The sequence below is a fragment of the Patiria miniata genome, unplaced genomic scaffold (genome assembly GCF_015706575.1).
Source record: "Patiria miniata isolate m_02_andy unplaced genomic scaffold, ASM1570657v1 HiC_scaffold_20, whole genome shotgun sequence".
Classification (NCBI taxonomy): Eukaryota; Metazoa; Echinodermata; class Asteroidea; order Valvatida; family Asterinidae; genus Patiria; species Patiria miniata.
In genome coordinates this window covers 2,839,505-2,910,355 of record NW_024037059.1, presented here as the reverse complement: position 1 = coordinate 2,910,355, position 70,851 = coordinate 2,839,505, and the positions used below count along the sequence as shown (strand labels likewise).

Genomic DNA, 70,851 nt, shown 5'->3' with positions numbered 1-70,851 from the left:
TGTGGCTAACTCTTATGCGGACCAACTGGTACACGGAACAACTGGTGAAAATGAATTGAATGATACCATTTCCAGATTGGACGGCGTCAACAATTGTTGACCACATTTAATTTATCAGCACTGAATAGTTTTCTTTTAAAACATTTCTGGGATCCCAAAGTGATCCGCTCATGAGATTCGGGCATGCAAGTCAAAAGTATCACAAAAAGAGGAAACTCCAATCTTTCCAAGACTTTGTACGGTGTTTTTGAATTTTTAATTTTTATTGTACACTACTAATATTTTAAATATTTTCATTGAATGCGTGGAATCAAAAGTGAAATGAGCGAATTAAGGTTTGACTGATGTTTTTTTTTAAATCAGTCCTCAGAAGAGACTGACCTTTGCAAACCATGCTGAGGCTGGATTGGACCAGACCAGTGCCTAGACTAGGCAAGGCAGGCTGGATGACCATCACCATGGTGACTGGGATGACCTTAAGGGTGAGTCAAACCAAGAATGCAACCTGCTCCATCAAAACTTTTCACATGGTGTGCCAAACAACTTCAAATTTCAAACTTGAAATTCAAATTTCATAGAACAAATACTGGCATAAGACCCAGGTGTGAAGAAGATGACTTGAATATAACTTTGAGCATCAGACTTCGGTGTTTTGACAGCATGCCTAACAGTGAGCGATTGAAAGAAGACAAATGAGAAAAGAACTCCTCAAAAATGGTCACTGTCTAATTATAAAGAATTGATCAATGAATAGTGGACTGTTGAACAGAAATGAGAATAAACTGAATTTGCAATTAATTATTGCTTTTATTATGGTTAATGATAGAAAGCAGGAGAAAATGTGGCATTGAGATGCAACATTTGTTCTCACTTTCACTTAGTATTGGTGCACCTGTTTTTGATGGAGCAGGTTTTAAGGTTTATTTCAAAGTGAAAAATAATTTGATACTTAGAACCACATATACATGTAGTTGCTCTGCCCCTGCTCGTAAATAACATACTCAATTTTTCTTCTCCCAACAAATTTTTTAATTTGTGTTTTATTTTAATTGGAAAGCAAAGTGTCTTTGCTTGTCCTTTTGTACGCTGTGTTATGACATATTTTTGCTGAATAGCCTTCTGATCTGTAACGCAGCAGTATTGCTTATGGCACAAATGGCACTAGGTTGCCAAACGTGACATTGTATCACATCAACAACAACAACTTCATAAAATTTTCTCACAAGATTTGCCTGAGTTATTGTCAGGCTGCAAATAAGTCCAAATTTGCACAGTAAATATTCTATAACTAAATTGATTTTTCTTTCGACGCCTCATTCAAAAGTGATCAACTTGTGTATTGCTAGAAAAATAGCATATTAAAACAAAAATTTATTTTTGGGGTTTCAACTCGAAAACAGCACGGGGGAGAGCAACTATTTCCAATTATTGTACTGTTTAGCTGCTTACACTGTACTTTGTCTTTTACATGGTAATAGTACACACATTCCTCATTCTTTTGGATGCAATGTTCTGAAGATTTTTTTCAAATGTGTTTTACTTTGCCCTATATTAAAGCTGGCCACAAAAAATGTAAGTCCTTTGATGAGATAGTTAACAGATTACAGAATCTAAAATTTATCTTGTGTTGCGCCAGTGGAAATTACAAGTGTTTTGAACTTGGGCATTGCTAGGATGGGGCCGAAAAGGGAGAAAAAAGAAGGGAAAAAAGAACACAAGGTGCGAAGTCATATTGCTTTTATAGTCTAATGCACATTTAACAACATGGGCATCCGCAGGGGTGTCAATGGGGGTATGGTGGGTGGGCAAATGCCCCCCCCCCCTCGCCGGCCAACTCTTGAAAAAAATGATAAAGTACAAGGATTTTTGGAAATAATGTGCATTGCCCCCTCTAGAAACATTGTTGCTGTCATTGAAACAGTCAACAAATGATAAAAAAAGATGCTTGGGTGGAAATATTTCACATTTTCCATGAACATTTGTCAATCTCTGAGAGGGACATTTTATACTGTTTGGGAAATGCATGTTTTCTCGTGTCTGCCACCTTGATAAGGTGTTTATTTGCAAGCAAACTGAATGATCAAAATGCTGATCAATTTAAGAGTAAGCTCTGCTGTTATACAAGCAATGTGTAGGTGCCAGTCTGGTTCAGGACCTGTTTATGATTCCATTTCAATATATTGCTGACCATTCCTCGGTGCTCCCTTGCATTCGATAACAATAGGCCTGCTTCTCATTATTTTGCAGCCGTAAATTACCTTTTAATTTCCTGAAAAAAAATCATTTCCTTTCTCCAAGTTTGGCCCACACTTTATAGAGCTAGCTACTCTAGCTTGTATCTTTAGTCTGTGTGAGTCTTACTTATTCTTCATCTGTCATGGTTTTCAACATTGCCATTCTGTAGTGATTTCTTATCTTACTATACATTTGTTCTCAAATCTTACATCAAAAATCTCCTTTGTATCATCAAACATTTCACTAAAGGTGTTCAAAAGTTCTTTGTAAAGAAGGGTAAATTTTGTTTTGGTGAACTCTCGGGGAAGACAACATGTACATTTTAAACGAAATACTGTAGTTTAAATTAAAGATAAAGGCAGGTCTCATTCTTTCAGGTCTTATCTCTGTCTAGATATTGAGGGAGTTCTCTCTTTTCGCGTGGATCACAAATATACTGGAAAGATTAAAGACTGTGGCATCACCTTGGAAAGTTAAACCTTGGTTGTTATGTCCTTATTTTGAACATCACAAAATTATAAAATTACTTGCCATTTTTTTCAGCAAAAAAATGTGTACATATAGGTTTCTTTGAACACACAAAATCAAAATTGCCATTAGTACTTCCCAATTTTGTGGCGTGGAAATGATTGTTTCATTTTTTACAGCAACCATTCTTCAAATTTAAATTCACCAGCTGAAATAAATGGGGCATTACCGTTGATCTGAGATCTCCCGCAAGCATATCTATAGGGGCGATCGCGTAGTTCATCGGTCATGTGCAAACTTAATCTTATTGATGAATATTGATGGTCGGTCACAATAAGGCAGTCGTATTCATGTCAGCTACTTGGGTAGCCACTCAAGCAGCCACCCCTGAGAGTCACCTCTACCCTTCTCTTTGGAAACCCAGTTCCATGGAACTCCTCTCCTATCAAACTTTCTGACAGTTACTTTCACTTTCTGTTACTTTCAAGTGGGAATAGAAAACCCACAAACCAAGGAATTTTCCCTTTGATCTGGCAACATTTTCCACCATTACTGGCCTGGTAATCACTCTTTGAATAAGGCCTTTGCCTTTTCCTTACTTCTGCTTCACACTTTCCCAACGTGGCATTTCAAACTTTAAAATATATCAAAGTAGCTACAGTGAAGATTTAGCCCCTGTTTATTCAGCTACTCTGAAGTCCACTTAATTAAGCAACTTGCATTTCCTCATATACATATACCTTGATGGGCAATTGCCAGTCTTATCCTCTTGTCTTAGTGACCAATGAAACCTTACAACTTTTTATAGATTTCCTTTCCCTTCCTATATTTCATCCCTGATATTACACTTGGCTGCATTTCAATTTTTCAAATATTTTTTTTTCTTCAAATTTTCTTCCAAAGCAAAACTCTTGCAATATCCTAGGCTGAGACAACCAGTTAATATCACGTCTTTCAGTTTTCCCCAGCTTCAATAATTATATGCCACATTAATCTTCCTTTTCCTTGGCTGTCCTGCATCAGTCGTATTTTCTTTTGCCGTCTCTGGCCAAAGCTGGAGCCAAACCGAACTGCAGACTTTGCAATAGCTGTACTTTCAAACGTCCTTTCTCAACTTGTATTGCCCCTCCCCCACCTCATCCCACCCCACCCCAGGGAAAAACCACCCCCGCACCCCCCTTAAAGGTGCAAGTTTCCATTGGATTATAAAGTGGATTGGGGGCTTCATTTTAGTCTCTTTCTGTGAAGAATACTTGACTGGCAATCCAGAAAAGATTTTGATTTTATGAATCATGTTAGTACTTCTCATTAAAAAGTGTGTTTACAAAGTTAAAGGCAAAAGGACTTATACACAAACTAATTTTATATTGTGTAGTATTGGTCAATCATATGCATGACTTTTATACCATCCATCGGATCACAAATAAGTGGATTAAATTGTGGATATGTGGATTAAAGCTTTGAAAACTGTCTGATGTAACAAATAAAATTTTAATTGAAAATTTGTGATTTAGTTTGTCGGCTTGCATCAAAATGTATAATAAGTTAAGTGCCAGGTTGAAATTATAGATACAGGGAATGAGAAAGGTTGGTTTCCTTTCATAGCTTCGTACACATGCATGAATACTGTAAGTTGTCATTTTTGTCATTCCTCTATAATTGAGTGGAATTTTGTATTTTCTTAAAACTGATTTTTTTTTTCACTGAACATTCCACGATTCATTACCTTACTTTGTTTAGTCACCGAGAACATTCACAGATCAAAACATCTGGAACAATTATGAATGTTTGTTCTTTCTTTGCTAGGAAATGAGAATGAAAAGGGGACTAGATCTATTTCTATTCATAATTTTTTTTTTTTACAAATTCTGTTCATGCATGAGTTTGATCTATGGGAGACATAAAGGAAAACAAATCAAATTCCAGACATCGTTGGTCTTTAGAAATTAGCAAAATTTGTTGGTGTATGGGCAATCACTTTTTATAAAAAAAAAAAATTGAAGACCAAAACCCTAGCTCAATTTTGGGTGTTTTGTTTTTGTACAGTATTAAACCTTTTGTGAGCCCACCTTCCAACACGTTAAAATAACTCTTGAACAGATTGCCCTGTTATTAGGGATGATTTTTAATTTGTTTAAATGGATTAAGTTTTCACTGAGAACCCTCAGTGATATCATGCTCCCATGTAGTCAGTTTAAATTAATGTGAACTAGTTCTTGCCACAGTTTTTCTGATGTACACGTACCAGTCGTGAATTTTAAAGCAAATAAATGGTTCACAATTAGTTGGTGAACCCTCTTAGCTATTTGAGAAAATTTTGCAGTATTTTAAGCAATTCAAATAATTGATGATTTGAGCTGCAGAGACACTGTGGCAATTTCAAATCAAAGAGCAGAAATTTTGGCTTTTGAAGGTTATATTGTAGTTGCATTGTATCATTGAAAAGGTATTTTTTTCCACTCCTACAAAATATAAAAATGGAGGAAATATTTTTTGCAAAAAGCCAACCCTATTTACATCCAAAATTTTGGGGGCATTATTTTAGGTTACCAGAGATACATAATATTTGGGGAGCGACTCTAAAATATAAGTTTGAAAATACATAAGATTACTGGATAAGACAAAAACTTGTTGAGAGGTCAATAATAAAAAAAACCCATAATTTTATCAATAATGTAAACAATCCACTTTGTTAAAACACTTCCTTGGGGAATTGTGATCACTTATCAATATAATTTGTCATAAAATAAGATCACAGGCAAATACGTGAAAAAGCAATCTCAGTGCCTCAAAAAGGTAGAAATATTTTGACTGACAAAGAATGTTTATGCTGAAAGATTGTTTTATTATTTGGTGAGGAAAATTGTGAATATGTTTTCCTTTGACAAAGCCTAATTTAAACAGTATTGATTTCTTTTGTTTATGGTAAAATGGCTATGACTGTGTAATGTATCGATCACTACATAGAAGATGACAGAGCATATGCTGAGCAAAACACTGGAAGGGAATGGGTTTCCTCAGAACCAAACTTCCCTTGTAAATTAGTTACTTTACACTGGTGTATCTTAACATTTCTCATAAGTTACGGAGCATGTGCCATTTGTTTACAAACGGATGTGTGGACATGTGATTCCAACTTTCAGCAAACTGTTCTCTTCTCTTGAAATGTGATTGGTCTTATAGTGATGACATAAACTGTTTAACCCTCTTGCTGTTTGAACAGTCACAGACTGTTCCCCTGCCATGCCTTTTACTCAGGCTTATAGTCACCCAACAGTCGATCAGATCAAGCACTGTGACTAGTCAAATTCAGTCAACAGACAAAAGCAAGCAAGAAGTAGGCACAGCTGGCTTGTCAATCACCTACAGTCAAAGCATAGCTGTGTCAAGTTACATAAACAGTCACAGCCAGTCAATTCTGTTGTATGTAGGCTGGAAGCTGTTAACTGTTGAAAATAGTCACTTGATTGATTTTCGCTGAAAGAACAACTTTACACAGAATGAGCAAAATAACATGCCATTGACCTATCGCCGTTTGCGAATAAGCCACACCCCTTAGACAACCCTATGGAGTTTTTTGTACACTAAGTTTTGTTTGTCACAGATTTTGCGTGTTCTGCGTCCATTTGTAATTGGACAATATTACACAAGCTGTGTTGACGCGATTCTACTGCGATAGGTCAATTGATATGACATCACAGGGCACATGGTCTATACTACGAAAAATGGTTGATAATCTGTGGTGATTGAAAACTAAAACCACTTCCTATAATGAAAAGTAACGTTGAGAGTGTAGGGCGTTTGTAGTGAAAGTTCATTGCTGGAGAAAGAATTGTAGATTGAGGTTATCCATCCCGCATACATGTATGGAGAAATATAATTAACTCGCTCTGTCTTGAAAGAGACACTGATCCTGTGATAAGAAGTTTATGTGGAGAAAGTGCTCCACTTGTGATAATTGATTGTCAAGGATGATCACTGGAAATATATCGATCAATGAAGGAAATTGGAAAAGCATCTCACAGTTAATCAGTGAAATTGCAACAGCCGGATGTCACCAATTGGAACGTTCACCACAAGCATTCACTTGGAGAGAAACTGATTGTTTTTTGAGTCATTATTTTTCATGGTGGAAGATGAATATAAGACAATTGGCGGCTTACAGTTAAAATTTATCTCTGATGCTACAGTGATTGGTTGTGATTGTTTAAATCAGCATGATAGTCCAAACTGATCTGTAATGGAGTAAGTCTATCTCTGGAAAATGCCATCACTTGTAACAAAAGTAGAAAGTAAAACTAAAACTGGACGTCAATAACTGATGAGTTACTTTACTCCATTGATCATCACAACAACTGTCATTTGATCAGGAAATTTGATCCATTTTGATCTGGAAACAAAAATTGTTATTTCCATAGCAGGTCCATGTTACCTGTTGTATACCTCGTGATTCATTGGAGAGAAAGATGCTTTTTTGGTCTCTCTGGGTTGTTTTCATGGTAGGTGGCGCTTGATCCTCGGAATAGCCCCACTTCAGGGTGTTGCCTAGGTAGCTATTGCCATGGTAACGGAGATGGCGTAACCCCATCCTGCAGTGTGGGAGCCCAGTTGGCACAGGTGTGTGGGTCAGAATTGTCACTGAAATGCTCAAAAGAAGTTTGGAAGATGCAAATGGTTTGAGATAAAGTAGGCTATAGAACTGAAAACAACCATTTCCTGCATTTTCACAATCACATGTTGCCTTAACTTCTCTTTGCCCACATGTAAGTTTAATTAAACAAGAAGGTTAATACTTGTACATAAGTATCAACATATTTTCAGGAGGTTTAGGTTGCCACTGAAGTCCAACCTAAATGATAGAATTCACACTTCTGCTGAATTATTCAAATTCAGAGAAGATATTACCAAGTGTCATTATTTTGATGTTTTTGTGTTGCATCAAATCTGTTGTTCCTCGTGATTCATGGTGGAGGAAGATACTTCTTGGCCCTTCTAGTTGTTGTCATAGTAGGAGGCATGCCTGATCCTTGGAATAGCCCCACTTCAGGGTGTTGCCTCGGTAATTACCATTGCCTTGGTAACGGAGATGGCGTAGCCCCATACCGCATGAGTCAATATTGTATATGAAGCGCTATGAAACGGTAGCCATTTCCAGTATTATGCCATTCAACTGATCAGACAACTAAGTTTTGTAAAATACTATCAGGATATGATGTCAATGAGAGAACCGTGTTATCTTTGAAAACTGGGTTCGCAATAAGTATTTCTGAAAGTATTTCTTCAAAAAAAATATCGAGAGTTATTAACATAAATAACAAGATTGTGACTATCTTGGTCTGCAAGATCGATCAGCATATTGCATACCTGAAAAATTGTTGGCAATTGAGTAGGGTGTAGGCAAGAAAATTTAAACCCTTCAACAAGTGTTGTATAAAACAGAAGGTTGAATACCATCTGATTTTATGAAATCAAAAATGGTTCTTTCTTTTATATCATTTGAAGTTCATAGCAGACCTCACAATTTACATTGGATGGTGTGATGTACAGAAGGTTGGGAGAAACTTTCATTGGTTTAACTGAATTCTTATGGAATTTCTGAATATTGAAAATAAGACCAGGGCCAAATTTTATAGCGCTGCTTAACTGTTAGCAGAAAAGTTGTGCTCGCTATAGCAAAAAATTCATGCTGCTGTTTTAGCACTATTTCATGCCATGAATGTACCATTGTTATGTCTGTTATGTCACTTATTTAAGCAACTTTTTCTTCTATGGTAAAGTATGCTTTTGCTGTGCTTACTGCTTACGTTCTCTATGAAATAGATGGAGGCTCTGTTAACACAAAGTCAGCTGTTAAGCAGCGCTATGAAATTAGGCTCAGAATTTTTCTCTAGGTTTTCAAGGTGTTTGCATTACAAGTAAATGAAGAGTTCATTTCCAAAAGGCGATACATATCCATTTGAACAAATGAAAGTGAAAACAATGTGCAAGTTTATCACAGTTTTAAGAATGTAAATAATATAACAGCTGTTTCCTAAATTCCTTTTTTGCTTTACTGTCTTCTTGAATTGTGCTGAGCCTATGTAAAATCTGTTAAAACTGATTTTGGGCAGCCAGGAGAGAGCTGAATTCTAAACGGTAACAAAATGGCTTTTATCGCGTTTTGAAAATGAACTCTTCAAATGATGTCTGGACTTTGAGTAAAAAAAACACTAATTGATCACTGGGCATATATCACAGGGTAAACTATTGGTTCTAAAATTTGTTGTGTCAGTGCAACAAGGTTGTAACTCGATTCTGCAACAAAGTCGTATCTCGCGCGAATACACTCTGTGCAACAAGGTCATATCTCGCGTATCGCGACATCCATTGACTTGGTGTGTACATACGGGTTATTTTAAGCGAGATACGACCTTTTGATATTAAAAACTTGCGTTTCGTATACATGGCATCACATTCCATTTTAGGAGATACAACCTTATTGCACGGTCATGATGAATTGTAAAACAAAATTGTTTTGTTTTGGGGCAGATAAAGTCTTGATGCAGCCTTCAACTAGGTCTACTGATGTCATAATGTCAAGTAAATTACAAAGTTACAGCAGTCAGTCTTCACAAGCCACTGATCAATCCACTTGATTTCATTACTGTAGCAAAAACATGGAGTCTTTAATAATATCACACTTAATTTGTAAAAATTCCAAGTTCTGAATCTGGTCGGTTTAGTAAGGTATGATTCATGGTCAGGATACTGACATCATTTGGATTAGCCAGGGGTCCCCATCTTCTTCTCTCCCCATCCTTCTCATTGATAAAACTCTTCCTGAGATCATGACTGGCACACTGCACAACAATCTTGATGAATAGCCAGGGTTCATAGCGGAATCCGGTGACCAGAATTAGAAGCTGCACGCGTTCTTAAAGACGAGGTGGTATGCATTGGGTGAGCCTTGCGCCACCACAGAAAATGGCTGCCGCCAGATTTGTCCATATGAAGATTTTATTTATATACCCTACATTATGACTGAATTAAGATATTGAGCTGGTAAGGGTTCCAAAGGGTTTAGGCAGTTAATTGTTTTTTTTTATTTCATGGAAAAAGCAACATATGCATGCTACAAAGTAAGAGAACCTGAATGAAATATGTGTGTACTGTTACTTGCATTAGTTACCATGATATTTTGATCACATTGATAAGGGCGTCTTCAAACGGCTGGTTTTAACCTCTCGCTTAATGGCTGAAAATGACCGGTCAATTTGAACAGTTTCCAAGCTTTATATCAAAGCACATAACCAAAATTCTAGTAGCATTTTAATGAAATATTTTTGTGTGATCATCAGTTACAGACAGGCATGCAACTGGGAATTTATACAAAAAGGAAGAAACTCCAAACCACACAAGACTTTGTACAGTATACATGTATTTCAATTTGTAATGGCATTCACGAGAAGTAAAAACCGAGGAAATCAGCAGATCCGAGGAAAAATTGCATGCCTGTACAAAGCACTTGAAATAATTTAAAAGGAACTTTGTGCATTCCTTGGACCACAGATACAACTCATAGGTCAGCTGCTATGGTTTATAATGAAAACAAACCTGTGCAAATGACAGCAGAATTTATGTATCATAAATGGGAAAATAAACTTTTAAAAATTGACGAGAAATGTGTTAAAACCAGCCGTTCCGGCATGCGAATATTGTTTCTTGGACTGTAGGGAATCGTCAGTTAGGATATTTTGATGGCTCTTGGTTTTTTCTCCCCTGCATAAGGTGACCGATCATATGACTGAATCACTGGTGCTGGTGGACATTCCTGCAGACTCCTTTTCAAGACTGCTTGGAGGACTCGGGCTGGCCTGGAGCGGCTGACGTTGGACAAAAGCAAATCCTTGGCAATGAGAGGTCCTTGTGTGCATCAGTGCAAGAAAACTTTGTAGATCTGAAGTCCAAAACTTTTGTTCCACGTTTGCCATTTTGCATTCTGTGAGGAACCATCTTCATTGCCGAGGATTTGCACAAAGTCGTCCGTGATGCGACCATTTAAATTTGAAATAGGTCTCTCTCAAAGACAGCCATCTCTGTAGGAGAACTGCAACTGCATATTTTACGTAATCAAGCACGTGTTGCGCAGTGTTGAAAAAGTTCAAAACGTGCACTTGTTGCTAGAAATGTGTTCAAAATATGACACAGCCGATGCGCGTTATGCAAGTTGGCACTCAAAATGCCGATGTACGTGGCTGGTCTGTAGGAAATGACGTCATTTGAGAGAGACCTATAGTTATCCAGGCACATGTCACAAATTACAAGCAGTGTCCCAAACGATAAGAACCTAGTTGTGTAATGATCTTAAAGAGGCCTGATGTTTCAACTTGATCACAATTACGAATCGTTTGTTTTGAATTTCTTAGTCTCGATATGGACATAGGAATATTCATGCACTGAAAAGCAAACTCTGACAACTCGCCTCACTTTTTTCAAAGTGTTTGCAATTCAACTCTTTCTTTTTTCTCCAAATTTTGGAGCAAAGCCTTCTTTTTGCCACCCATTCAAGCTAAATTTCCCTGAGGATTCAGGACGGTTAGGGGTACTACGTAGTGCACGTCACAAGTACTTCTTAAAACGTCAGAAAATTGTCCAATTTTCCCCCAAAATTTGTAAAACTTGTTGGGACAAATTTGTTGACATGTGCCTGGTTAAAATTTTTGAAAAACTTAGAAATTGATATCCAGCCTTATTTATGTATTAACCAAAATTTAATGAGCTTATAATTATGTACACTTAGATCTACAATGGCACATCATACAGTTATAGGTAATAAGTCTCTCTTCCTGTGCTCTTTTCAAGTTTCAACCCAAGAAATTAAAAGTTGATTTTTATGTTGCTATTTATTTGCAATTCAAATGTTATTCTCTTTTGCAAAAGACATTGAACGAATCCATATATTTAGTGATGGAGTATTTGCTTTCATATATTAACTTTTTACCAGGCCCAATAATAACTCGGCCGTATTTTTGTGTGTATCATTGGCGCAAAAGCAAACCAGAAAATGCATATTTTCAGAGGTTTTAAAACATGCCCCCCAAAATCTAGACTTTTCTATTGAAGTAAAAGAGACACATTGAAAATTCACTTAGAGAAAACATTGGATTACAATGCAAGTTGAAGAGCACGGGTTGAGGAACTTTACTGTTTCTTATTTTTATTAAATGTACCTAATATTTTATGAATTCTTGGCAGTCTATCGCACACTTTGAGAATGTGGTCTGATAACTTTATTTATAAATTTATTTCTAGTATATTTGGAAACTGTCAGAAAAGAACGGAATTTATACAACTTCTGTCCATCAATTCGAATATTCCAGTAAAAAAACTTTCAGAATTAATGCTGTTACTGATCTGGTTTGACGTGATGATAAAACATTTTAAAACATTCCATTTTTTCTTTTCTCAGAAATATTGCATTAAGAAGACAACTTAATGCTTATGAATAAATAACTTATGATGTGCCATTGTAGATTGTTTTTTTGTGACTTGAATAAAAGTATGTTGGTTTGGTGTGATGGTTTCTTTTATTCTTGACATACCTGCTGTCTATTTTCACAAGTTTGCAGCACAAAAGAATGCGTTCATATTTTGTTGGTTTTAGTTTTTTTATGAAGATGTAAACAAGCTTAAAATATACGCATGGGTGTTTGCTCTATTGAAAAAATGGTTCATGACCACTATACACTCAAATGTGATCATTTGATTAGCGCTTGCCAGAAATTGTAATAACAAAACGGATAATTTTAGCTCTTTATCAAAACCAACTGCAAACTTGCGCCAAAAAAGCTTTAGATAATGTGCTGCAAATTATTCTGAATTCTATTGAAAATAGACAGCAGGTATGTATTTGAAGTCGAGTACGACACTAGAGGGCTCCCTTCCCAGTTTGAACATTAGATTAAAGAGCTTAAAAATACATGAGGGCACCCTTTGACTTTTGAAAAAAAATCAACATGCATTTGTATGTTGAAAGTTTTCCTAAGTTCAATTTAAACGAAGGGTGCCCTCTTGTGTTGGCTTTTTGTGCATAGTTTCAGCAAGGAAGGGAGCCCTCATTAGTTTTTAAACCAAATCAAATTGAGAATGAAAAAGGGCGCCCTCTTGTGTCATGTTTGAATTTAAAATAACGTCTAAAATAATGCGCCTTGGGTGAAAAATATTTAAACAAACACGATACAAGTATTTTAACAAACGCAAGAGGGCGCCCTTGGTTTGAAATTTTGACTTGGGCAAAAAGATACAAGATAAACATAAGAGGGCGCCCTTCTTAATTTGACTTTAGTTGTAAAAATAATGAGGGCGCTGTTAATGAAATAAACCATGAAAAAAAGTACCAAAGTAATTGTTTCAACTTGAATTTATTTTTACATCTGTGTATGGTCACAATTTTTTTTTTATTTGACCTTGGCCTTGAACTTGGCCTTGAACTTGGCTTTGAACTTGAAGTGGCCAAAAAAAAAAGCCCAACGCATACAAGTCCCCCCGAGGCGTGCACGCATGGTGTTCCCCACCCACAGACACCGACAAGCCCAGCGAGTCGCCCTCTATCTACATCAACTCATGATCAGTTGATCTTAGTGCGCACTAACTCCCCAAACTTGCAAGTCCAAATAATCGCAAATGACTTGGTTAACTCCAACATGATAAGGATCCTTATGAACTTCAACAATCCGTTTACTTTTCTGACAAAGTCGATGCCTTATTAACCGTTTCAATTACTAAGTATTGCCATGGAAATTATATACCAACTATCACTCCAAAAATTGCCCAAGTAGAGATCTCTCTTGCATCTACTTATGATTGTCTCACTCGACATTTCCGTCGTTCACTGTTGCATCATGTTTCTGATCCATTTAAATGAAATGCAATACAAACGGGCTACAATTTGTCAGCTTTCTCCGATATTTCCAACGCAATAAGATTTTAGGACATTTATCTCAGCTACCATTTACGTAAATAACTTCCACGATATAACTCTGAAATTTCCCTGCCATTTAATCACATCAACATGTACAGTGATCAGTTCATCTCATGAGTGTGTCATTTCAAATTACGTATTATTCGTAAGATTTTCACAAGTAATTGTAAGTATATATTTGTTTTGACGGACATGCACGTTTAACTTGAATTGGCAAAGACCAAAAAACCAATTCAGCAACTGTTTAACAGGAGGCAGACGTAACCTTTTAAGAGAAGGTAACAGTATTATCGTCAAATTTGATCTTCAGGCTCTAAAGCCTTGCCAATTTTGGAAAGCTTCTTTGTACTTGGGTAGTAAGTACATGTACATGCTGTACATGCTGTACATGTACATGCTGTACATGCTGTACATGTACATGCTATGTACATGTACATGCTATGTACATAGCATGTACATACATGTACATGCTGTACATGTACATCGCATTTTCCATCAGATACACATGTATTTGACTGAATAAAAGTGTAAATTTTGATGTTTTCTGGCAGCACTGATACTAGTTTTAAGAACGTCAGATTTTGCAGACAAGATATAGTTGTGCCAAGTGAATTTAGGTTATTATTTAGACTTTAATTTAATTAAATGTTTCAATTTGCAAGTTGAATTTACCAAAGTTATCTTGGTAGGATTTACAGATTTTAAGAAGTGAGATTTTCTGCCAAAACTTCAACCAACATTTTGGTCGGACAAGTCCAATTTCAAAGCAACTTTTTTCTTTATCTACCTTGTACTCTGAAAGATAGAGTTTTTGGTATCCTCTTAGTAAATTTTGCGCTTAATTTTGTTCTCCCTTTTTCTGACAAAGTTGACGTACATTTTGTACAGTAAAAAGTCAATTTGTTACATGTCTCAAACAGTCCTGATGTATATGGGCAAATACACAACGGTTTCTTTCAGTGGAGAAGAGTGATCACAATTTTTTCTTTGTGCCATCATAAATATCTTCAACAAAGCTGTTGAATTGTGCACTCAATGTACATGTACATCATTTAATTTGTGCACTCAATGTACATGATGTACATGTTAATGTACATGATGTACATGTTACAATCTAAAACAACCCAAACATTTTAATTGGGAGTTTTACGAGAGAGAAATTGGTTGGACTGAAAGCACATTTGCAGTTTTTCTTTTGGCTTTCTCTAGATTTCACACAGTGTTTCAATACTGAGTGATCGTTTTTTTTCCCTTTTCTACAGACATCTGGCCAAACTCTTTTTTCAATACGCAATTTGCACACTAAGTGATTGCTTGAGCCTATGAAGTTACTGACTCCTCGTACTTCTGTCGAAGGAGTTTTTTGGGGGGATTTTGAGGGGGAGTATTTTGTTTTTACTCCCATTTTCAACCTGATGTGCCTTTCTGAAGAACCATGCTATTTCCTGGCTAATGTGCAGTGGCGTAGCTCATGGGGATGGGAGGGGCCTTCTAACATTTGGAGGGGGCTGTCTGTCCAATTGGACAAAATGGGATCTATCAAAATCCCATGCTCGGCCCATATTTTGGCCAACTCAGACGGGAAGCCACAAACATGACAACTAGCCATGTACATTCAAATGATAATTTTAAATTTCATGTTGGCCCCACATGGACAATTGCATGGGCTTCAATTTGTCCCCTCCTGTTTTCTTGTGGCCCCTCCTTCATTCTAGCTACGCCACTGTTGATGTGGTGGCAATCTGCCCCTCAGCATCCTCAGAAGCTGTGGCATCATCATGACACAGGGACAGCCTTGTCCCGCCATGGCCATCCATGGTCAAGTTTAATTGAAGTTTTCATTAATTCATGCACTGTACAATGACAACATACATCCTCATCTGTTTTGCTTGCTAAACCCACATGTGTATCATGGCATTCGGAGTAAACATACAGGGCGAGTCAAAAAGAAAGTGACCTGGATTAACGAGGTTTTTATTAAAAAAGTAATCAAAGTTGATACATCAATGAAATACGTCTTAATTACTGAACTTGATCCAGGCTACCAGAAGAACCTATTTTGATAGCTGTCCATGAACGCCATTGGAAGCTACTGAGCTGAGTGATTATAATAGATTACACACCTGCATTCAAATACAAATGAGATTTTGATCATTTGAGTCAAGACTGAAACATTACTTTTTTCTGTCAGATTTTGTGTTTTGAATCTGAGGAACAAGTCAACTCTTTTATATTCTTGATATAGTGATGCAAGGTTTTGTCTTACTTTTTGCAAGTTTTCGTTTCATTCGTGGAGGTGGGAAAACTTCCATGTTTCATTGTATTTAATGCATATATTCATCAATTCATAGAATAGTAAATGATCAGTGGTGGACAGCTGATGTTTGTGATCTTTTATTAAAATAGACACAATTGGGAAAAGACTACGCAAATTGTGTGAAATGTTCACAGTTGCTAGTCAATGACATGTACTTTATCACTGTTATTTTTCTAAAATGGAGCAAGCGACATATTCTAAACGAAATTTTTCTAATTTGGTCACTTTCTTTTTAACTCGCCCTGTACTGCTACATGTCTACATTACAACAGATATTGCACATTTATGCTCACATGCATACCTATGCAGGCCCCAGGAAAATTTATGGCAGTTTCTAAGATTGATCGTGAAATAAGACACTTTATGAGGGGAAAACCTTGTAATTTCAGTGACGTTTACATACGCACAACGCAAAATTGGACAAACGTTTTCTTGGTTTCAAGAATGACCAAAAAGGAGTGGATTGAAAACTATGTCTTTAAGTCTGCACTTTTCTAAAGAATTTAAGCTGGATTAACTAATTTCTTCTGGATTTTTTTAAAGTGTTTTTGCAAGATTTGTGGAGACTGTGCATGGTGCACTGCCAAAATACGTAATCAAAATGAATATCAGGTGGTGATTTGTCTATGCACGGTTATCTGCACATCTCTTGGATGTTTTAAACATTCAAAGTCCTCAATGCATAAGTGCTTTTTGTACAACATGTACAACATCATCAAAATTTGATGCGTGCCATGAAATGAAAATATTCCACGTGTACAGTGTCGTGAATGGACACTTACCGTATTTTGGCAAAAGTTTTGAACAGCTATTTGTTCCTTTATTTTCTTCTGTGTTTACACATCAAACATTTAGTTCGTGTCAGTATGTTCTGAAATAAGGGGTTCTCACGTGACACAAAATACATCCCCCCCCCCAATTTTTCTTCGGCAAATCATATCTGTTTTGTGAATTGCAAGCGTGCTATAAAATTCGCCAAATAGAGGAGCACAATTTTTGTACGCTCTTTCAAGTAATATAATATTATTCAATCATTGAAACTGCCACTTGTTGATGATTTATCCTGGGGCCTGCCCATTACGACACTTAAGACAAGACTGATCTTAAACATTTTGAACCTTTGACATCTTTAGAAAGAAATTGAAAAACCTACATGTATGTAACAACTAACTGTACAGGCTACTGTGTTCTGTCTTAACTTTATATATGATGTTTCTCTGCTGCAGTTGCGTACAGCCTAGTGTAAACTGTACATGACCTGAGATTCAAACCAAGTGACGTCAACAAAATCGCTAAGTCCCAGTTATTTCAGATCTCTCTGAGTCTACCCTTGCTAAGTTAGGCATGAACAAGGAACACTGTAATATCGCCTACATGCAAACATGTTTATGTGCCTATCGAATTTAGCTCTTAGCTTAATTTATTTCAAATCATTTGGAATCACATTAACGTGTGTTTTCAGGGTCTTTTTAAGAACATGAAACCAATCCCATTAAGGCCAAAAATCACCAATCAGCTCTTTTTTTCTAACTATCATCATCATCTACAGGTCGCAACCGAGATCTCGTTCACAACGCCACGCCAGGTGTCTTTATCGAACTAAGCTAACTAAATTCTTATTGAATATTCCACTGGTTTATACCTTGATGCAAATTTTCGGCTGAGAAAAGTTTACAAGTTATCAAAATCGTATTTCATTATGTCAGGACTGACTTTGATCATGTAGTTTACTCACTTTTTAATTCACTACAGGATTTGAATACTGCGAGAGATAAAACCAAACTGCCTCAAAGTGGTATTTCTATTGACGGTTCTGGCAAAGGATTCGATGTAGTGCTAAACAATTTCAACTTGGATGACTTGGTTACTTGTATAACTTGGTTATCTATTTATTTTTGGCACAGATTTTGTTCAATTTCGTAAAATTCATCTCATCAAGTTGTTATTCACTGTTGACCACATTAAATTAATCAATAATTTCTCAGAGGCAGGGTTCAGGAATATTTACCATGACGTGATGAATCATTAAATGGTACATATGCTACAATCTAGCCTATTTAAAAAAAATGTAAATGTAGACCTACATGAAGGGTTTGATCACTAGAATACAAAATTCAGAGGTTTGCTAAATGTCACCTTTTAGAAGAGTTGTCTATGTGCTACTAATCAGCGTTTAACTTTTGAAAAAATATTTATACTACAAGTATTTTAATTAATTCTGATGTAGATTGGACATTTTCGATTTAAAGATCTGCCCTAGATGTATATGTTCTTACAACCCTTTTCGTAACTAAACTTAATCGAAAATTGACCCGAACAATGACTTGGTAAACCTTTGACATATTTTCTTTTTAACCCTTTGGTGACCAAAGCCGCTAGAGGAGACCACAACTGAATTGCCTGTAGAGGCAATGGAGGACCAGCATTTTAATTTCATTTTAATCTATTATTCCGCTACTTAATTTAGAATTGGATACACATCACAATTCACAATGTGTGCCTCGATAAAGAACTGCTCTTTGCAAGTTTACAGCATTGTACAGAGAGAAGTGTGGTCACTAAAGGGTTAAAGCATGGAGCATAGCTAGTCTTCAGTCTGTGGCAATACCAACATGTGTCCTGAAAGATCTTCACCTTATTTAACAACTAACAAACAACAGTCCTATTATCGTCTCAACTTTTTTTTTACAATTGCAGATTTGATTGAGCTTAGTAACAAAAATATCTTAGTGATAGGATGCTGGCATTTCACGGCATCCTCTTGCAATTTGTTAACTTGTGAAAACTCACAACCTTTTTGCCTCTGAAGAAGAACTTGTTAAGTTTGCTACGTCAGGCCACATTAACTTTTTAGATCCTTTTGGAATGCTTGTTTTTGAAGTCGCTCAAATTCACAATTTATCACAAGAATTGTTCTGAGTGCCAAATAACTTTGCACATTTTGTATTTTTGGTGATTTTTTTTAAATAGCTTTGCTGGTGTTACAAAATATATTAAGGCAGATTGGCTTCAGCAACCATTTACAAATGTTTGAAGAATTGGTTACTTTAGAAATGAAACCAAAGTGGTCCAACTCAGAACGGATGGATATTTGAAATGTTCAATAAATCTGATCGTTTTGACGATTTGTTTTCTTTGCAACAGCTCTCCGACGCCATACATGTATTATACGTACATGAACACTGATGCTCAGTTTCTCAAATATGTAAGAACTGGTCATAAGACCAAAGGAATTTGTACTTTCAACTACATTGTGAGTTTCCGTCTTTACAAGTATCGGATTGAAAATTTCGACGATTTTAACTACTAAATGTTATGGTGAAGATCTTTCAGGACTCTTTAAGACATTCATATTTACTTTTTAAGCTTTAAAAGGTATGATTCACTCACAGATGGGTAGCAGGATTATCTATTGGTCGATGCATGGCAATGACAGTTGTAGATTTTTCGTGAGGGAAAAATGCGCTATAGGCCTACATTTCGATAGTACTCAAACTTGCATGTTGGCCATTATGTTCAAATTTCAAATGAAAATGAATCACTCTCAGTAATACACATTGCTGAGGCAGATATTCTGGGTTCAAGAAACTGAAATGAAGAGCCACACGCATGAAAGAAACCTGATCAATGACTAAGTTTGTGTTTCAATTAGGAGATGGTATTGATTTTGCTTCATGCCTAGATTTTCAAGGCTTTAGTTTCAAATTGCTAAGCGGCACAGTTTGATGGGGCTTCACTGTGCACAGACTAATGAACACACCACATCATCATCTTGCTTAAGGTCATTTTAGACAGCCCTGGTAGGGGGATTCCCCCATGCAACCACCTATCAGGTGGGTGATGAATCTATGGGAGGCTGCAGTGATTGCTGAAGCCCAAGGTTTCATCCAATCATAGGATTGGAGTGCAGAGGTCACAACATTTGACCATGACTTTGGCAGCAGCACTTTAAGTGCTTGCAGTGAGTGTCAAGTCCCGAAAGATTGCCGAGACTGAGTGAGATATTTGCACACCAATACACTGGTTGCATCTCTGTATGATTGTAGGACTCAATGGACACTCATAAGAAGAGTATTGACATCTCTTCAGCAATATCAGAATTGAATGGGGATTGTTTGACCATTTCCTAGTACAACTGTCATGTCAATGCCTTTAATTTCGATTTTGATAAAAATTGCCAAATCGCTGATATTTGTTTTTCTTTTTGGTCCTTTGAGCTAATTGGTATTGCCACAGACTGAAGACTATAATGTACAATACTGTTTTCCTGTAATGCAGACAGATAGCGTTTACTCCTAGCCATGAGATACACATTTTACCGTTGGGTTTAGCAAGCAATGAGGATGTACACAGTGCATGAATTCATTCTACAAACTTCAATCAAACTTACCATGGATCCATCTGGCAGGACTGGCTCCCTGTGTCTGACACCACAGCTTCTATTTGTTAGGATGCAGGGGGCCTTTTTGTCCACCACATCTTCCATCTGGCCAAGAAGCAGCATGGTTCTCCCCCTCTGCACACCAGGACTTCTCCCCTACAATTTGAAGAGTTTGGCCTTCTCTCCTTTTTCTTCTTTCCTAAAACTTTCTATTTCCATGTTAGTTTTTTTTCAACAGCTTTTCCGATTATAAAAATGATCGCACTGGCCCATTCATTGAGTTCTTTTTCCTTATTGTTTACATTTGGATTTTTAACAATGTTTAATAGAGTTGCTTTGAAATCGGGACTTACTTTTTTTATGATGAAAACCAGAATTTAGAATTTTGACTGACTTTATACAGAGATTATCTGAGGCAGGGAAGCTGCATTTTTGAAATTTAATAAAATAGTTTGGTCAGTAAATTTTGGTTGATCAAGTTAAAAATGTAACTTTTGAAATTTAGCCAAAAATTTGGTCAATACTTTCAGGTTTATGTTAAGAATCATGTGCTGCCAAAAACACAAATATTATTTGCAAACTGAAGTTTTTAAGTGATACATCAGATGCTGAATTTAGAAGCAGATTTGACGTTTGATTCAGTTCGGTTTAACTGTTTTCCTTTTGAAATTATTTCCTTATAATGTTTATCCGTGCATGTCTAAGATTTGAACACACTCTATGAGAGAACTGATTGTACATGATGACACAATAAAAGGCAATGAGATTTCAGAGTTATACCATGGAAGTTATTCACATAAATAGCGGCTGAAACACCTGTCCGAAAATCCTACCACATTGAAGAACATCAGATATACCAGCAACAGTACCCATTTGTTAGCAGATCATTTGGATCAACATGATGCCATGGAACTATTGAAATGCAAGCAGGACATCAAGAGTAGATGCTCGATTGATCTCTAGATTTGCAATCTCCAGATTGATAGATGGTACATAATTTCCACAGCAACACTCGGTAAAGAAACAGCCAAAAAGACATCTCCTTTGCAGAAAGGCAAACTAATTGTCAAAGTTCAAAAGGATCCTTACCATGTTGAAGTCGACCAAGTCATCCACGATTATCCAGACCACAAGATCAGGAAGCTAGCACACACCTTGAACAAAAGACCAATCGTCAATGCAGATAGGGGCGACTCACCAGACAAGCCGGCATCTGCGGGCGGGGAACACCACACGTGCACGCCCCGGGGGGACTTGCATGCGTTGGGCTCGGGTATATCAGAACATTGCCTGTTGGTTAAATGTCAAGTATATGTATATGGGTTACTCAACAAATTAATCATCATATTTTCCAATGAACATGTACAGCCAGCACCGGAACATCAATTCTTTTGTTCCTTTTTGCGCTAAAAATATTGGTAATTGGTGTTTGTAAGTAATCAACAGTTTGATACTGTCTACTTTTCTTTTTCAAATGGGATTTTAGAAAAACATTGCTTGACCAATGGACAAGAAAGACTGCATTTCTGGAGGTATTTAAACGAAGGTGTGTCCACAAAAACACCTGGTAAACTGTCGAATAAGAACAAATTTTGAAGGCATTTTTAGCAGTGTTTTCACTTGAAATGGAATATTTTGGGTTCGGCTATTTTTTTTCGAAAAAGTGGAACTAAAACCAACATGCAATCACTTTTTTCATTCACAGACAAATTTTGTCAGTTAAACAGTGGACCAGTGCTGACTATACTTGATAAAACAAAAGCTGGGTACAAGATTGGTATGGCTGTTGATAGTACGCAGCTAAGTTATGATGAACTGGAAAGTGCATCTAAAATTTTTGAAAAGCCATTTATGAAGAGTTGAAAGAAATTTTGAAAGTATAAACAAAAAGTTGAATGGCTAATTATGAAAGCTGTTTGCAAAATTGCGCATTTACACGAATATCTGGGTTTTCCTGCATGAGTGCTTGAGTAAGAAATTTGGATTTTTGGACATCTCCAATTATTTTGAATTTAAACTGAACCAAGCAATGATTAAAATTGGCAATGAAGTTCAAATAAGTGCATTAGCGTTGTGTGTCGACACAAAGTTTAAAGAATTTTGTTCTAGGAAAACCAATCTTGCACCCAACTATTACCAATCAGGCAATGCCATAAAAAAATCAATTAATTTGACGTAACCAGCTCTCTCTCTATATATGCCAAAGGAAGTTGCATCATCAAGATTTTTCTGAGAGAATTTTTTTCTTCAATACTTGCGCAGCCCTCAGCTTTAGTGAATATTTAGTGAATTTGGCTAAATTTCAGTTTATTTTGCAACTGGCAGAGCGGGAAATAAGAACTATAAAATGCAGCGCTATATCTTTCCTCATTTTCACTGCTTGTTGAAATTTTTTTGTGATACTTTGATACAAGAAAATTGGTGGATGTACTGAATAAAAATCAAAGACGAATCAATTCTATGAAATATGCTTTGAGTTTGCAGAGAGAAGCTGGTTACGTGTGGTCACTGTGGTGTGGTGTGTAGAGGCCTCTCTTCCATATTCACGATGTATGGTTTGGTTTGATCTCAACTACTACTGCCATCAATTGTGGGTCAACATAGTAAGATAGCATGTTTTGAAGGTTTCTGGACAATTTTCTTGATATAGAAAACTTTGCACTTCTCGTCCCAAACTTTGTCGCTAGGTGATGACTACATCACTTTTCCATCATCAAACACTGTGAGTGAAGATTATTGCAACTGCCTTTCAAGATTCTAGACGTCTGTCAAATTGTGGTTGGCCAAGGCAACCTTTTCTACACATATGGGGGTCAAAGAGGTGACCTCTGATGACCTTTAGTGACAAGGAAAGAGAGACCTCTACTTCTTCAACTTAATATACATTATCCTTTCAAAGAGTTCCATTTCAAGAAGGTTCCATTTCAAAGAGCTCAATTTCAAAAGAGGTCCATCTCAAAAGAGGTCCATCTCAAAAGAGTTCCGGTTCATAAGAGTTCCGGTTCAAAAGAGTTCCGGTTCAAAAGGGTTCTGTTTCAACAGAGTTCCATCTTAAAATAGTTCAGGTTCCAAAGAGTTCTGTTTCCAACAAGATCTGTTTCAAAAGAGTTCCGTTTCAACAGAGTTCCGTTTCAAAGAGTTCAATTTAAAAAGAGTTCCATCTCAAAAGAGTTCTGGTTCAAAAGAGTTCTGTTTCCAACGAGATCCGTTTCAACAAAGTTCCGTTTCAAAGAGTTCAGTTTCAAGAGGGTTCCATTTTAACAGAGGTAAATTTCGAAAGAGTTCCATTTCAAAAGAGTTCCATTTCAACAGAGTTTCATTTCAAAAGAGTTCCTCAGTCATAACTCTCTAGCAGACAGCAACAGTCAATGTGAATCATCCAGTGTTTTTGCGGCTGGCAGAGGCCAGCTCATCATGAACTCTTCTGGCAGTCAGTTCAGAGCCGAGATATGATCTCGAGACGGGTCTGACGGTAACCTCATGCTGTCTAGTGCATGTTTTATTGCAGTTCTCCAAATGTTTGGTGAGACTCGTGCAGACACATGGCTCAAGTACGGATTATCCTTCGAGTCACGAAATTGTTCAAATCGACTCTCTAGACAACTCTCTAGGCAGTTTTTGACGACTAGCAATAAGTTAAAACATCTTGTGGCACACTGAGCTTGAAAGTGAAGATCTCCGGGTAATTGTTTTGAAGGAAGTCCACTTGTTCTGTTGCAAGTCCTTCTCAGTGGTGGTTGTGTAGCTCATGAATCTCACACAGTCAATGCAGATCCAACATATTCAGGAGAGCATCTTAGAAGTGATGTCAGTGTCGCTGAGTGGCATCCCACAACATCCAGGCAAGAGAGAAATCCAGTTCGTCTCAGACTGGTTGAATTACAGGAAACAGTCGCGGTGAATGCTGAGGGTTCTCTGATATCCTGTGACAGGAACTATTGGTAGCTCATCAGATCCAGTCTAGATTTCTGTCATGTCTGTAGCTTGGAGTTCACCGGGTACGTGTCGCGTGCTGTGCTGACATCCATGGATTTCTTGAGGACGACATTATGCTGGTTTCAGCTGCCAGGGGGGAGCTGGGTCACAAAATCTGTGTGCAAAAAATAAAACCAAGAAATCCTCAGGAGGACGTAGATACAACGTTGACTGAACGGCTGAAACACTGCAATTTTATTCAACTTATTCTATTGCTGGTATGACCGTACATAAAGATATGAAACTGATTTCTAACAATGTCAACAGATGAGAATTGGCATTGTAGGCCTAATGATAATACAATGTAGTAGAATTTAAAAAGGGTAGGCTTACACATATGTTCCATTTACATGTATATGCAAATACCCTCTAGGATCCTGAGAGGAAATTACCATATTTTTGAAAGGCCACATTGAAGTTTTTTTCCCCTCCAAATATGGTCTTTGTCTATGCTAATGGTTTAGGGCAGGTGAAGTGATTTGCATCATACAAAAGCCAAACTGGAGTAGCAATTTAGAACAAGTACAAATCGGCAACATGATGCAAAGAAGAAAGCTAAAGATGTTTTCAAAAATTTTTTTTTTAATGCATAGTATTAACTCATCACTTCATCCACATTCAACAGAATCAATAAAATTACCAACCTTTTCATGCAATCCATATTTAATGTAATTTGCAGGCATTTCATCTCAATGAAGCAGCTTGATGAAAACAGAGTCTATCACAGACCTGTAGAGGATTCAGGGGAAAAAAGACAGAAAATGTAGTGAATACACAGCATGATGATAATAATAATATGGGATCTGAAAACTAAGAACACTTGAGACATGCAGACAACCCAATTCCTGGACAACACCATTACCCATAAATACCACTACGACCGTTCATTTTGTACATGACCTCAGATTAAAGCTCACCCTAACCCTGCTGAATCGAACAGGATCCAACTATCATACATGTACATACATGTATTCAGAGTCGGATTCTGTTGGGTACTGATAATGTTGTTGTTGTTGATGTGATGTAATGGCACGTTCGGCAAAATAGTGCCCTTTGTGCCATAAGCAATACTTCTGCGTTACAGAACAGTAGGCTAATCAGCAAATAAAAAGACGTACGACATGAAAAACAAAGACACTTCGTGAGAGCTGCGAGATAAATAATGCAAAGTTGGACTCTGTTGGATCCAGCAGACAACTAAAAATTAGGCACAGTTAGGATTCTGTTGGATTAAGCAGGAAGTAACCGTTGGATTTAGCAGGGTAGTCCTGAGGAACCCTTAGGGGGTTAGAATTACATTCCAAAATAATGCACACATTGTGCGTACTTGTATGATTATTTTTTTATGGTTCTTTTGTCAATTTGTAAGATTCCAAAGAATAGTCATTTTGAGCAATATACCTTCTTCTTTTAGGAAAAAAAAACAATTCTAGAAAGTTCTTTAATTAATAGAGCTTGGAAAAAGTGAATCTACATGTGCCTACTTAATTCACAGCACAAAACATAACTAAGGGCCTACCATGCCTATGCCAATTCGCATAAAAAAATTTTTTTGCACATTTTGTTTTCAAAATTGTGCACGAACAGTTACATGTAATTCAAAACTTAAATTGGGCATACCATTTTTTTAAGACATGTGCAAAAAAATACAACACTCAACAGGTAATTAAATAAGCGAAATCAACATCTCGTGTAAGCAATGAATTGTGGGCATGGTGGGACAGAATTTTGGATAAACAAACCCACATGATGCTGTAAGCTTGCTATCTATTGGACTAGGGCCATGTGAGGTGTTTTGTGTATAATTTTTAAAAATGCACTGTTCATGAGAGTTTGCGCATGTGCAAGTGAAATGTCAAATTGGCTTATTGGGCCAAGTAAGGGAAAATACGTTACATCCTGACGCCACTTTTTTCACAGAATCATTGCAAAAATATTGAAATGACATGAATGTGGGACTGACATCGAACATTTCCAATTTTGTTGGAAAATACTTTGAAAACGCACTTGATTCTCCATAGACTTTGTGCACAACCAAAAAAGTAAGCACCGTTGACAATATACCGATATATTACTTGATTAGTTGATATTATTTTGATATTGATAATGCCGATAGCAATTTTTTAATTAATCATATCGAAATATCGAAATTGTCGATATTGAGGAATTATATAAAAAAAATATCGAAAATGCATCAGATTATATTCAAAATAAATATATCGTTTGTGCTTTTACTTTGTGTTTATCCTTTATAAAATAAAACTCGATAGCAACTTTTGCTTGTGACTCAAAATAAAACTAGAGATTCGCGTTTGTTGTTACAAACGCATAGTGGTCGGGTAGACAAGTATTTTATGAAACACTGTCCAGTTGAGTTATGAATATTTTTATGTAAGAACAAAGGATCACAAAATTAAATCCTTTCCAGGACAATCAATTATTCTGTTTAAAAAATGCGTCTTTAACGGTGTGATAAATTTCAGTAAACATTCATGTACACATACAAGTTATTTCTGGCTTGATTACGTCATCAGTCAAACACGGGAAGTGAATACTGATTTCGTTCGGAATGGATGTTCATTGTGAAGTTAAATAACGTATGAAAATTTATAAAATATAAGTGTGTGTATTCATAACACCGAACTTCCGGTTTGATGACGTCACAGTATTTGGAAGCAAAAGGTGAACATTATAATGGATTGTTATTTGGGCTAAGATATACAACATGGATCAAATGATAGAATTAAATTTAAAATATGATCGTTGGCAAATTCTTATTGAAGTAACTTCCGGTCTGATGACGTCATCATGAATATGAAACCTTGCCAAGTTATCTGTGGTTAATCAAAGAATATCAAGGGGGGATTTGCTAACATTTGAAACTATGGTTTTAAAATTAAAGAAAAGAAACATTTTTTATGTGCCACTAGGGGGCGCCCTTTCAGATGATGACGTCACACTGTTATTTGTGTCTGGCATTCCTCACTAAACACTTTCATAAAATATTTGTCTGTAAAATGCTTCCGCTTTTGAGTTAGGCTATATTAAGTTTTTATTGCACTTCCGGTAACACCGGAAGTAAAAGTCAAGCGGTTTTGTGTCCGGGAACACGAAATGTTCCTCACGGCATAGTCTACAACCTCACGAAAAAATGGAACACAATATTCTATTTAGTTCAAAAGATATCGCTTGTAATTTGATATCTGAAAACGTCATGATAACATTACAAAATTTAAAACATCTTCGTAATATGGTACAAGTTCACACAAGGTTTAATGATCATACCGTAAACCATAAGGAAGAAATTTTGCTTTGTTTTGATTCCAGGCTAACGTCTTCATTTTGAATTCCCCTAACTTTGACCTTCCGGTAGACCCGGAAGTAAAGGTCAAGCGAGTTTACGTACACGACAAAAAAATGTTAAGCAATTAATGGTTTATCTGATTACAGAATACAAACATCATTGATTATTTAGTTCAAGAGCTATAGGTGAAAGTAATTGGTAATTTTTTTCAGATAAAATCACTTGTAATTTGACACATGATGACGTCATCATGACGTCAGAGTAATATGCACCACTTCGGATGGGGGTCAATATATATTGAAAGTTACAAGTTCATACCATATACCATTTAGGGAAAAAACGCGGAGAAGTATTGTCCGGAAAAAAAAAGAAAAAAAAGAAAGAAATAAAGAACGAAAGATTAATCGTAACAGATCCAAAGAGTGGTCGGGTTGTGCCCGACCACACAAATATCGTGAAATGCCAAGCGGTGTCGCTTTGTACATGTACTCTGTGTTCGCTGGAATTCGCGGTCTCCCCCATTAATGCAAAATGCCGTTCTGGGCAAACTCTCCGTGCTGAGATTTTTTTACGTACTTTGAGCAATATGCTCCAGAGAAAGCCTTGAAAAATGTGTACTTAATTTTTTTTTTTTTAACAAAGTTTCATCTTTATGGTCTTTAACTTTTATTGGATTATCGACAGCCCTTTATAGCGTATATTCATGATATTGGATTTCCAATATATCGATTACTGACAATTCAAATACTGGCGGTGCTAAAAAACAAAAAAGTGGTGGAAAGAATGTTGCAACCTGACGCCACTTTTTATTAACTTCATATATCATCTCAATGAAGGTCATTCACTGCAAAAATGATGATAAGACATGAATCTTGGACGGAGAAATATTTGCAATTTTCTTAGGAAATAGGCCTACTTTGAAAATTTTCTTGACTCTCCGTAGACTTTGTACACAATTGCGGAAGTGGAGTCAGGTTGCAACATTTTTTTCCTCCATTTTTTTAAGGAAATACTTTCAAAATGTTCTTGACTTTCCACAGACTTAGCTTGCCTTTGTACACAACCGCTAAAGTGGAGTGCGGATTCTGTCCAAAGTGACATGTGGATATTCTTTCCCAAGTGGACTGTTGTGTAAACAACAGACGAAGTAACGTATTGGGGCGAAGTGGTAAAATGGGGCAAAATGAAAATAGGGAAAAGTATGCGAAGGCCTATAAAACCATTGATAAAAACGACATAAATAGGGCGGACCGTAGATAGAAATGATACTTTTTTGTTTCACGATGCACATACCTTTCTTGCCATGAAGTCGAACTTACTGAAGAATGCGTCCATTTAAGTTAAAACACGTTGAAAAATCTTGAGTCAAATCTGCCGCTCTGGCGTGGTGCCGATGAAATTCCGGTGTTCGTTAGTTCGAGCTTGACATAAGCAGAAAGCCAATATAGATACACGTGACGGTTGATTTCACTCCTCCAGTAATTGCACATGGTGTGACGAGTGCATGCACGTGGTTCGTCCACATGGGCGTCGCCAGGATTTTTTCTAGAGGGGGGCAAAACATATTTTTACCCAAAAAATCCTGTATTTCTCAACATTTTCTCGAATTATCAGTTTTAGAGGGGGGCAGGGACATTTCGCCTCCCTCCCCAACCCATTAAATTTACACCACTATGACTTCACGCCTCTTTTTTTTCTTCCTTTTTTGGGGTTGCTTTTCCGGGGGGGGGGGGGGGAAGCGCCCCCCCCCCCCCCCTCGCGACGCCCATGTTCGTCCACTCAAAACAGTACTTTGGACAAGTACAAGTTGCTGCCCCCCCCCCTCATCTCTCTGAAATAAAAATAAAAATACGGGGAAACTCGCCATCAGTGACCTCTATATTTTTGAGTTTGTTGTATTGCAACTTTGTGGTGGGGAACAGAATAAAATTAGCATAACTTTATTCTTGGCTATGCCTTTATCGGTTTTAAGGTGAAGTTTAATTTTTTAATATTTGCCTATAGTTCAAGGGACATCCAGGTCATCTAATTAAATTACTTCTTTAAATTCTTCTATGGTTAATGAAGAGGACTAGTGCGATATATGCAAAATTTTGAGGTGGGGGAGGGGAGGGGAACGGGAACCCACGAACAAGTAGATACCAAGTAAAACAAATTTGTGAAACACCTATTTTTACTATTTTTCTTTACTCTTCCGAAGGGTTTGGGTCATGGCATCATGCCCTTCCTTACTACACCACAGGACATAAACTATGTTACTACTATACACATGACAATGAAACAAGTATAAATATCTTTGAGAAAAAAAAACACTGGATGAACAAAGAAATTAGGGTTATGTAGTTTTTATTAATCTTCACAGAACCATATAAAAGAAAACAAGTTAAAGATCAAATTACACAAATTATGAAACAAATGAATACACTTTGAATTTTTAGCATTTCTTTTTAACATGGTAGTGACTAATTTAAAGAATCCAAATACATGTACACATTAAGACTTTCTCAGAAGCTGTAAGGAAATTGTCACAAGAAATCTCTCTTTTTTATAAAAATATGAAATTTCTGAATCTCAAATCAAATCACCGAATCGCTGCAATACTTTAGCTCAAAATATGCACCTGATTCAAGTTGCAAACATTATAGGACTCCAAAAATATTTTTTTGGGAAGCTATCTTTGCTGATATCTGACAAACACAGTAATCAGTGCAATACATGTACTGTTTTTTTTTTCAAGGGTATTTTGAGTACCAGTAGTCCTGGGTGTTGGTACTCCAAATTCGTGCTCAAAGGGAACTTGCCCTTAGATTGAACATTTCAACAAATCAATTTTGATGTGATCAAGCTACTTGAGTACTTTGTCGACCCTGGTCAAACAATTTTTAATACAGATTTGCAAAGAGCACAATCTCAGCATTACTGATGTGAAAACCGCATGCTGATACCATCTTTAGTTCAAAAATTATGGAAGTTGGAACACCAAGAGATGCAATTAGGTGATGTGATGAAGTGGCCCTATTTTGGCTAGTATCTCCAAATAAAAATTACGACAAACGACTCATTTAGCTTGACCGCATCACAAGTGTTCTTCATCTTTCTCTTCTTTCCTCATAATATCGAAATAAACAAAATATAGCTGGGTTCATGTAACTATCAGATGGCCACTTTTAAATGATGGTAACAATACTTGCTTATTATTAAAAAAAATATCAGAGACTGCAAACCTCCCAGGCATGGTTTACACTTTCAAAAGGGTTCTACAAAAGTATTTGAAATTTACTTTCAATGTGTACATCATCTGTGTCTGAACATAAAAATCATGTTACTTGCACATTACACATACAGGTTAATGTACATCAGAGCATGACATCACATTCAAAATGCGCTCACAGAATAACAAAGCAAAACTCACTTAGATTCGTAACCCCCAGAATGTCAAATACTTTCAAAGATGTATGATGAACTAAAAAGTGTCACAATTTGACTGCGCAAATTGTTTAGTTTGGACAAATGTAGCAAACAGTCCACAAATGTCCAAATGTCTGACAATAATTTCACCCGCTGATAAAGTTAGAGTTGGAACTTAGAAGGCAAGAAGTTGCTTGTCATATCATCTCCAGCATGGCTGCCATTTCTCGTATTTGCTTTGAGAAATTCTGGAAAAGAGAAAAACAAAAATAAATATTTTTAATTAAAAAGCATGTTTTCATAACCTCAAAATGTTTCAATACAACTTCAAATACAATCTCCAGACAGGAATATGTTGGGTAAGATTACTTATGTAAGTGCCCATCTCAATTCTGCCCGGGACAAGTTCGGGACAAGTTGCAGGTAGAATCATTTGCTTTGTCCAAACGAATTAGCTCAGGATTTGTCCTGGTGAAATTTTCATTAGCAACTGCTTGACTCACTAATACTAACTTCACTGTGGGAAGATTGCAGGGAGGTTGTTCAGAATCCTACAAGTTATACCCCCGATACGATGTCTGGAACTTGTCCAGAACTTATTAGGATATGAATTGAGATGGGCCCAACACATTCCTCTTATGTATTTATTAGTACTGTGTACAAGATTTATTTTCTTGTCTCGACTTGATGCAATCCAATCTGTGATTGCCACATCTTGTCTTAAGAAACAAATAAACCATTTATAATAATTGTATTTATAATACATGGATCCTAGGGTTTTCTCCATGCACCTACAGGATACACCCTTCATAAGCTCTCAATGTAATGTGTTGCAGAGAGCTTCCCTTTTCTTTTGGAATCAATATAAATCAGGCGGATTTTACACAACAGTAATATTCTTTTTCAGCCTCACCTTAAACTCAGCCACCGTCATCTCCAGTGACTTGGTGGTGACCTGGCCCGAGGGGTCGGCGACCTTAAGTGACATCATCACGAAGGTGGAATTGAGGCTGCGGCAGACGTCCGACGTCATGGCCACGCCCAGCTTCCACTGCATGTCCACCAGCTGGCCCACACTGAGGAGTTGGTTGACCCCCTGCGCGGAGCAGACAGACTTGCCCTGGAGAAAAGACGACATGGATAAGACACTATGATGAGTTTCCATATCTGGCAATCAGAAAGTATTGGGATGCATTCACATTGTTATGGAAATGTAAAATAGCTGACAGCCTTATATGATTTACCTTTTCTGTCCAAACCTCCTTGATGACATCTATACAGCTGTCTGACCATACAAGGCTCTGTCTGAGTTCCTTCACGAGGTCATCTGGTAAAACTTTGGCCCTTGCGGCTGATCTGAGTTAAGCAAGAAGCCAAAACAGACCAAATAAAGTGATTAGAACTCTTCTACATAGTGAACACCGACAGTAAGTCGCTGATTCTTGTATTAGGCCAAAAAAATAATAGTTCTGCTTCCAGTTTCCCTACCTACCCTATTCTGAGAGCCCCTATGCTAATTTTTTTATGTAAAAATGAGAAGGAAAAAACCCAAACCATCAATTTTTACCTTTTACCCTTGACTGCATGCAGACGCCTCCATATGATCGTACACAAAAAAATTGGCAAAAAAAAAAAATTACCTACCTACCTACCCTATTTTCGAATGCCATGTAATCGGAAGCAGAATTATTTTTTTTTTTGCCTTAATACTTTCTTGCTTCATTCTCTCATTTCTTTTTGATATGCCTCATGTAAAAGACAATTTCAAATGTTAGTTTTGCTGTGAGGAACTGTGGAACAGGTTATTTGAGCGGTCCTGAGAAGACCCAAAATATCATTGTGGAATTGCTAGATACCTGAATAGGAATGTTAGAGCATTGATGGCTCCTTGGACAGCTTGCTCACTGCTCTGTACATCGACGTCATGCAGTTTCTGCAAAGGAAAATAAAACAAAAGTTAGCAGACGGCAATTAAATCCTGAACAGTAATAAACAATTTTAAGCCAGCTGTGAAGTATAGTGACTGCAAAGATTTGTGTGTTTAAAGCTGGAGTCCATCATTTGCAGCTATCCAAAAAGTAACTGGCGTAATTCTTGTTGGAAAACATACTTGGTTGAAAGATTGTAAGGGGACTAAACTCCCTGTGAAATTATTCTTTCTGGAAAGCTGTCATTTTGAAGAAATCAACAAAAGAAGGCCTTTCCAACGGTGCTTCTTAAGACGCACCGTAGGAAATTTAAATTAGTAGTTCGTTTTGTTTTGCAGCGAAGCGCGCACAGGCATTGGCACGATGCACACGCCCGGGCAGTTGCTATAATTCGTCGGAGCAGTGCACGACATCGCATAGCTGCAATCAGCTCATTGAGAACGTGTCTAGGACGCTGAATTCAGGCCCAATTCAAAACATGATTCAGCAACTTTTGATTTGAAATCAAGATCCTAGAATGCTATTTTTCTCGGAATATACAGCTGAAGCTGAGCTGAAACTTCATCAGGTTAGTTGTTCAATATACCCTTCTTTAGATTTTGACCACATTTGTTGCTTCAAACGAACAAAATGCACTAATTTCAAATGATGGACTATACCTTTAAATGAATGAACAAAAACATATGGCGTTTTTTGGCCACATTTGAGAGCCCAGTGGATGGGACACACTGCCTGGATGGTTTGCACGCATATGGCGTGAAGTACGCACGACCAAAGCCTTGTAGGTTTAACTTAACTTTCGTGATTAATTTACTGTTCAGTGCTGTGAAACCATCTTTGAGTAAGAGTGCTATATAAATGACTATATTGTATTGAATTGTAGAACAATTTCCCCTTGTCCTGCATAATCTTTCACAATCTCCTGGTGACGTTTGAAGGATCTTGGAATTGTCAGGGGTAATGATGCATTCAGTTGACAAAAATAGCAACACGATTCTAGATCGATTTCCGCCGTCTTACATCAAGGTACTGCGTGGCACTGACAAGACCCTTGGAGAACTGCAGGAAGGCGATGACTTCATGGCAGAGCTCTGCAAGAAGATCCTTGGGAAAAAGGTTTAAGATCTCCACGGCACTGGTGAATCCTATTAAAAAACGGAAATCCAATCAATAGTGTGGTGCGCTTTATTTTCCTCGGAAAGAATGTTGCATCCTAATGCCACTTTTTTAATCATATATTATCTCAAACTAGAGTGAAGGTAAGTCATTGCAAAAGTGTTGAAAAGACAACAATCTGGGTCTGAGAAACATTTCCAATTTTGTTAGAAAATACTTTGAAAATTAATTTGGCGTGGGTTTTTCCCCCTGTTCAGCAACCAAGAAAGACAATATAGTGTAAACACTGAGTGTAATATTTAATGAAAATCGTTTGAAAACTGAAGAAACAACTCGAACCATATTCAGGCCATGACAGATGATATATGATGCACCATGTATTCATATGCAATGCAATGCATAAAGGCCGTTCATGTCAAAGACGAGTGCCTCGGTCGATAGGCCGTTCGAGTAGTGCCCAAGTTTAAATGGAAAGATTCCCATATCTGGCCATCAAAGAGTGATAAAAATATTATCATAATATTATGCCCTTAAAAGTAAAATTTTGCTGGGAAAATATTGAAGTTTTTACAAAGAAAACACTTAGACATTTTCAGACTAGTCCCGTAGGGTTTGTGCACAGGGTGACAAGTGATGGCCAGATATGGGAATCTCTGTATCAGCCATCATCAGAAAGTGAAAATATGACCTAAAAGTCAAATTTAGCAGGGAAAATATTAAATATTTACTGAGAAAACACTTCGAAATTTTCCGACCAGTCTCATACGGTTTACGCACAGGGTGAAAAGTGAGGGTCAGATATGTATGGGGGATTGGGAATATTTCCGTTTAAATTTGTGTGCGCAATTTGCAGCACAGAAATTGAGCTCACAAGTTTAATTTTTTAAACAAGTGTAAAATTATAAAGCCGAAGGTATCCAGATTGCGTTTAACAACTATCTGGGTTCCTTCCTCCATTGTATTTACTAATTTGTGTGGCTAAACTGAAACAGTAATGATGCATGGCCATGGGGAGGGGGCAATGGGGGGGGGGGGCTGGTTTGAGAAATGGGGGACGACTCGACTATACGCGAAGTCCAAAAAGTTGAAAACTCTGCAGTGAAACCTTTCTTACCCTCTGGGATTGTTTGTAGAACAGCATGCCCCATTCTTCTACTTATGCCAGTGACGGCGTTTTTGCTGTTGCTAACTCGAATGAGGGAATTTTAACCCCACATTTCAAGTTACTGTCGGCATAAAATAGGAGGTGTTGCCTGTTGTGTGTTGGTCAGCTGCAGTCGCCGGTCCTAATGATAGCGCCCTCATCGGCTACGGTAGCATGGATCGTTTTTGAAACCCCGACTTCGTTCCAACTCAGGCTTCAGGAATGCAGTTCGGCAATGGAGTTGGAGCCGGAACGGACCGAAGCCGGGATTTGGTAAACGCCTTTGGTAACGCCAGTGTTCAAAATTCAATTAAAAAAATGTGTCCTGTTTTCCCTTTTGTATCTAAAATCGAACAGCAACAGTAACATAAATCTATGAAGGCAACGACAAATAGGAAGTGCAGATTGCTTTCTTTTGTTGGGGGGGGGGGGGGGGGCTTTATTTGGGGGGGGGGGGGGTTCTTCCTCACAAGTTTTCCCTGCAATTTTTTAAAAGGAAATTTAACCCCCCAGTCCTTTTTTTTCTCCACCCGTTTTTTGTAAAGAGAAATGATTGTTTCCCCAACTCCCAACACTCTGTAAAATTGTGCTTCTGCGCCCCCCCCCCCTTGCAATTATTCCCTTTCGAATTCTTTTTGAAATAAACTTTAACCACCAACATAACCACTATAACAATTGTTAATTGGACCAACCCAGTTCAATTCTTTATTACAAAATGGTAAACATTAATTTTTCAGGCAAAAAAAAAGAAGACAAATACACAAAAGTACAAATATGAACTGTGGAGTCATACTTGTCCAAAGTTAAATCAACAGTTTTATTATTTTCCAATGATGTAGTATGACCCTTTTACCAACTGCATTATGCAGAATTCTGACACAATTTTGCTTTGTTTGCTTTTGACAAATTATAAACTGGCCTTCATTCTTATACTTGATGAGATATCTCAAGTCAACAAGGTTTAAATCGGACAATGCAATGATTGGTTATGTGAGCTGAGAATAAGTGGGTTGTAGATAAACACTGATATTACTTGGTACTCACGTTTATTTCTTAAAGAAAACAGTGATTTTAAGGCACATAGAATCCTTATCACATGACCCAAAGTGAATGTTCCTTTTCAACAAACATTAACACAAGGAACTACATCAGCATGTCGAATGGATGAGATTGAAGTTGATGAAAGAAATATCTCACATTTCATTTGCAGATTACTGACTATCTATTAACTGACCCTGAAATTGTTGTTTTCAGGTGTAATATATTCAATGCCTTTAAATATGTTTTATAGAAACAAAGGTCATCTCGTTGACATAGCATGACATCATGGATCATCTGTCTCATTAAAATGATATGTACAAGTACATGCACCAAGTCTACACTATTTTGGGGCACCCATAGCCCATGAATAATATTTGCAAAGGTACATACATACATGTACATTGCATAACAATAAATGGAAAATTGGGAGTTCCTTTCGTCTGGATTGAAAAGCAGACAAAATGCATCCTAGACTACAACTTTACGGCTTTTTAAAAATCCTGATAATTTACAAATGTACAGCTCTACAATCACATTGCAATTATTAAGTGGCCTTGCTGTCTGTTGGTTTATCCGATCTTGGTGCAAAAGGATCACTCCAGACCCTCATACCTAGAGCACAAATAATTAGAGAAGAGAAAACAATATTCACTGTTTGTGTCAGGTTATATAACATGTTTATATCCTTGAGGAAAGAAACTCATCTGCTACAAAAAGTTTCAAAGTAGTGGGCACTGAATTTTTTTTTTATTCTAGCAGGATCTTTCTCAAGGGAAGTTTTGCCTCTTAGAAAAACCTCAGGCTTTTAACTTTCTAACGATTGTCAATTATATTCAGTTAAATCAAGTCAGCAAGCTGTTTGAATCATTTAATTTCTCATCTATTGGACACTTAGGATGAGAAACTTTAAAAAAAAAACACAGCTTTCATGCTCAGTTCTCAACAGTTTTATCTTACTCGTGCACAGTTACAGCATTCTACCAAACTGCAGTTTGCTTGAATAAATCAACAAAAATGCCATCTTGCTCCAGTATTCAAGCAAATGTATGTGGTCTGCGACCAAAGTAAAGAAAACTCATATTGTCAAATCTTGGTGTTGCAACTGAAATACTCACCGCCTGGTTGGATACCGGCCTGATCTATACCCTTCCTCGTTTCTTTCTGGACTTTCTCTGTAGGCACAAATTATAACCAATAAGTTAAAGATTAAGTGTCAAATGTAAACGACTTACTTTCAGATCTAAACCAGATCAGAAAATATGTACTGTTGCCTTCACCTACATCTACATATTCACATGGAGCACCAAACGCAACAACCAACACAAATCTGGGACTGAGAAACATTTCCAATTTTGTTAAAAAAATACTTTGAAAATGCAATCGACTCTCCTTAGACTTTGTACACAACCAAAGTTGTGCCTGGATACTACATTCTTTCCATAAACACTTACGCCATTTCTTGGGGTTAACCATTGGAGAGACGACTATCGGATACAGAGCAAGACCAATGAAGCCCACCAGTCCAGCAATGATGAGTGAATTCCGTGTGCGTAAACGGGAAAGGCTGGCCATCTTACTGGTAGTCATTCGCTATGCACAACTTGCATGTATAGACTACAGTTCCATACAGTCGTACCAACACCAAGGGTCTCTGGTTTCAAAGGAAGGAATGAACAAGAAATACAAAAATACTAAATTACTATGCTGCGTAAAAAGGTACAAGCAAGAGTAGATTATTTCAGAAGGGGGCAGGGTATTGCTAAACACACACTTGATTTCTATTTAGATTTAGAACCTACCATTATTATATCAGATTATTGAACGTTTTTGTGCCAAATGCATTTGGTATCTGTATCAAATGTTGATTCCAACATTAACCCCCCTCCCCCCCCCCCCCCCCGAAAGGAAGTTATGCCACTCTCTCATCATTATTTCAATGAAGGTCAGTCAATGCAAAAGGTTGAAGAGACATAGGCCCCTACAATTTACAATATGCCATATGGGACTGAGAAACATTTTTCCAATTTTGTTAGAAAATGCATTGAAAATGCACTCGACTCTCCATACACTGATACACTTTGTATACAACCAAAGAACTGGTGCACGGATACTACATTGTCTCCCTCGTAAAAATCCTAGATTTCAGTATCTACAAACAGAACACCCCCCCCCCCTCTCTCCATGCTCTCCGGCTCCCCGCCCCCAAATCCTAAATCGAAAACACGAGAAAGTAACTGCCCATCAGTAATCACAGTAATAATTATCATCTTTCTCTTTCTTACTTACTAGCTTTCAGCTGTGTCTGTACTTGTACTTGTTTTGTGGGGTTTAAGAACAAAACTGTTGACTTATAATGTTGCCTCCTAGACAACTAGCAATGCTTGAAAATCTCGGGAAATCATCCACTGCACTGCTGCTGCTGTTGCATGCAGTATACAAATAAAGCGCGCCCTCACGTGGCAGTTCTGCGCCAATATTAGCCATTTCCAAAACCTCGTTTTCGTTCCAGATCCAGCACCGTCCCTGGCTCCATTATTCCGAATCGCTTTATTATACGAGTTCTAAAAAAAGTTTCTTGTCCGGTCTTTTGGAGAAAAAAAAGATGAGGCAGGTACCACCCTGATCCTCTCCCCCCCCCCCCCCAAAAAAAAAAGATGACAGATTTTTCAATTTGGCAGATGAATTCTTCCATTTTCTCGACTCTTTTGCTGGTACAAAATTGTGTTCAAAGGAGCTGTTCACCTTTCTAAATAATTTTGTTGAAAACAAATAAAAAGACACAATATATTTTCAAAATATATTACAAATATATGAATTTCAAGGAAAAAAAGGAGGCGGACAGGAAAAACAAAGTGGACGGGAATGAGAAACTGATTTCTTAGCCTTTTTTTTCTTTGAATCAAATAGAAAAAACTAACCTTTTGGAATCAGGTGTTCCACTAATATCAGTCAAAGGTCAAACTGGGGTCATTTAGGGGTCATTTTGAAGTAATTTCAGAATTGATACTTCATCATTTTTCATCCAATTTTGAACAGGTTTAGCCAAATTTCTTGTGCGACAACTTTAATAACCAACAAATATCAAGTTCGATGCATAATTCATCTACTTCAAAAATGTTTTACAATCAAAGAAAAAACAACCGAGGGACAGCATGATATTGAATACGTCACGTTTTTATTTTCCTATGAACTTTTTTTAATGCTGCCTTCCACACAATCCAAACAGAGGATATAAAATGGATCTTTTTTTTTTCAATACAGGGCGAGTAAAAAAAAGGGAACCCAAATAAAATGATAGGACCATTTTTCAAACGAAGTGTCTGCGTGTAGCACTTTCAAAATCTAGGATATGAAAGCCCAATTAATAAGCCTTCTTTTAGTACAAGAATCATTCAAATCACTCATGTACTTTTCAAGTTACAGGATTTTAAACACAACCACTGTTTGAAAGTTCTGTCCACGAGTCACCAAAAAGGTAAGTGTTCTTTCAGCAAAACGAAAAACAATTCACAGAGGTATGTGCGAGAACTGTTTTCGTTTTGCTGAAAGAACACTTTTGTGTGGAGGCAGTTGGAGGATTTTGCAGGATTGAGGTTGCATCCTAGCAAAAATGCCTAGGGAGTTAGGGTTAATGATACTCACGTGGCAAACTAAAAAAGTTCTGTAAGTAAAAGATAGAGAACAACTGTCACATTTTGGACCCTAAATTTGACCCTAGCTAGTGACGTTCAAAACAGTTACTTCAACGTGAAACCACAGAGGGAGCTATATTACATCATTACTAAATATTTCCTCTGAATACTCCAGCTGACATTATTTCAAATACATTTTTCAAACAATAAATTTACAAATATTTACAAAGACTACAGGATTTTTATATATACAAAATGCACACAAATCTGACTAGGAGAGGACTGCATTGAATGTATACATTTTCTACTTCACGAATTCTATATACATTGTATTGCATTCAAGCATTCTGAACAACAATCTTTAATACTTTATTTTGTAGACAATTCATTTCCTATTTAGTGAGTACTCCTGTGATTTTATTTTTTACACATCTCTGATGAGATTGATGCGTAATCACAAAAAACCCTGACAATGATTTCACAAATTACTCACAAACCACATATCTTCCTAGAAATACTCAAAGTGACCTTTTTGCTAACCTTTGAACCTTCACAAGTGAAACACTTATAAACCCGAAGAGACAATTGGTTTTTTTTAATCCTACGATTAAGTTGACATCACATGCAGGAAGTAATATTTCCATACCTAATGACCACTTTTTCTGTACCTGCAAACCTTAATAAAAATGTATTCATATTACATGTTCTACACACAACAAACTACATCACTCCATAACTTAATAATTAGTATTAGAAATTTCGCGTCATTTTCGGTGGACAAAATAACCATGTCTTGATCAATATTAGGTTTTGCCCTTCACTGACGTATAAACACTGTACACTCGGTGTGTTACCCCTGAGTGAAAGTGAGATCAAAATCCCTCGGTTGGACTGGAACCACAACCTCCTGCTTTCTAGTGCGGATGTCTTGATCAGTTGTACAGGTCCTTGTGTTGTCTTTACTGCAGCAAAGAGTCAATGGAGTTTTCCATGCCACCTTGTTTCCTGAAGACAAATTAGAAACAAATTATATTAGCTGCTGATAAGGGAACACTCTTAACCAGTTGGCGTTGGAGGACGTGATAACATGCACTGGTTGTTTTTATACACAGGCACGGCTGACGGGTTAAGAGATCAAGAATGCCTTGACTCGCCTCCGGGTGACGTCTAAACATGCTAACCCCTCGTGTCTCTTGTACACAAACATAAGTCTGTGAAGTCTGTGGAGGTAAACAGTGTGTTGATCTAGAATTGGCCGTTGTGCACGGCCTATTGTTATACCATTTACGCTCCAGTGCACACCCTGAGTATTGAAACATATAAGGTTTTGGGAAGAAATATCGTACAAATACTTTTGAAATGACTCTTGCGAATCAGTATTTGTGGCATTTGGCTGTGTATCAGAAGTTGGCTGGAAAATTTGGCTTTGCGAAAATCGAAATTTTCGGCAAAAATAATCCCAGGGGCGAAGTGGTTAAATGTGACCAGGAAAATGATGTACGAACAATGGCTTGATTTATCGCATTCTGTGTTTCCTGCAGAAATTGTTTTCCCAGCTGCAACCCTAAAAAAAAGGTTAAACCCACGTTTTATCACCAATGTGTGCTTTCAGTGCCGACACAAAATTTGGCGCTAACATTTCCAAAACGGAATCCTCGTTTACAGCTTGCACGCAATGTAAATGAGCCAAATTCCATGTTGATTCTTAAAATACTCTTCATGTTACCTTTAAATACACTGCTGTAGTCAGCAACAATTGTTTAGTTATAATAAGCAAAACTGTGAAATCTTGCCCTTGTCTCACAGCGCCACAGTAAAAAAAACCCTAAAAACCGAAGAATGATAAAGACTGACCTTTTGCTGGACTTCTGCCTACCAGATGCCGTCTTGGGCCGCCTATTGGATGTAGATTTCATCTTGGCAAATCCTCGAGCTGCCCCCTCAGCCGTGTAAGCCAGGTACACGTTGGACAGGTCGGGCTCCCCGTACTCCTTGCCTTTATCTTTGTCTGGGATGGGCGTCTGCTTACGCATGTTGTTACCGGTGTAGGCTACGCATTTCTGTGGAAATCAATAAAACATGTGGCTATACTTTATTTTGTGCTTGATATCTGGTTAAGAAGGCAATCATGTGAAATTATCTATGGCTTGTTGTGGATTGTCCAATATTTATCTTGTGATTGATAGCTTATTGTGTGACTTTATCCAAGTCATCACAAGTCATCACAAGTCTTCACAAGTTATCACAAGTCAATCACAAGTCATCACAAGTCATCACAAGTCATCACAAGTCATCACAAGTTATCACAAGTCATCACAAGTCATCACAAGTCATCACAAGTCATCACAAGTCATCACAAGTCATCACATGTCATCACAAGTCATCACAAGTTATCACAAGTCATCACAAGTCATCGCAAGTCTTCACACGTCCTAACAAGTCCTCACAACCGATCCCATTAGCTCGGTGGTCAAGTGATAAGACATCTGCACTAGAAAGCAGGAGGTCGTGGGTTTGAGTCCCACCCGAGTGATTTTTTCCAACTTTCACTCAGGAGGTAACACACCGAGTATACAGTGTTTAAACGTCGGTGAAGGGCAAAAAACCTAATTTGGTTTATATCACCCCGACGCAAAATTCCATCTTATAATAAGTCCTCACAAGTCCTTACAAGTAATCACAATTCATCACTAGTCCTAACAATTCATCACAGGTCATCACAAGTCTTCAAAAGTCCTAACAAGTCCTCACAAAGTCTTCAAAAATCATCACACGTCATCTCAAGTCATCACAAGTCATCACAAGCCTTCACAAGTCATCACAAGTCCTCCCAAGTAATCACAAGTCATCACAAGTAATCACAGTTATCACAAGTCTTCAAAAGTTGACTTAAACCAGTGTCCACTTGTGATAACCTACTCAAATAAACCACGATGCATTCCTTTGCTACTGCTCATCCACTCTTACTTCTAACATGACTTTTGATTTCACTTGTGACTGACCTAATTACAACTCTGGCTCATAAAAAGAATGCAAACACAATTCCTAGTCGAAATCCAGCAGAGAATTTAAACTTTAAACTGTAAAGAAAAACCAGTACGGGAAGAATAAAAGACTAAGGACACAGCAAAGTACGTACCAGTTGCCACTCTCCAATGTCCTCATTCCAGTGAACGTACTGCTCAATCATCTGCTGGAACTCTACCGGGATGAAGCTGTCGATGATCAGCATCTGTAGGCGCAGCTCTCTGCTGAGCTGACGGATGTTTTCCAACAGTCCTTCCATCTCTCGTTGGTGCTCCTGCTGTAGATCTGCAACCTAAGACAGACAAAAGCAGTGTTGAAAGTCAGTTTATGCTTTTAAGAGTCCCTTCCAATGGTACCTCCCAACCTTCTCTCTATAACCGTAAAGGGGCTACTTGTACATGGAGTGGTAAGACCTTGACAAGAAGAGGCAAGGATGGCTCCTTAATTTTAAGATTTCTTGACTCCTACCTCACTCTTGGCGCTCATGAGCATGCTCCAGACTTTCTTCAGCTTCTTGGTCTTGCCCACGGCCTCCTCTTGGAGGTTGCCAAATTTCTCCTCAATGTCCACCCTCTCAGCCTCCTTCTCGGCCAGCTCCTGCCGCAGGCTCTCCTGCTTCCTGGCTCGCTCCTCCAGCTCCCGTGCCGACTCCTCCAACAGCCTCTCCTGCTCCTCCGATTTCTTGAGCAAGTCCACGCCGCCGACGATCACTTTCTTCTCCACGGCTTTCAACTTGTCTTTCAGTACATCGTGTTCGTGTCTGCAATCAAGAACAAAATGTTACCTTTAATGCTACCTTGATTATAATAATCATTTTCTTAATTTCCTGGTTGTGAAACCAAGCATTGCTCAAGAGCGCCAGTGGCCTTGGAGTGCACTAGCCTAAACAAAACCTGTGGAGAGGAGATAATGAAGAAATGGGCCGTTTCCTTCCTGATATCAAACTCCTGATATTATTGCTTCCATTTTCGATCCAGACCACTGAAAAATATTTTGGTTTCCATTGGCCTCGAGTACAAAATATGAACTCATTTGCACTTTTTCAAGGAGGACGGAAGGGTGGAATATTGATATAATCATATATTAAGTAATTAATTAACCAGTTTGCGCCGGGATTATTTGACACTGACCGACCCAGGTGCGGGATTGTTTTTCACGAACTTCGATACCAGACGGGTTCAGGCCGTCATGTGCGGGTAGCACACCCTGATATTTTCAGCCTCGCTCGCTGCAAGCGGGTCACAGACAGATATTTCCAGCCTCACTCGTTGCGTGTTTATACATCATCCGTTCCGAATACCGCAAAACTTTTTTGTGATTACACGTCAGCCGACGTGAACTGGTTAATAAACAAACAAAATGAATTGACCCCAGTTCCTGTCCGGGTTAGTTGGGAATTATTTTTCATCCTGGGTACTCACTGTGCCTTATGGAGATCATCTTCTCTTCGCTCCAGCTCTTGTTGCACTTTGTTTCTCTCTTCCTCCTCCATGTCTTTCTTCTCTTCCAGCGCCCGTCTCTCCTCATCGATGCGTTTCTGCATGGCCGCCATCTTTTCGGGAGACAAATTCCGCTTTCCTGCAAAGGGAAATATTTACCGCGATCAACTTTGGTTCAGACTGGGTTAAGTTTCTTTCAAGCCCACTAAATGTGAGCCAAATTTTAGCCTTTGAATGCAGTACAAAGTACAAATGCCCAAGTACCATACCTCTCTTCCTGTGTCTGTGCCTCTCCCCTGTTCCCCCGTCAACGTCATCTTCCGATCCCGATTCTTCCTCAGAACCACTCCCATCGTCAGAAACCCCTCCTTCACCTAAAAAAGAAAAAAAAGAAAGAACACTTCATGATTTACATGTACCGGTACATACAAATCAATAAACCCTATGAAATTAGGCCCCCCCCCCCCCCCGAGGATTTTTTTTCCCATTTTTTTGGGGTTCAGCAATTATTTCAATAAATGGTTAGAGAGTTCTGACATCAATCCCAAAAAAAAAAAACCGCTCAAAAAACCATTTCAAAATGGGTATATAATTTGCAGTATGCATAATAATTGTCAGTTTTGAAGAGCGCTCACGTTTGGAAGGTGGGTACCATGCCACCCCCCCCCCCCCTGCTTTTTTAATTTACAGAGGCCAAGTGTTCAGAGAATAAAAAACATGTCTACATTTCGGTGCGGATGTGCGGTTACACACCCCCCCCCCCCCTCCGACATCCAAAGCTGGATTCGCTACTGAGTTGGGGTGGTATACTGATAAACTGCAGACTATCATTTGCAAGTTCAGATCAAATGTGGCGATCAATGATACCTGTACAGTGCAAGTACTACAGTGTACAAGTAATGGGTGATGGCTTCCGCTAGATCATCTTGGCAGAATTTCCATGTTTCGAGCCTTAATGAGAAATATGAGGCTATTGAACAAAGATATAACCAAAAAGGCGCACTTAGTGCTGAAATCATTGCACTAATTGGCTTTTTTTTTAACATAGTCTTTCTCTACACAGTGATTCGAGTTAAGTCCATGCACACAATTTCTAAAAGGTAGAAATTGATGGTTTGGGGTTTTTTCCCCCTCATTTTGCCCATACACAAATTAGGGTAGGGGCTGTCAGAATAGGGTAGTTAGGGTAACTGGAAGCAGAACTTTTTTTTGGCCTTATGCATGAATATCACCCCAACCCACACCAGGAAAAAAAACACCCAAACCCACCAAAACAACAAAGTCAATAAAGTAAATGCTGAAAAAACTTTTTTAATCAAAAGGAAGAAAAGACAAAACAGAAAGAAAAACAGGGGAAAATATTAAACCTCAATAAACCAAGTAAATTTTGAAACTAAACCGTACAGATTTCATGCTAATGTCAACTGTGAAACTCTACTGTATGCTTTGGTAACGGTCCTGTCAAAACAATGGAGGCAAACTGAATTCTTTTGTTGAGATAAGGAAAATACGGAGAGAACTTTTAAAGAAGATTTCAGTTTCACCAACACTTTTTTCATTGTCTTACATTGGCTGTTAGTATAAAACTGGTGTGATATCTTGGAATAGTGAAGACTCTCTTTTGCAAGTTCAGATCAAATGTTGAAAGTGGAGATCAATGCTACATGTTCATGTACAGTACATGAACTACAGTGAACAAGCAATAGGTGATGGCTTCCCCTAGATCGCTTTCACAAAATTTGAAAGTTTCTAGGCAACTTCAGAAACTTGTGGCTACGTCACAATTATATGATCAAATACTCAAATTAAGCAGTGACATCATTGCACCCATCGGCCTCCTCATCAATGCAGTCTTTCTTTACACGGTGATTCGAGTGAAGTCCATGCGTACAATCATCAACATTTACTTATCCAACTTGGCTGTGGCTGACTCACTCACCCTTATCGAGCTGATTATACTTGCACAGATTTCACCGATAGAGAACACCTCCTTGATAAAAGGAATGACATTTGCCCAATTTGTGCTCATAACTATTTCTAATTGCTTTGTGGTTACCATAGCAGCTGAGAGATTCTATGCAACACATCGTCCACTAAAATTCAAAGAAAGAGCTTCTAAATCTCGGGCGGCAAAGATATCGGCAGGAATCTGGGTGCTCGTCATCATCATTGGTGTGATAGCACTATTCTTACCAATCACAGATGCTGTCTTCAGTTACATAATCCTTGGGATTGCTGGTATCACCAATATCGTCTCTTTAATTGTTACTCTCGTTTTGTACATCTTAATTGTGGTTAAGGTGGGCTATCAATCAGCTCTGTTCCCAAACCGTCCCAAGCAAGCAGGCAAGGTCCTTTGCATGGTAATCATCAATACTGCTGTCTTCTTCATTTTCAACTCACTGGATGTTGCAAATACAATCATTACCATTGTTATAGTCTATAAAGATGTGTCTACCCAGCCTGTTGAGATTTTGAAACTTGCAAAAAAAGGACTCATTGTGAGGCTATGTACCGGAATTGTGCAACTTATCAACAGCTCAATTGATCCTTTAGTCTACAGTGCCACAAACGCTGACTTCCGCGCAGCTGTAGTCAAGGCATTCTCATGCCTGAAACTGTGCTGTCGTTGCTGTCCAAGACAGACTCCCAGCCAACCAGTGCAGCCAGGAAGTCAGATTGAGCTTCGTGTGATTCCACAGGCAGAAAATGACCAAGAGCACCATGCTGCCAGGCCAAGCAGCAGCAAGCCACCAAGCCAAGGGCATGCACAACACACAGAGAGTCAGCAGTCACTGGACAGCTGTCAGGAACAACAAAGTTCCAGGCAAAGCAGCAGCAAGGCATCCATGCACAGTCAGCACCATGTTCTGGTGCACGTCGATGTACATGCAGAACCAGCAAGGACACTAGCACTTGCAAGTTCTCATCAAGAACAATGCTCTAGTCTGACTGACTGCAAGCCATCCATGCAAGGTGAACAGTGTGCACATCCAGAACCAGCAGAGAGCCAGCAGTCACTTGCAAGTACTCAGGAACAATGTCCTGGGCTGACTGGCACAGAGTCATCAGCACAAGGGCAGCAGTATGCACATCCAGAACCAGAAGGGAGTTCATCGTTTGAAAATTGTCAAGAACAATATTCTCTGGTAACTGATGAGCCATCCATGTAAGGGGTGAACAGAGTCAGCAGTAGTCAACAATCACTTGCAAGTAACACTGAAACAATGTTCTAAGCACAACAGCAGTGTGCCACATGAGCAGTTGTGTGCATCAAGAACCAGCAGGGAGTCAATCCCTCAAAACTTGACAAGACTGATGATCCAAGGGGACTACCCTGCAAGGGGAACAGCAGGCCCATGAGTGCCAGCAACACTTGAAACTTCTCAGGGACAATGTTCAAACATTATTTATTTATTATCTTTTATTTATTACAAGCTGATTTACCCGATCATAGATCGGGTAGGGCGTAGTGTTGGGGATGAACATTTGGGGAGTTAAATGTAAATGGGGATATAGTTAAGGAGACATGCAGTTATAGACAAGCAATTTCTGTGGTGTGATGCGAGGCAATTTCTGACCACTAAAACCAATTTCAGCAAAAGATCATCTTGTAAAGTTTTGAGTTTGGAGTAATTGAATCAGCTACATGTATTCTGAGCAATAGAATCATTGTTGTAGGCTACAATTTTTATTCGGGGAAGAAAAAGTGGGGGGGGGGACCAAACAATATCCCCCGTTTAAAATGGGGGGGGGGGGGGTCCCCCTGTCCCCCGTCGATTTACGCACATGATAATTATGTACCATGGCAACTGTCTGTAAATGTTCCCGTTGGTCTGTTAAATTGGCATTTTGTGAGGCAGTCGCATTTGGAAAACGCAGTGAAAAGGTTACCGTAGTACACAGGCGAAGGCTGATTGTACAGTTTTGACAATAAATCATAATGCAATAAAACGTAAAGGTGTCATTTGAAATGAAAATGTTGAGTGTTACCATAAAATTACAAACGATTAGTGGAGGAAGGTCATAATTAAGTTTCAGTATTGGACTCTTCAACAAACGTAAACTTGAACTTCTTACAATTTGCGAGACCGTCTTCGAGGAAAAAGTTGATTTAGCTTTTATTGAAGTTGGTTCAACCATCTTTATAAGAGCAAGTTTTACTCGGCCTCCGAGAAATGTTGGCTCCTGAAAGGATCCGAGACCGCGGTCTCCCGCGACACCAAAATGGCTCCACGTCCGTGGAAAAATGTGGGTGTCTTCCTCCGGGTCGGACACTTTCGTCGATTTCTTTGTGAATGCATCGATCCTTCGTTGACCCCAAACAGGCCCCCGAAATTATAACACGACACTGAATTATACGTCACGTGGCGGGCAGCGAACTCACAACGCTCAGCCTTGGTGGTGGAAGCATGGAGCTGTAAACACATTATGGAAGCAACAGCACTCTATCACGCGACGTCACATGCTTGCGCTTCAAATAGCGAGCACCGTAGACCCAACCTCGTTTCCAGGGTGTGGAGCAGGCTGCAGTACGCGTTGCCATCGACAGTTTTGCATAGCCCGGAAATACTACGCAGTGTAGACTTTCGATTGGTCAGACCGCGCAAGGCATACTTAATGTGTAGTCCTTCTGAGTATTCGTTGCACTCGGCGCAGGGGCGGCAAGCGAAGCCTATGAAAGAATAGGGGCACTCGGTGGCCACGCACCATGGAGAAAAAATATTTTACCAAGGTCACCCCATATCACAATTTGGTGAACGCTTTGGCAGTACGGCTGAGTAGAACACGTAAACGAAACCCCTACGTTGACCTCGCTGACCTCGCACAGTCTAGACTCGCAGAAAAGCCAGCACAGGGGGCGGCCAGGCAGTCAACGTGAAAGCGCACACGACGGAAAATTCCTGTGCAAAATGCTGTCACGAAAAATAGACGAAAAGGATCGCCGGTCCGTACGGGAAAATCAGGATGACCCGAAGTGTCCGACCCGGCGGAAGACACCCTCCGTATTTTTCCACGGACGTGGAGCGATTTTGGCGCCGCGGGAGCCCGCGGTCTCGGATCCTTTCATGAGCAAACATCGTCTCGGAGGCCGAGTTAAACTCTCTCTTATATATATAGATTTTTATATATTTATTAACTTATTTTATACACATTTGATCCGCGCTGCAAGCTCTAAACGTACCCAGGAATGGAGAACAGTCTTAGGAGGCAACCACCACAGTCTTTTCCAGAACAATGCTCAATCCCAAATGAAATTCCTGCATCAGAATCCACACTGAGTCATCGAGACAATGTGCCATCCCAACGGGAGATAACAGCCAGCTACCAGTGGAAAGAAACCGCTCCAACTAATGTGAGTAGCTCAATAGGCTGGATTGTGCACTCTAATGGTATCATTTTTTGCATCAGTTCAAAAGCCTACAAGGGTTAGGGGAAACCACTGGGGAGGATTCTGGAACACACTGCTGCGATACGGACTAAGTTGAACACATTGCTGATGATGCCTGATGCTCATGTGAAGATGTTACAAGTCAGTGCAGTCCAGAATAAAAAGATTGATGAATACATGTACTTTCCACCATACATGCGGAAAGCAGTGTGTTCCTCCCACTGGGGCTCTCAAAAACAGTCACAAAGTGCCTTCTATTGATCACACACGGAGTCCATAGATAAATTATGATGTGTATGCATATGAATTGATGATGTGTAGAACTCCAGGAGACCTACACCTCCTTTATCTTGTGATATGAACCAAAATAAAACTAAGAATTACTCAGTCAGACATACATCATGTATAATGCGAAAAAGAGAGGGCGCTTTTTTTACTATGCTCGAGAGCCCCTTTGATGGTCACACCGCGAGTGCGTACTGGTTAGTGCATGTATAGCGCAAAGTACGCCCAACTACTGTAATTGAGAATGTGCGCAAACCCATGGCGTCTTCACCAAACAACAGGTGTTTTCAGCAATGCATTCAAATATCACTCCAAGTGGTTTTCCCCAATTCTCCCTTTCTTACCGTTGAGGGGGTACTTGTGCATGGAGTGGACCTCTAACATGTTTGAATGTAACATTTTGTGCATGGAAACAAACAAAAAAACAACCCCACAACCAAAAACTAAAACAAATTTTCCAAATGTAATGAAGTACATGTAAACTCTGAAACAAACATTTATCAGATATTTTGTTTGAAAGGGAATATACAACATTTGCAAACATCGAAAAATAAAACTACAAGTTCTTACAAAATACCTTACTAGGATGTTGGTAAATGACAGTCTAAAGCAGCCTGTAAAATTATGGCACCTGGTGTGAAATCATTATCAAGAAAATGATATTTTTGTATACATTTCCAACGGTGGTCGGCTGACAGGCTAGCTAGACTGATTCCCTTACAACTTTCCAACATCTATAAATTGATCCATTTTATCTATAAGTAGAGTCAGGGAACCAGACTACTTGAACATTTCTTTTTGTTTTTTTGTTTTTCCAACATTTTCGAACACAAAACTTCAAACATGTCAGTGTAACAATATTTGATCTATTATACTATCCCCTCAAAAAGTTCATTTCTGAAAATTACAGCAAAAGCCAATGATGTACATTCCCTCTACTTGTGAAACTGTAACGTGAGCCTTGGTTCCACTCCTGTCAAAAATTGAAGGGACAAAATTACATGTAATTCTGAGTAATTTTTGGAGATGAGGAAATATTGGGGAGAAAATGTGATTCTCTTTCATTTTCACCTGCATAGTTCTTACATTGGCTGTTGGTATAAAACTGGTGTGATATCTTGGAATAGTGCAGACTATCAGATATCTGTTGCAAGTTCAGATCAAATGTTGAAAGTGGAGATCAATGCTACATGTACATGTACAGTGAATGAACTACAGTGTACAAACAGTAGGTGATGGCTTCCCCTAGATCGCTTTCACAGGATTTCAAGGTTTCAAAGCAAGAGGAAAAATTGAGGGCTGCTTTACAAATAAATGTACAAATAGTCTCAGTGTGTACTTGCATCATTGCACCAATAGGCCTTCTCATAAACACAGTCTTTCTCTACACGGTGATTCGAGTGAAGTCCATGCATACAATCATCAACATTTACTTATCCAACTTGGCTGTGGCTGACTCACTCTTCCTTATCTTGCAAATTATACAGCTTTCACTGGCAGAGAACTCTTTGAAAGCACAAACATGTGTCAAATACTTAGTCCTTGCTGCGTCTAATTTCTTTGTGGTTACCATAGCAGCTGAGAGATTCTATGGAACGTATTATCCAATGAAATTCAATGAAAAGGCTTCTAAATCTCGGGCGGCAAAGATTTCGGCAGGAATCTGGGTACCAATCATCATCATTGGTGTGATTTTGGGATTCGTACCAATCACAGATGCTGTCTTCATTTACACAGTTGTTGCAATTGATGCCATCATCAATATCGTGTCGTTAATTGTTACTCTCGTTTTGTACATCTTAATTGTGGTTAAGGTGCACTATCAATCAGTTCTGTTCCCAAACCGTCCCAAGCAAGCTGGCAAGGTCCTTCGTATGGTAATCATCAATACTGCTGTCTACTTCATTTTCAGCTCACTGGATGTTGCAGGTGCAATCGTTGTCGTTGTTTTAGCCAATATAGATGTGTCTACCCAGACTGTTGAGTTTTTGAAACTTGCAGAAAAAATCATCATTGTGATTCTATGTACAGAAATCTTCCGATTTATCAACAGCTCAATTGATCCTTTAGTCTACAGTGCCACAAACGCTGACTTCCGCGCAGCTGTAGTCGAGGCATTCTCATGCCTGAAACTGTGCTGTCGTTGCTGTCCAAGACAAAATCCCAGCCGACCATCGCAGCCAGGGAAGCAGATTGAGCTCCGTGTGATTCCACAGGCAGAAAATGAACAAGAGCACCATGCTGCCAGGCAATGCAGCAGCAAGCCACCAAGCCAAGGGCATGCACAACACACAGAGAGTCAGCAGTCACAGGACAGCTATCAAGAAGAACAATGTTCCAAGCAAAGCAGCAGCAAGGCATCCATGCAAAATCAGCACAATGTTATGGTGCATGTCGATGTACATGCAGAACCAGCAGGGACACCAGCGCTTGCAAGTTCTTATCAAGAACAATGCTCTAGTCTGACTGGCTGCAAGCCATCCATGCAAGGTGAACAGTGTGTACATCCAGAACCAGAAAGGAGTCAATCGGTTGAAAATTGTCAAGAACAATATTGTCTTGTAACTGATGAGTGCAAGCCATCCATGTAAGGGGAGCAGTGAACAGCGTCAGCAGAAAGTCAACAATCACTTACAAGTAACTCTGAAACAATGTTCCAGGCATGACAGCAGTGTGCCATAGGAGCAGTGTATGCATCAAGAACCAGCAGGGAGTCAATCACTCAAAAGTTGAGAAAACTAATGATCCAAGGGGACTGACTCCAACCTGCCCCTGCAAAGGAAACAACAGGCCCACGAGTGCCAGCAACACTTGAAGCTTCTCAGGGACAATGTTCAAACCTGGTTATCAGCTTATTTTACACACATTTGTTCCGCGCTGCAAGCTCTAAACGTACCCAGGAATGGAGAACAGTCTTAGGAGGCAATCACCACAGAGTTTTAAAGAACAATGCTCAATCCCAAATGACATCCTGCATCAGAATCCACACTGAGTCACCAAAGACAATGTGCCATCCCAACAGCAGATAATGGCCAGCTAGCAGTGGAAAGAAACGGCTCCAACTAATGTGAGTAGCTCAATAGGCTGGATTGTGTACTCTAATGGTGTCATTTTTTGCATCAGTTCAAAAGCCTACAAGGGTTGGGGGAGACCACTGGGGAGGATTCTTGAACACACTGCTGCGATACGCACTAAGTTGAACACATGATGATGATGCCTGATGCTCACGTGAAGACGCTACAAGTCAGTGCAGTCCAGAATAAAAAGATTGATGCATACTTTCCACTATACATGCAGAAAGCAGTGTGTTCCTCCCACTGGGGCTCTCAAGCAGTCACAAAGCACCCTCTATTGACCACACACGGAGTCCATAGATAAGTCTAGGATGTATGCATATGAATTGATGATGTGTAAAACTCCAGGAGATGTGGAGTGTAATTCCACCTCCTCAATCTTGTGATATGAACCAAAATAAAACTAAGAATTACTCAGAAATACTACATGTATAATGGGCTCTGTACGCGAAAAAGAGAGGGCGCTTTTTTATACTATGCTCAAGAGCCCTTTGGATGGGCACACCGCGAGTGCCTACTGGTTAGTGCATGTATAGCGCAAAGTACGCACGACTACTGTAATTCTGAATGTGCGCAAACCCATGGTGTCTTCACCAAACAACAGGTGTCTTCAACGATGCATTCGAATATCACTCCAAGTGGTTTCCCCCAATTCTCCCTTTCTTACCGTTGAGGGGGTACTTGTGCATGGAGTGGACCTCTAACATGTTTGAATGTAACATTTTGTGCATGGAAACAAACAAAAAAACAACCCCACAACCAAAAACTAAAACAAATTTTCCAAATGTAATGAAGTACATGTAAACTCTGAAACAAACATTTATCAGATATTTTGTTTGAAAGGGAATATACAACATTTGCAAACATCGAAAAATAAAACTACAAGTTCTTACAAAATACCTTACTAGGATGTTGGTAAATGACAGTCTAAAGCAGCCTGTAAAATTATGGCACCTGGTGTGAAATCATTATCAAGAAAATGATATTTTTGTATACATTTCCAACGGTGGTCGGCTGACAGGCTAGCTAGACTGATTCCCTTACAACTTTCCAACATCTATAAATTGATCCATTTTATCTATAAGTAGAGTCAGGGAACCAGACTACTTGAACATTTCTTTTTGTTTTTTTGTTTTTCCAACATTTTCGAACACAAAACTTCAAACATGTCAGTGTAACAATATTTGATCTATTATACTATCCCCTCAAAAAGTTCATTTCTGAAAATTACAGCAAAAGCCAATGATGTACATTCCCTCTACTTGTGAAACTGTAACGTGAGCCTTGGTTCCACTCCTGTCAAAAATTGAAGGGACAAAATTACATGTAATTCTGAGTAATTTTTGGAGATGAGGAAATATTGGGGAGAAAATGTGATTCGCTTTCATTTTCACCTGCATAGTTCTTACATTGGCTGTTGGTATAAAACTGGTGTGATATCTTGGAATAGTGCAGACTATCAGATATCTGTTGCAAGTTCAGATCAAATGTTGAAAGTGGAGATCAATGCTACATGTACATGTACAGTGAATGAACTACAGTGTACAAACAGTAGGTGATGGCTTCCCCTAGATCGCTTTCACAGGATTTCAAGGTTTCAAAGCAAGAGGAAAAATTGAGGGCTGCTTTACAAAGAAATGTACAAATAGTCTCAGTGTGTACTTGCATCATTGCACCAATAGGCCTTCTCATAAACACAGTCTTTCTCTACACGGTGATTCGAGTGAAGTCCATGCATACAATCATCAACATTTACTTATCCAACTTGGCTGTGGCTGACTCACTCTTCCTTATCTTGCAAATTATACATCTTTCACTGGCAGAGAACTCTTTGAAAGCACAAACATGTGTCAAATACTTAGTCCTTGCTGCGTCTAATTTCTTTGTGGTTACCATAGCAGCTGAGAGATTCTATGGAACGTATTATCCAATGAAATTCAATGTAAAGGCTTCTAAATCTCGGGCGGCAAAGATTTCGGCAGGAATCTGGGTACCAATCATCATCATTGGTGTGATTTTGGGATTCGTACCAATCACAGATGCTGTCTTCATTTACACAGTTGTTGCAATTGATGCCATCGTCAATATCGTGTCGTTAATTGTTACTCTCGTTTTGTACATCTTAATTGTGGTTAAGGTGCACTATCAATCAGCTCTGTTCCCAAACCGTCCCAAGCAAGCAGGCAAGGTCCTTTGCATGGTAATCATCAACACTGCTGTCTTCTTCATTTTCAGCTCACTGGATGTTGCAGGTGCAATCGTTGTCGTTGTTTTAGCCTATAAAGATGTGTCTACCCAGACTGTTGAGTTTTTGAAACTAGGAGAAACAGTCTTCATTGTGAGTCTATGTACCAAAATTGTGCAACTTATCAACAGCTCAATTGATCCTTTAGTCTACAGTGCCACAAACACTGACTTCCGCGCAGCTGTAGTCGAGGCATTCTCATGCCTGAAACTGTGCTGTCGTTGCTGTCCAAGACGGAATCCCAGCCGACCATCGCAGCCAGGGAAGCAGATTGAGCTACGTGTGATTCCACAACAGGCAGAAAATTATCAAGAGCACCGTGCTGCCAGGCCAAGCAGCAGCAAGCCACCAAGCCAAGCGCATGCACAACCCACAGAAAGTCAGCAGTCACTGAACAGCTATCAAGAAGAACATTGGTCCGGGCAAAGCAGCAGCAAGCCACCAAGCCAAGGGCATGCACAACCCACAGAGAGTCAGCAGTCACTGAACAGCTATCAAGAAGAACATTGGTCCGGGCAAAGCACCAGCAACATGGCATCCATGCACAGTCAGCACAATGTTCTGGTGCATGTTGAGGTACATGCAGAACCAGCAAGGGACACCAGCGCTTACAAGTTCTCATCAAGAACAATGCTCTAGTCTGACTGGCTGCAAGCCATCCATGCAAGGGGAACAGTGTGTACATCCAGAACCAGCAGAGAGCCAGCAGTCACTTGCAAGTACTCAGGAACAATGTCCTGGGCTGACTGGCACTGAGTCATCAGCACTACGGCAGCAGTATGCACATCCAGAACCAGAAGGGAGTTCATCGTTTGAAACTTGTCAAGAACAATGTTCTCTGGTAACTGATGAGTGCAAACCATCCATGTAAGGGGAGCAGTGTGCAGAGTCAGCAGATAGTCAACAATCACTTGCAAGTATTTTTCATTCTAAAACAATGTTCCAGGCACAACAGCAGTGTGTCATTGGAGCAGTATCTGTGGATGTCAGCCAACTACAGCTAGCCAACTACAGCTAGCTCAAACTGATAAGTGGCTCACGCTTTTAGTCATTTCAAAATCCTGTAATTTCCCCTAATAGCACTTCTGTCTGTACCAAGTTTGAATCAAAGTTTTGAAAAGATTGTTGGCCCATCTACACAAACACAAACCATGGGTTTTTACTGCTGCAGGCACATCATGCCAGTGACAACCCACCATTCTGCATACACTTAAATTACACTCCTTCATGTAAATCCTTTTGCCTTTCCACTAGATAACACATTTTACTGTACTTGTACTTAACCCTAATTAAACTCCCTGTGTGAAAAATGTATTTAAATTGTAAGAAACGGGACTGTTTCTATGGTCATATCTCGTGAAGATTTGCATGCTCTAAAAATGGGATGACAATTCACCACTGTAAATATTTAAAAGCTGAAGACTTTTCTTTTTTCTTATATATATATATGTGCATGTATTTGCTACAGGTTTTAGACCCAGAGAGTATTACTAACATTTATAGTAAAACTCTTCAGTGTGCATACATATAATATTCCACAAGTGCAAAGTGGAATACTGAATAAATGTAGTGCATCTGTGCCATCTGTGTGCCACGTCATGAGGCCGAAGGCCGAGTGGTACATGTACGTGGGAAACAGACACACTACAGTTTCCGTGTTCCACGAGCACGAGTAGAATGATAAATTTATCTTCAAGCAAACAAGATGTACAGTAAAGTTGGAACGAACACGTTGTACATGAACTTTCTAGCTGTTATTCTATTACACGTACGCGCAGCAGAATGGCGCACGCATCTAGGAAAGGCGCGACATTTGGAGTATGATATGGACTGTGGTATATGGTCAATGTAGCATGTTTGTTGCTATGAGTTGACCAATCAGGATGGAGGATTCTAGTTTGCTTGAAGATAATATTAGTTATCCCACAAGCGTGAGTGGAGTACTGAATAATGCAGTGCGTGGGTGTCCACATGCCACCAGGCCGAAAGCTGATTGGCACATGGAATTACATTTTCCACATTCCATGAGTGAGAGTGGGATTTTGAATTTATCATTCAAGCAAACTTGACGCACAGTAAAGATGCAATGCGCGACTTTGGAATTCACAGTGGCCTGTGCAGCACTAACCGCGCCGCGTAAGCTCAGATAACGCGTGATACTCGTGGTGTTATATGGACCGTGGGTATATGGAATAATACCACACTGTTGTTGCCATGGATTGACCAATCAGGATCTGTGATTCAAGTTTGCTTGGAGATAAGAATCATAAATGTAGTGTAAAGATAAAAGGTGTACAGAATGCAATTGAACCTCCCTTTAATTCCTTGTGGTATTTACAAAAGTAAAACTAAAAGGTTGCACAAATATCAGTTTTAAATACAATATTTAGTGCGTAAGTGTGACGTCAGTTCAACTTAAACCACGCTCACTGCATAGGGAGTAGCATTGAAAATCATTGGAGCCACAGGAACCAGAAGTAGTGCACAGTGGCGTGTTCAGCCAATGGGCGCTAGTAATCAGTGGTGCGTGTGCATGTATGACGCAGTCACTTACGAACCAGATAAAGCAAAGATGTAGCTTTCATTTCTTACTTTACACTTTCTTTGCATTGCAAAAAAAAAAAAGAGTTAAGTGGAGCAAGCACTGAAATAGAAGTAAACCCCGAAACAAAAACTGTTCAGATTTCAAGCGAAAGTCAATTGTGAAACTGTAATGTATGCGTTGGTAGCGTTAGTAACAATACTGTCACAACAATAGAGACGAAACTACTTCTTGTGTATCTTATAACAACGAGGAAACTTTGGGGGAAAGTTATGACAAACAATAGAGACGAAACTACTTCTTATGTATCTTATAACGACGTGGAAACTTTGGGGGAAAGTTATGAAAAACAATAGAGACAAAACTATTTCTTATGTATCTTATAATGACGGGGAAACTTTGGGGGAAAGTTATGAAGAAGCTTTCAGTTTCAACTACATGTACATATTTCTCAAGAATCACTTGCAAGTTCAAGGTTTGAAATCACTGGGTCGATACCGATTGGCATTAGGAGACACAAATATTTATCCAAAAAACATGCAATTTTCAAGAATATGGTTCAAACAAAAATAAGTTGGAAACTGATGCAAATATGACTTTAAAGTTCATCGCCTGCCGATCCTTCAAAATCTCCCTTGAATTTTTGATGTTTTTGTAGGAGTGAGCAAAAGGAAAGGAAAGCACAGCTACTTCTTAATGTAGCAGTAAGAAGGTGCCCTGAGGTTTCAAGAGTGACCCACATGCAACTGCATTAAATATCTTACCTCTGTCTAACTTTTTCTTGAGCTCCTCGATTTCCTTCTGAAACTGTCGCAGCAAAGCGTCTTTGGGATCTTCGTTGATGCGCGCGTTGTTCTTGATGTTCTTGGCTCTGTTGGCATAACGCAGTGTGCTGATTGTCTCGTCATAGTTGTACTCTGCCGGTCCGATGTTAGCACACTGCAAAAAGAACAATATAACAGAGAAAACTTCTACATTTGTACACAAATTTGTTGGATGTCTTTGTGCAAAAAATCGAGTGTTGTACTTGCTTGTGTGAAAATATTTGTTTTTGTAACATGAATTATTGTGCTTACATTTTTACGCTGTTTATTTCAGTTATCCACAAATAAAAATAGATTTAGTAAACAAGAACAGCTCGTTAGATAATTCAGAAAAGTTTTTTCTTTTCTTACCATTACGGTTTTTGCATTGCCGCCCAGAGAATCTTGCAGTAACCGTGTGAGTTTGGAGTTTCGGTACGGTATGTGCGTGCTCTTGCCGTCTACAAGCGACGAGATCACATTGCCTAACGTGGAGAGTGACAGGTTGATTTTGGTTGCTTCTTTCAACCGCTGGCCTGTTGCTCCCGTCTTGGACTGACGTTCTGAACCCTAAAAGAAAACACAAATTGAGACTTTTTAGAATTAAACTTGCACACGACTGCCTAGTTATGTTTTGCTGAATGACACATGGGCTAACTACAGTGAAATCCCGATACGTCAAACCTCAAGGGAACAGGTTCAAAATTTGACTTCAACAGAGTGTTGAGTTAAGCAGGGTTGTATATCATTGTTACAGTACTGAAGGGAATGGATTCTTTGTTTGACTTAACAGTTGTTTTAAGTTATCAGAGTTTGACTTATCAAGATTTCACTGTAGTCTATGGAATATCCCCTTGCACAGCAAGGGTCTATGATATGTGAGCAGTTTCGGTGATTAATTACACAAATCAAGTCTGCGTTCTTACCTCGAGATTCTGATATTCTGACCGTTCAGCGGGCGCCTTCTATTGGGTCTTCCGTAACCCATTGTTGCATTACAAAAACATGGCATCCAAACTGACCAATCCATAACTTAGTCCACATTTCTGATCGAAATGAGGTCACAGTCTCTAAGGACCATTCTGTTTGGCTGGCGCCCGGGAGTCGCATAAAATTTATTCGGCGATATTATTCCACGTTCAAGCATGGCTTTGCCCACATGAATGCCCGATACTCAGACTATGGGCTTACATGTACAGACAAATATCTTACAATTGTGAAGTGAACTGCGCATATCAAAGGTGTTGAATGAATGTGAATAAGCTCACAAAGATTGCCATGCGTACATACAGTCTTAATTTAAAGAAACTCAAAGATTACAAATTAAAACCTCTCTGAAAAAAATGACACTGGGAAAATCTTGAATGTCTAAAATGACAGGATGATGTCTTAGGGGTTTACAAAACTGTGGCTTTGTCTCCAGCTTTGCCTCCAAACCCAAACCTTATGCGACAGAGTGTGGTGTCAACTGCCAAGCGAATATAAAACAATGAAGCCGAGGCCTGAAACCAAATCCACAGACAAAACCGCAATTTCGCAAAAGCCTTTCTGAAGCAAATTCTTGAGACACACATTTTGGTGAATGCTAAATTTAGGCAACTCAAAAGAACAACAAAATCGTGAAATTGTATTTTTTTTTATTGAACTTACTGCCAGGTCCACCATATGCAGCTTGCCCGCTCTCACGTGCTGCTCTTTGTCCGGTCCAACATCGCTCCTCTCCACTGTGATGCTGAAGATAGCGTGCGACCGAGAACTGTGCTCGTTCATGTTGGTTGCCCCGACTGAGCCTGAAATTAAAACGCGTCAACATTTAGGCCTGACAATTCTTTATCTGCCGATAAATTTCACTCTTTTTCCCCATTAGCATTGCCAGGGAAACACTGGAGCAAGAAAAGACAAGCTCCACGAAGGCTCTTCGTTACTTACGGTGACTGTTTCCCAGCGTGGTTATTCTGTCCATGTCGTCGGCATTGTTGACGACAAAGGCGGACAAGTCTTTCACGTACACTCCGATGTCGGGACGCTCTTTTACCTGAACACACAAAAAATGATCAAAACCAGACTCTGAAACAGGAATAATCACAATTTATTCATAAATCAACCCATTCCAAAGAAATACTTTTAAAGTATTCTGTGTTACATTCATGCGTATCTATACATGCATACAGGTATCTGTACAAAAAGAACGACAAATAAAAGACATACTTCATAATGATATTTGTTTTTTTTGAGATTTAAAGGTTTGCATGGTGGAAAGATACTAAGACAAGATAAGTTTGCGGTAGCACCATGTGAATACATCTCTTTTTTTTTTAGTATGTGTGGTTCTGAAAAGAACCGGAGGGACTCAACGTTTCGAACAGTATGCTCTGCCCATTGTCAGGAGAATGAGGGATTCCAATGATGATGCGATGTTATTCGTTATTTGTTTTTGTTGATGTTGAACTTATGAGCATTGAGAGAGTGAACGGGGCAATTCCCTGCTAGGGAGTATTTCGATAATGTGCATGGTGTTGCCTGCTGGACTTACCTCTAATCTGGCCGACAGGTCTTTGCCTAGTAGATCCTTCACTTCCTCATTGTAGATCTCAAGGTAGGACACTCTTACCAAGAATCTAGCACATCAAAAAAGTCATCAACTTTGATTTGTCAAACTGTACTTGTTGCTTGAGCATTCTGAGATTCAAGGAATCCCCGAGAAACAAGATACAATTTATTTTCAAGATGTCACACTGAATGGAAAAAAAACACAAACATTCATTTACCTTACGCTATCCCCAGCCTTTGCAATTTGTCCAAAGATGTGCGCGAAGGAATTAGGAATGATGCCTCTCAATTCCGGCTGGGTTCTTACCCCCTCCATGGTAAACGTCTTACCAGTTCCAGTTTGTCCGTACGCAAATATGGTACCTTCATATATGCACAAGGAAGAAACCAACAAAATAATTTGGTTTATAAACCTTCATAAATATAAGTAAATAAACGGTAAGCATACACTGTCTGTGATTCATTGCTTGAGAATAATGTCAGTTGGCAAAAAATTCTCCAAAATGTTCATGGGCCCAAGACAGGGTCTTCATCAGCCAAGTTTGAGGTCTCAAAGGAGACTTTTCTTCAACAATTTGAACCTAACATTTTGAAACTGAGTGTAAAGCCAAGTGGTTTCTATTTGAAGCCTAAGACTAGACTGGTACAACCTTTTTGAAAAGATTGACCCTTCAGTAGTCTGGCGGCATTGCTATGGGGAGAATGTAGAGAGAGACATGAGGTACCAGACATTTCTTTTGACACAGTTGATTGATGAAGCACAGAAGGATGTTAGACTGGTTGTTTCATGTGCCAGTCTATTTTCTTGCGTTGCATGTTTTCACTATCTTAAGTTTTGGGACTCTCATACACAGTATTGAGAGTCCCAAATGTTTGGACTAATCTTGGCCTTACCGTTATAGCCTTCCATCACCGCATCTACAATGGACCGAGCTGTTTGATTATAAACATCTGTCTGTTTGCTGCCGGGAGCAAATACAGTATCGAATGTGAAGGACTTGGGCGGTTCCCCTTTTGGCGCGGCAGGATTCTGAACCTGATAAAGAAAGTAATGACATCTATCCAATTAAAAACATTTGCATGCAACTCCAGAATGAACTGTGCACTGATAACTCATGCATAATAATATAATAATGGTATTTATAAAGCGCAGTTATCCAATATTGTTGGTGCTCAAGGCGCTACATCATTATTATTCTGCTCATTGGGCCAATGAAACATTCCAAATACCATCAGGTCCCTGGGGAGTATACAGCTCCAAGGGCTCGAAATACTCATTGGACAGTGGACCATGTCTAGTGATTTCGGTGTCGGTCTAGTGCTGTGTATGACTGCACTAGTCCGGCTGTCTAGTGTTTTTTTCTAGCACTATATAAACAAAATGACGCCCAAATATACTAGCAGTTGAGGTCTGATTAATAGCGTGCTTTGAATTCATTACTTGATTGATTAAAATTACCGGAAAAAACTCCTGGTGCCGTGCCGAACGCAATGAAGCTGCCTGGCCAACACGCCAGTCATGCCAGGTCAGTTGCAGACAAACGTACGTACATCCTACACAGTACATGTACGTTGGTACGATGTCGCGCCACCACAACTTCGATTGGTAGCAATACGTTGTATTTATATTACTGCTGTATTTCCCTATTAAGCGTCTTACCTGCACAGTTCCACGCATTTCATCAACCTTGACTATGGAGGAAAACTTTTGACTGACTTCCTTCTCATTGAGAGGGCGACATCGTACAACCACACGCACATTGTCTCCGCTGTTACTCTATGAAAGATTAAAACAAAAACTGGTGTTTACGAGATAGGTGCATGTCGCAATGTGGGCCGGCAGAAGTCACAGCGCGCAGCCGGCCGGCCATGACAGTGTGGCACTGGACTTTTTTTTTCCTGAAAAGCCACCGAAATCATCAATATTTTTCATATTTTAGTAACTTTTGTTTTGTTTCAAGTTGATCTTTAGCTCTGTGAATGACTGAGTGCACAGTATGAGGTATGTGTTAATCTGGTGGTTATGGAATCTGGGTTGGGATAGAGGGAAAATGTGGACCATTTTTTGTATGTTATACACAGGGTGCCGTATTTGTAGGGACTCTTACGATCTAGTTTCTGTTAGCTCCAGCTCTATAAGTTGAATTCCTGATGAGCATTGGAGCTGGAGTTACTCAAGCTAACAAGCCCAGTGACTTTTGCAGGCTAATGTATTTTTTTTTTTCAGATAAAGTGTTGTAATTTTGAAAGAAATTTTGTAAGTTTCAAAGAAACTGTGACTTCCCGACCTTTTTTTTGCAGTTAGACGTGTTTCTCTGGTCGTCTTTTACCCCTTAATTTCCCTCATAAATCAAAGCCCTGCCCTCTTTCCACAAAAATAAACCTGTCAATATTCAAGGTGTCATTACCAGCTGTTCAGATATGTCAAGAAAGGAAAGAATTCCATATGTATGTCACTAGTTTTTCCCTGCAAAACAATGACCCATCAGCCATCAGAAAGCGATAACGTCCTAAAAAAGTGAAATTTAGCAGGGAAAATATTGAAGCATTTAGTGAGAAAACACTTAGAATTTTTCAGACCAGTCTCGTAGGGTTTGTACAGCAAGTCAAGTGACGCCCGTATATGGAATTCTTTCCCTAAGAAATATCAGAATGTCACTTTTGAGTGTCATTTTAGTCAGTTGTTTTGGTGAGTCTTTTTTACCAGGTAACCTTAAATACATATCGTCAGACCCCCTAAGCTACGCAGTCCTATTTCTATGCACTCGCATTCAATTTGTGTGTGACAATCCGCACGCTTTGCAAGCGTTACCTGCACAGATTATGGAGGGTCGAGGATAAAAAGGAACAGGGTCCTAAAAATTACCCATCCCATCCACCCAGTCCAGCCCAGTGCATGATGATCATTCATTGACTGATTCGAGTGCAGTGCCAGTGCAGTGCCAAGGGGAAAACCACGAATTTACACACTTCATTCATGCTTTCCGTCACAAATTTTACGTCAGAATCGGGACTGGGGACTTACCGGCATGTTGTGATTTCTAGCGTTTCAGCGTAATCAGCTGGAAGGATACGTTAGGAAAATTTGAAGAGAAGATGGCATTGGCAGTGCACAGAAGCAAAACTAAGGAATTCGAGTATGTTAATGTAAATAGCGACCTCATGCGGCAGTCAGCAACCAGCTAGCTCGCCGATCGCGAAGCAGTCCTCGCGTACCAACTCGTACCTAGTAACAAAAGGGTGGATTAATGGTACGAAATTGCGGATTCACACAAATCGGTCGGCCTACTTTATAATCACTGATAATTACAGCTGTCAAGTTTTTTTTTATTTGTTTGGGGGAATTGAAGCAAAATGTCCCCAGGTTGTTGTGCAGTTGGATGCAAGAATCGCGACGAACGTAAAAGCCGCAAAAAAGGCATCACCTTCCATCGGTAAGCTGGCACCAAAAACTTCGTTTTATTTTTAAAACGCTTGGCAAGTCAAGTTGAGAAAAATGAGAGTCCCAAATTTTCGGAATAACTTATGTGACTGTGAGCTTCAGATCCCCTGTTTTCTGCAATGCTCCCTCAGTTGACAGTTAAATAATTATTTTTCCCACGATTTATTCTAATTATCGTTAGGCTATTTTTAATAACGTACTCCAGACTACCAGAGACAGCCATGAGAGCGGTTATTGTTTTACCAAAAATTTCACCAGTTCACAATCACAGCCAGACAATTGCAATTTTCTCACAAGCTCATAGTAAGATTGGAACATGTACCCGAAAATGTCGTACTGTAACCTTGCCAATATAATGATTGATGGGGCGCGGGCCATATAAGTCCCGCATTTTTTTTCAGACCTCTCTAGTTTTTCTACATGTATATTTCGTGTAATTTCGTGTTGGAATTTAGATATGCAAACGTGAACCCCCGCCCCCTAGCCCAGGTGGACTCCCTTCCCTTCTTACGTTACGGAGAATGAAGACTTCGTCCAACCTGGGCTACCCCGCCCCCTATTCATAGTGTGCAAAATGTTCTAAACGCGTGCATGTTGCTCGAAATTTCTTCGAAAACCGGCACAGCCAATGCGCGTCACGAAAATTTGACTTCCAAAATATCGATGCACTTGGCAGTCCGTAGGCTAGGCAGTGACGTCATTTGAGAGAGATCAATTGTGAAGTTGAGGGGTACTTGATCAAGGAGTCTATGAAGAAAATAATCTTAATACTCCTCAATAACCCAACCTCTGTTGCTTTTGTTTCCAAGTTTTGCTGTTTAGCGCTTTAAATGATCAAGTATTTCCAATTATTTTCCATTTTCAGCTTCCCGTTGAGTCAACCTGAGAGAGCACAACGGTGGATTGCCCACACCAGGCGAGCCAATTGGAAGCCTAGACCGTGGTCCAAGCTCTGCTCCATACACTTCAAAGAATCCGACTTCGATAGGACTGGTGCCACCACGAGACTCAGGGAAAATGTCATTCCGACAATCTTTGACTTCCCAGATAATCCGAAGAAAGTATGTTTCCCTTCTACTTTTAACAATAACAGTTATTATATTTTTCACTAGAGTATTATAGTGGCCATGCAATGTATTGCAAATTAGTATTATATTTGGTGTGGATAGATATCCGTGCCTCTTTGAGGAAAGTGTGGAATGCTTTTTCATACAAATTAATAGTGTTGGCATGTCTACTAATTGACTGGCTTGTTGGTCAACAAAGAGACAATATGATTAAAGGTTGATTATATCATTTGCAGCTATCCAAAAGTAACTGACCAAATAATTGTTGCAAAGCATACTTGGTTTAAAGATAGTAATGGCACAATTAAAACTCTCTGTAAAATTGTTCTTTCTGGCATTCTGTCATTTAAAAGAAAACAATAAAAGAAGGCCTTTCCAAAGACGCGTGTAAAGATACATTTTTGGCAATTTCCGTCAGTAATCGTTTTTAATTCGAAGACACCATGGATGGATGCGCGCAAGCTTTGACACAACGCGCAAGTGATACGTACGTCAGTTCAGTGCGTGACATCGCGTACCTGCAATCCGCTGAATGAGAACGTGTCCCGGACGCCGATTTCAGGCGCAGTTTAAAACATGACTCGGCAACTTTTGAATTGAAATAGAGATCCTAGAATATGGTTTTCTAGGAAAATACAGCATTCACTGAGCTAAAACCTCATCAGGTTTGTTGTTAAGCACCCTTCTTTAGATTTTGAGCACTATTGTTGCTTCAAACAAACATATACATGTACTCTACCGTCAAATCATGGTTCTTAAAAAGTTTTTAATTTCCTTTTTTATATGACTGGCTACTAGGCTGGAAAGGAAATAGAACTTCTGGAGGCCCCACCTGCATTGCCAAAGCCCACCGCAGAAAAACCTGACGCACCAAGCAAAGCCGTGGAGAAGCCCAACATCACAGCAGTACACACGTCACTACCAGAGTCGCACGATCACTGCTATTTCACCCGCGACACACCGGTGGTCTTGAAGCGTAAACTGGACTTCACTTGTGCCAAGCTGTGCAGCGTCAACAAACGCTTGAGGATGACGCAACAGAAATGCCGACGCCTGGAAAAGAAGGTGTGTTCTCTGGAAGCGACCATCTACGCGTTACAGGAAAAGAGACCTTCAGCGGCTGCCAGTCTCGACGTTTTGTCGGAGACTTTGCCGGGTATAGCCGTCGAGCTGTTGAAAAGGATGTCAAGGAGTAAGAAGAGGGGAAAAGCGTGTTACGGGGAATACCCGGCCGTGGTTGCGGACTTTGCCTTGAAGCTGATGTCTCTGTCCCCCAAAGCGTACTTTTACACCCGGAAGAGTTTTGATGGCGCGCTCCCACATCCCTCCCTCTTGCGGAGACGGCGCAGTGTGAAAAAAGATGAAGCAAAAGAGCTAGGCTCCGAGCAAGAAGACTTGAACGCCATGACTGAGCTGTCGCTTGTGAGTCTGATGTCCACTGAGGAGCTATCACAGTTGCTGCTTCCCCAAACTAATTCAGATGTTTAAACGCCTGAAATAAAACCAGCTGTTTGGTTGATTTTCCTCAGAATATTCATTCGTTACCTCTCCAGTTTTGGTATATTGGTCAGTGAGTTCTGTTTTGTACTGTTTTCTTGTTATGCAAAGCGCAACGTTCAGTTGCTTTGAGTTGTCCTATAAAAGTACGGTACAACTTGGTGTAACGAACACAATGGGTTCCACAGCAGTTGTTTAAAGCCATCACCAGTTGGTATTATTGTACATAAGAACAATTATCTAAGGTGGATGTTCATTTTGCCAAATGTTTTTTATATTTATGTTACATTACAAATGTTACATTTTTTCCTTTTAAGAACAAGAAACATAAAAAGTGTAATTGAATTGAATATATTTTACCTTCATAAACTTCGTAAAGCATGTTGTTAAATGCTAAAGCTTCTTGTAAATTTGAAAGATGATAAAATAAGGTTTCAATGTTTTAATCTAATACTTTCTTGAAGAGCTGTCTTTCATTTTCTTTTTCCTTGATTATAAGTCGGGATATCAACATGTATCATAGTCGCCCGTGCCATTTTGAAACCCCCGCAACCTTTAGGGAATGCAGTACAGATATTGCCCGCCCATCACAGGGCCATTGGCCATGTGGCTGTCGATGGTAAGCGTTATCAGGGGCCTGCTGCACTCTCTCGGCACGGCGATTTCTGTGAAGTCGTTGTCCAAGCATAGGGTATCTCTCCAATCGGCGTGGACCGCTTCGTCGAAGTAATTTTGCAGTTGGATGCAGAAACGGAACTGCCCTGCCAAATCATCTGTGTGGAGCAATGAGAACAGAAATTAAATTTTGTACATTTTATTTCAATGTAGAAATCTGTGTACGCACCCGGCGCGTCACCCCCCCCCCCCCCTCCGGAAATGTTTATTATGATTGCTGATTTCAGGGGTTCTTTCAGAGGTTCACGTTGCGGTCTGGGTTGTATCTGTGCTTTGTCCTTCATAATTTGCTTATATGTCTTACCTTGCACAAACTGAAAGTCCCATTCACTGATTCCATCAAATGCGGACAGCTTGTAAGTGTCTGGGTCCTTCGTGAACTCCAGTGCATCTTGGAAAGAAAAAAAAAAGGAAAAGTAATGTCGGTGCCCTTTCTCTAGTCTATGTAATGGTCTACTACATATGAACAGATTTGCTGATTAATTAGGCAAGACCCCGCCTCTTGACCTCCTAGTTTTTGACCAATCAGCAGGGGCCTTCTATATCGGATTTTCGGTCATTCACCCGTTAAAGACAATGGATTAAAAAAAAATGTGTCACGCGCTCTGTATCATGTTGCGCGATTATTAGCTGTTGTTGTATTACAAAACACTGCATTCGAATTGACCAATCAAACCATTTAGTCTGATTTAGGAATGAAATGACGTCACAATTTAGTAAAGTCGACTCCGATTGGCTGGGGCGCGGCTTGCATATATCGCTTTGTCAAAACATATCAGACGTTATTCAGGAGTCTTGCTCCGTGGATAATGGGGTGATACTCAGACTAGCCTTTCTCATGCATATCCAACAATTAAAAAAAAAGAAATTTTGCTTCCATCAAAGTGTGATTGGGTGGTACCTCTTTCTCATTTCGCCATTGCATTGTATGTCTTCATTGGCTGAATGTAAAATGTGGGTCAATTGAACATTGAATGTGGGTCAACTGAATTATTTGTAAATTACCCCTGTTCGTCAGAATCTTGAGTACAAATTTACATGTAGAGCATACTAATGTCATATTGCTTGCTTTTTGTGCTTGCTCTAGCAGAAAACATTTCATGGTGTAGATGTGCTAACTGTTACGCACATGGAGATTTCTTTTGTTACGTCACCGATTTAAGCAACTTTCTCCTCTGGAGTTAAGCGTGCTTTTGCTGTGAAATGAAATTGGGCCATGCAGGTTATCATTACATGACAAGATTGTACTTACATAAGCACCACAGTCCATTGGCCTGCACTGTGAAGCATTGTGCGCAAGCAGTGTCATCCTCGACGCATGTTACATTCAGCACTGAGAATTCCTAAATAAGGAATACATTTTGTCAAAACTAATAAGTTCAAAGTCACAGTTAGCCCCCCCCCCCCCCCAAAAAAGGATGATAAATTGAATGCTTTAACCTGACACAACTTTTTCACCAATGACGGTCAGTCAGTCACTGTTTACAAATATGTTGCCCACCCCCCCCCCACCCCACCCCACCCCCCCGAAATTTGGACTGAGAAAATTCAACTTATTTTGGCACAAGACACAAGCCTCAGAAATAATGTGAACGTGAATTTTGAATACAAATTTTAGAAATTAATTAACCCTCGCCTCCCCAACTCCATCAAAATCCATCCCCCCAGTTTTGGTGGATTTTGGGGGATTCGGTCCTGCAGGCGTGGTTTGACTGAATATTAATGGAGTATGATGGACTTGGGCCTGAAGGCCTAGAGCAAAGCATGCATTGGAAGTAGTGTGATTGATGGATTTTGGCGGACTTGGTCCAGTACTTAGTAAAAGACAGTAGGGAGTTAGGGTTTAACTATAGATTAACAACTGCCATTGGCCTAATAACGTTAGGTAATTCGTACAAATTAAGCCATACGTTTCCAAATTTTTCACATTCATAAAAGTATGAGCCACAGTTTTACATCACATAATTTGAAGACCAATAATTGAACTGACGTTTTTTTTCTTCTTACCATATTGCTGCGCTGTATATCTCTAGTTGCTTGGTCATAGTTGCAACAGACTCCTCTGATGGCCATCACTATAAATAACACATACACTTTTGTTAACATGACGGTTTAAGTTCTTGTGGTTTATATCCCCACAAAAGTCGTAAGAGCGATACACAGTACCACTTGCCTAACACGAACTTGTTTTCAAATCTGAAATTTCAAATTTTAATATAATTTTCTATACCTTATGGGGTTGAGGTTTTTTATGATGCATTCATTGTGGTTGTTTGCATAATGTGACATGCAATTTGCATTCACTTCTCGATTAGTGCATTTTTTTTTCGGTTAACAAAAAATATATAAATAAATAAATAAATTAAATGTAAATGACAGATGAAATGTTATCTTTGTTGCATCATATTATGGTTGCCGCCATCTTCCAAAGTTCTTGGGAGTACTTACATACCTCATGCGTAGCAGCCATCTTAAGAGGGCAATGCCTTTGTTAGGCTGGGATATGCAGAAGTGAACCTTGTGTGCATTTATTGTTAATGAATTAAAATAACAAAAAGATGCCCCCTAAGATGGCCGCCACGTGTCAGGTCTATTGTATGTCTTTTGTTTCGAGAATATGTTACAATGATTCTGCCGAAACTTTCTATTAAGAATTCAAAAAGTTGAAGCTTCATTAATCAAACAACTGGTAGGGTATAAAAGTGAAGTACGTAATATATTGATTATCTTATTCAAATTGTTTAATTTTTGGCAATTATAGAACATATGGGTAGGGTGCTTTAATAAACATGAGCAAACCTTTTATGCATTCATTGTTAATAAATTAAAGCAACATTCTCTGAGATACCATCAATACATATGGATGTACTACACTAAGGGCAGTAATTTATGGTAAATATATTC

The 70,851-nt window shown here is 39.0% G+C and overlaps 5 protein-coding genes and 2 long non-coding RNA genes across 10 annotated transcripts in view; 1 reads left to right on the top strand and 6 right to left on the bottom strand.

Annotated features, from left to right (window-relative positions):
• The window catches only part of LOC119728251, a 5,131-nt gene extending 1,427 nt beyond the window's left edge, over positions 1-3,704 (bottom strand). The window contains exons 1-2 of the long non-coding RNA XR_005271025.1: positions 3,692-3,704; positions 2,189-2,193 (exon numbers count right to left, since the gene is read on the bottom strand). This is a non-coding gene — a long non-coding RNA (uncharacterized LOC119728251). The remainder of the gene's footprint in view (positions 1-2,188; positions 2,194-3,691) is intronic.
• A 9,492-nt stretch (positions 3,705-13,196) lies between these two features.
• LOC119728250 lies at positions 13,197-29,118 on the bottom strand. The gene is made up of 3 exons (XR_005271024.1): positions 28,934-29,118; positions 24,981-25,065; positions 13,197-24,451 (listed from the first exon to the last, which is right to left on the bottom strand). It is a non-coding gene; the product is annotated as an uncharacterized LOC119728250 (long non-coding RNA).
• Positions 29,119-31,094: 1,976 nt separating this feature from the next.
• On the bottom strand, positions 31,095-35,393 carry LOC119728249 (COMM domain-containing protein 6-like). Its single transcript, XM_038200406.1, has 6 exons — positions 35,207-35,393; positions 33,997-34,121; positions 32,905-32,981; positions 32,293-32,404; positions 31,962-32,168; positions 31,095-31,296 (listed from the first exon to the last, which is right to left on the bottom strand). Exons 1-6 carry the CDS (start codon positions 35,238-35,240, stop codon positions 31,246-31,248), a joined length of 606 nt encoding a protein of 201 aa, XP_038056334.1. The 5' UTR covers positions 35,241-35,393; the 3' UTR covers positions 31,095-31,245.
• A 636-nt stretch (positions 35,394-36,029) lies between these two features.
• On the bottom strand, positions 36,030-38,727 carry LOC119728838 (small integral membrane protein 20-like). 2 transcript variants are annotated; one of them, XM_038201242.1, is made up of 4 exons: positions 38,564-38,727; positions 37,729-37,928; positions 37,393-37,449; positions 36,030-36,889 (listed from the first exon to the last, which is right to left on the bottom strand). In XM_038201242.1, exons 2-4 carry the CDS (start codon positions 37,862-37,864, stop codon positions 36,822-36,824), a joined length of 261 nt encoding a protein of 86 aa, XP_038057170.1. In that variant the 5' UTR covers positions 37,865-37,928; positions 38,564-38,727; the 3' UTR covers positions 36,030-36,821. The 2 variants fall into 2 exon arrangements, with proteins under 2 accessions (XP_038057170.1, XP_038057169.1); XM_038201241.1 differs by having other exon boundaries at positions 38,560-38,725.
• Positions 38,728-40,156: 1,429 nt separating this feature from the next.
• LOC119728392 (kinesin-II 85 kDa subunit-like) lies at positions 40,157-64,425 on the bottom strand. Its single transcript, XM_038200616.1, has 15 exons — positions 64,292-64,425; positions 62,927-63,043; positions 62,161-62,302; positions 61,485-61,629; positions 61,250-61,334; positions 60,646-60,751; positions 60,367-60,506; positions 59,089-59,286; positions 58,678-58,852; positions 44,645-44,749; positions 44,358-44,514; positions 43,405-43,696; positions 43,049-43,228; positions 41,764-41,969; positions 40,157-40,914 (listed from the first exon to the last, which is right to left on the bottom strand). The coding sequence occupies exons 1-15, from the start codon at positions 64,295-64,297 to the stop codon at positions 40,869-40,871; spliced, it is 2,100 nt and encodes a 699-aa protein (XP_038056544.1). The 5' UTR covers positions 64,298-64,425; the 3' UTR covers positions 40,157-40,868.
• On the top strand, positions 64,353-67,723 carry LOC119728390 (THAP domain-containing protein 1-like). 2 transcript variants are annotated; one of them, XM_038200613.1, is made up of 3 exons: positions 64,353-64,403; positions 65,574-65,769; positions 66,574-67,723. In XM_038200613.1, the coding sequence occupies exons 1-3, from the start codon at positions 64,363-64,365 to the stop codon at positions 67,261-67,263; spliced, it is 927 nt and encodes a 308-aa protein (XP_038056541.1). In that variant the 5' UTR covers positions 64,353-64,362; the 3' UTR covers positions 67,264-67,723. The 2 variants fall into 2 exon arrangements, with proteins under 2 accessions (XP_038056541.1, XP_038056540.1); XM_038200612.1 differs by lacking the exon at positions 64,353-64,403 and adding an exon at positions 64,474-64,700.
• LOC119728391 lies at positions 67,525-70,257 on the bottom strand. Of its 2 annotated transcripts, XM_038200615.1 has the most exons (5): positions 70,178-70,257; positions 69,955-70,022; positions 69,200-69,290; positions 68,252-68,338; positions 67,525-68,045 (listed from the first exon to the last, which is right to left on the bottom strand). In XM_038200615.1, exons 2-5 carry the CDS (start codon positions 70,018-70,020, stop codon positions 67,828-67,830), a joined length of 462 nt encoding a protein of 153 aa, XP_038056543.1. In that variant the 5' UTR covers positions 70,021-70,022; positions 70,178-70,257; the 3' UTR covers positions 67,525-67,827. The 2 variants fall into 2 exon arrangements, with proteins under 2 accessions (XP_038056543.1, XP_038056542.1); XM_038200614.1 differs by having other exon boundaries at positions 69,955-70,245.
• Between the last annotated feature and the right edge of the window lie 594 nt (positions 70,258-70,851).

Excerpts from the sequence above, each read along its gene's own strand:
- LOC119728249 (XM_038200406.1), bottom strand. The coding sequence starts at position 35,240 with ATGGGGCATGCTGTTCTACAAACAATCCCAGAGG. Across the intron at positions 34,122-35,206 it reads TCTACAAACAATCCCAGAGG|GATTCACCAGTGCCGTGGAG; the intron begins GTAAGAAAGGTT and ends GTTTTTTAATAG. Across the intron at positions 32,169-32,292 it reads AGGAGGTTTGGACAGAAAAG|GGCAAGTCTGTCTGCTCCGC; the intron begins GTAAATCATATA and ends TCTTTTCTCCAG.
- LOC119728838 (XM_038201242.1), bottom strand. The coding sequence starts at position 37,864 with ATGACTACCAGTAAGATGGCCAGCCTTTCCCGTTTACGCACACGGAAT. Across the intron at positions 37,450-37,728 it reads GGTTAACCCCAAGAAATGGC|AGAAAGTCCAGAAAGAAACG; the intron begins GTAAGTGTTTAT and ends TTGTGCCTACAG. Across the intron at positions 36,890-37,392 it reads GGCCGGTATCCAACCAGGCG|GTATGAGGGTCTGGAGTGAT; the intron begins GTGAGTATTTCA and ends TTTGTGCTCTAG.
- LOC119728392 (XM_038200616.1), bottom strand. Across the intron at positions 61,630-62,160 it reads GGTGATGGAAGGCTATAACG|GTACCATATTTGCGTACGGA; the intron begins GTAAGGCCAAGA and ends GCATATATGAAG. Across the intron at positions 58,853-59,088 it reads GCAATGCAAAAACCGTAATG|TGTGCTAACATCGGACCGGC; the intron begins GTAAGAAAAGAA and ends TTCTTTTTGCAG.
- LOC119728390 (XM_038200612.1), top strand. The coding sequence starts at position 64,621 with ATGTCCCCAGGTTGTTGTGCAGTTGGATGCAAGAATCGCGACGAACGT. Across the intron at positions 64,701-65,573 it reads AAAGGCATCACCTTCCATCG|CTTCCCGTTGAGTCAACCTG; the intron begins GTAAGCTGGCAC and ends TTCCATTTTCAG. Across the intron at positions 65,770-66,573 it reads TCCCAGATAATCCGAAGAAA|GCTGGAAAGGAAATAGAACT; the intron begins GTATGTTTCCCT and ends ACTGGCTACTAG.
- LOC119728391 (XM_038200614.1), bottom strand. The coding sequence starts at position 70,053 with ATGTTAACAAAAGTGTATGTGTTATTTATAGTGATGGCCATCAGAGGA. Across the intron at positions 69,291-69,954 it reads ATATACAGCGCAGCAATATG|GAATTCTCAGTGCTGAATGT; the intron begins GTAAGAAGAAAA and ends TTCCTTATTTAG. Across the intron at positions 68,046-68,251 it reads GGACTTTCAGTTTGTGCAAG|ATGATTTGGCAGGGCAGTTC; the intron begins GTAAGACATATA and ends TGCTCCACACAG.